General features: G+C 38.8%; 2 protein-coding genes, 1 long non-coding RNA gene and 1 pseudogene across 21 annotated transcripts in view; 2 read left to right on the top strand and 2 right to left on the bottom strand.

The window, feature by feature from the left end:
* The window catches only part of RBM47 (RNA binding motif protein 47), a 143340-nt gene extending 136539 nt beyond the window's left edge, over positions 1-6801 (top strand). For all 19 annotated transcript variants that reach the window (XM_039845037.1, XM_039845035.1, XM_039845036.1 and 16 more), the window contains one exon: positions 4135-6801. In XM_039845037.1, coding sequence (XP_039700971.1) covers positions 4135-4374 — 240 coding nt within the window. In that variant the 3' untranslated portion in view covers positions 4375-6801. The remainder of the gene's footprint in view (positions 1-4134) is intronic.
* Positions 6802-33692: 26891 nt separating this feature from the next.
* LOC120587996 (bromodomain testis-specific protein-like) lies at positions 33693-36482 on the bottom strand (annotated as a pseudogene).
* A 5720-nt stretch (positions 36483-42202) lies between these two features.
* Positions 42203-64359, top strand: LOC120587995 (uncharacterized). Its single transcript, XR_005649114.1, has 4 exons — positions 42203-42650; positions 45491-45626; positions 56593-56717; positions 62630-64359. It is a non-coding gene; the product is annotated as an uncharacterized LOC120587995 (long non-coding RNA).
* Positions 53922-64214, bottom strand: CHRNA9 (cholinergic receptor nicotinic alpha 9 subunit). The gene is made up of 5 exons (XM_039845016.1): positions 64136-64214; positions 63697-63842; positions 62619-62773; positions 58102-58634; positions 53922-55052 (listed from the first exon to the last, which is right to left on the bottom strand). Exons 1-5 carry the CDS (start codon positions 64197-64199, stop codon positions 54511-54513), a joined length of 1440 nt encoding a protein of 479 aa, XP_039700950.1. The 5' UTR covers positions 64200-64214; the 3' UTR covers positions 53922-54510.
* Positions 64360-72089: the final 7730 nt, after the last annotated feature.

The following is a 72089-nucleotide window of genomic DNA, read 5'->3' as shown; positions in this document are numbered from 1 at the left end:
CAAATTGCGGTTCAGTAAAGTTTTTTTTTTTAAGTTCTCCCTCTCCCTCTCCTTCCTTTCCTCCTTTTGCATGTGTATGTGTGTGTGAACATATACATATGCGTATATTGTATACATACATAAGTATGTTTGTACATGGAGAGAGAAATATTTGAAGAGATGTAGATGTATGAGACTTTATAAAAATCTATACTTAATGCCCTTCTTCAGTCATATCCATCATTCCTAAATCTCCTCCCAGGCCAGTCTCACCATTCCAGCCTCCTTCCCTACCTTTGCTCATCGCGTTCTTTTATCTGTGGTTTTTTCAGTCTCATCTCTTCTGTTGATTCTTTCCCATCCACTTAGCCATGGAAGTCATCTCCCTTGCACTTCTCATTACCTACAGTATTACTTGGCACATGACTGCCAATATGTTTTATCACCTTAATTAAAATGAAGCTCTTCTAGACCAAGAGCTATGTCTTATATTTCTTTGTATCTTCAGTGCATAGCACATATGGAATACCTATGAGTGACAAGTCATTCATCCAAACAGAAGAAAAATCTTGTTAAAGCTATTCTTTGTGAGGTAGTGAATCTCAAATACCTTATTATTCAACAAGCACAAATACTCAGGCTCAGGGTCTCTTATCTAATTGAATAAGAATTACTCAGGGAACCTGTTTAAAAAACAGATTCTTAGACTGAAACCCCAGAAGATTTCAATTCACAGAACTGATCTGGGATTCTAGAATCCATATTTTGCACACACTCCTTTATAATGCTGAAACAGAGCCAGGCACGGTAGGGTGCTATTTACTTTCTTTTGCCCACTTGAGTACCAGTCTTGACTGCATTATTCTGAAAGGTTAAAGTTTATTCACCTATCAATAGGTCATCAAATATTCTTTAACTTGGGACTTCCTAAAGCCAAGGAAAAAAAAAGGAATAGGTTGTAAATAACTCATACTATAGAGTAACAGCTAAGTCCAAAGTATTACTTTGGACCGTAAATATCTACAGTTACCTACAAGCAATACTCGGTAGAATTCTGGTAATAATTTCTAATTCCTCTTTACTGAGAAACTTGTGAACTTTTGTCTTTGGCATGTAGCTTCAGTTCTGGTCAGGCCCAAATTCCAGGCCTCATAATCATGTTCTGAATAGGAAACTATTTCTACCTTGCATCAGTCTGTACTGGATGTCACCGTAAGGGTCTTTATTCAAAGGCTTTGCTTATGAATTTTTCAATATTCAGTCATTATCAGTTGATTTCTTTGGAGATTTTTCCTTTAATATATTTTGCAGATTGCCTGGCCCTGCTTACTTTTTAACCTGGGAATGGCTTCTTTGAGTGTGTCTGGCCTCGGTGCTCTCCCTCAAATCTAAGTACTCTGTGTCCTGCCTCTGAATTCTTTGACCTGGGTTCTCTGCCATGTTCAGTTCTCTGCCCCCTCTATATTCTCTGCCGAATTGGAGCCACAATAGGAGCATTTTAAGCACTGCTAGTTGGTGAATGGAACATACTGGTTGGTGAATGGAACACCTTTCCGAGTGGAGCCACAGAAGGGAAATCAGTTTCCAGCACAGCTTTCAGAACCTTCCTGTGGAACACCTATCATCCTGTCCTGCAGGTGCTCAGGGATGTTCCTGCTTAGCCATTTTATATCCAAAAATGTCAGATAGCCTTTATAAGTAATACAGAAAATATTTATTGGTATAGAATGTCATTTTTTTTTTTTTTGAAATTGATTTCTCAAAGTTTCTCTCAATCTTCACAACAAAATGGTATGAGCAAAGCAAGAATAACCATTCCTCTTTGAGGGGAGGGAACACAGGTCTTTTTCTCTCCCTCACCCCCAAATCCCCACACTCAACTTCACTCCATCACACCCACCTGAGCCCAGTGTTGGGCTGGACTGTAACATACGGAAAAGTTTCTCTCAGATGTCCTCCCTGCAGTTTCCTCCCTTTCGCATTCATTGTCATAAATATATGCCCACTCATTGGGAAATGATTGCGCCTTGCTATGAGCCACAGTCTTCCCAGTTCTGAAGTTTTTCTCCCTGGCTGTAAAGTGTTGCCAATGAGATATTCATTGTTCTAGGTTGTAGGAGGCAAGATAATGTAGGCTAAAAGTGCAGGTTCCAGAGTCTCACTGTTTAAAAGCTGTATCACCTTGAGCAAGTCATTTAACACATCCAAACCTCTCCATATAATAAATGTGTTACTGTTTGGGATTGATTTGAACTTCAGTGTCACCCCAGCAGCATGGGGGGAAACAACGCAGAAGTATAATTAGCATTTTTCCTTTGTTCTTCCCCACTGACGCAGTGACGAATCACAGGTCAGTGAGATTTAGAGAAGATTTATTAAAAGTATATTTTAGAAAGACAGAGCATGCTCCAAGGGAGGAGCAGAGTTTCAGTGAAGAGAGCTGTAACAATACAGTTAGTAGGAGGGTCTGAATTATATTTGGGCAGTGGTAAATGTTTACAAAGGTGTTCCTAGTGATTGGTACGTGAGGTCATTTTGATTGACACTTGGCTGCTATGTAACTCTTTGCCTAGTGTGCTTGTGCTTACCCAGAATTCAGTCTGTTACCAGATTCATTAACTTCCGGGTATAAACGTGGTATTATGATGCTATAATGAGGCTTAGGTTGTGGGAAGGTTAGGATAATACCTTCTGCACCGGTGTCTGTGTCTGGATTAAACCAGCTATAGGTTATGGCCCTCCTGTCCTTTGTCCCTGGGGTTGCAGGAGGGATTCTTTAACTACCAATAGGGTGTTCTTTGGGCGGTGTCTGGGCTGGACCTCTATTCCTTTGTTCCCTCTCTCTCATGTCTGACTAGCTACCTAATAAAAGTGTCAGCTTCATTGGTGATTGTGATGATTCAATAATCTCATAAAAATAAAGCACTTAGAATAGTGCCTGGAAGACCATAATATCTATTGTTATTAGTAGCATAATTATTATTTTGGTTACAATTGAAAAAATGACTCAGATTATGAAGTTCCTTTGAACATGATTTTATGACTCTAATCTGCAAATTTTGTAAAGGAATGATAACTTACTCCTTTATAAAACTCCAGGAGGAAATATTTTTTAAAATCTAATTGTCCATTTTATATATCCTGAATTTCTTATTCGAAGACGCATTAAGACATAGAGACCATAGCGGCATTTGCTAAAGGTCATTCTGTGGAAGATAAAGTGCACCAGATATTTTGTTAAGTGCATGTTTTATTTTACCAAAAATCTCCTTTTCCATAGCAAACACTCTGGGAAATACTGAACCACAGTCTTCCCTTTTTATGCCTATTTGCTCTAAAAAACAGTATGTTACACTTTGAAGTAGAAAGAAGGAAGGAGCAGGGACTTTTACAGTCAGTGGTGGCATCTGCAGTGAGGCAGCCATAGTTAGCTTGCCTTCTTCCTCATGTGAAAACTTATCTTTCAAAACCTAGCTCAAATGTCTCTGCTTCTGAGATGCTTTCTCTGATAACCCCAAATTAGTTAGTTCCTTCCCTAAACTTCTACAACAATTTGTAGATATAGTAGTGCTATATCTTAGGTGAGAGATGGTTGAAACCATCACATTTGTTGGAAATTGTGTGTGGCCACAATTTTTTAAAGACTAGGACTGCCCCCTGCCCCTTTGAAGACCTATACACTTTGTTCCATAAAGTTGTCAGTCTGTTCTCTTCATTTTTGAAACATCATGTTCCTTCAGTTACATATGATTTGAGATAGCTGGCATGTATTTTAGGAAAAATACTTATTTTTAATTACAATGAAATCAACTGTGTCAAAAGTAAATTCTTAACTCCCTTCTCTAGCTCCTTGGGTAGAAATTCTAGAGTACTTAAATTTTCCCTTAGGATTCCGGTTCTCTTACACTAGTTGAATTTGAATTTGAATGAACCTTGAGGATGCAGCCCCATCTTGGCTTATGGCTCCTTTCACAGGCCCCTGCAATAATTGTTATTTGTTTACCCTTCTACCCCTGCTCCCTTTCCCACCCCAGTGGAAACCTTTGTTTTTACTTCTGGGAGTTGAATGAATGCAGTTGTTAAATGAATGGATGACTAAATGGGATAGATACCTATAAGTGATCAATAAAGAATCTTTTTTTCTCTCCTCCTCAGGGCCGCCCAATAACCCCAGTATACACAATGGCTCCAAATGTTCAGAGAATTCCCGCTGCTGGGATCTACGGGGCCAGTTATGTCCCATTTGCTGCTCCAGCCACAGCCACGATCACCACACTACAAAAGAATGCGGCAGCTGCTGCCGCTGTTTATGGAGGATATGCAGGCTATATACCTCAGGCCTTCCCTGCTGCTGCTATTCAGGTTCCCATTCATGACGTCTACCAGACATACTGATTCTGATAATGAGAGCGGAGGCAGACCGTAAAACTACCACTGAAGGAACACTTTACTATTTATGAAGAAAGAACATGGTGGATTAGCACACACATGAAACCTGAAAGTGAAGAATGTAATCAAATATCATACTGAAATATTTTATATACATGAAGTTTTCACTAGTTTTTTAAGACTATTTTCAATTTAGGAGGCCTGTGTTCATACATTTCTAAGAGACTTGCAATGGTTCTTGCCTTAATACCATCTCTTAAAAATTTGTATGCTATAGTACATTTGTATAGAGTTTTGTTTTTATATTTTTAAGGATATATTTTCAGTATGAAGGTTATTTTCTTAACTTCTGCACTCCAGAGATTTCTATTTTGTAGTACCTTCAATAATATTTCAACTATATATTAAAAGCACGTTTGAGCAGCTAGGGAACTATTTTGAAAAATATATTCAATATTTAAAGATACTAGTGCTTTAAAAATACTACATAAAGCGTTATTTTAAAAGTTATACTGGAAAGTGCAATTTTAAATTTTCTGCTGGCATTAAGGGTTGACAGTGTTACCATGTGTTATCCATGATGGTTCTATTTTTAAAGAAATTAAACACTTGATCTCTCCTTAAGCCAGCATTGGAAAGACTTGTCACACTTCTAAGTCTAAACACTGGAAAGCCTTCACCTGCCACCATTACCTGGGACCCCTGGTCATTTTCTATGTGTCTTTGCTCTTAAACATGTTCTCTCTTCACTCTCCTACTCATCCTCTCCTCCTATCCCCAATCCCACCTCCCTTTATGGCAAGTCTAGGGCAAAGAATTACTCTAATAGAGAAAACATTGATGGCTTTTATACTACTTCTTGGGTTTTTGTTGTTTTTTGTTGTTGTTGTTGTTGTTGTTTTGGTTGGGTAGGTATTTTCAATAGCAGTATGTATAAGTGCAAGATTTTAACAGTTTGCATAAGACATCTTTGCATAGTTATTTAATTGTCCAATATAAAACTTCAATTCTTTTTCTAATGCTTATATTTCATTCATTTTTGAAGTGAGTTTATATAGACAGTGAATGTTACTGTAGACAAGGCCCACAAAGACTCTTGTTGCAGAAAGTTATGCTTCTAGGTACCTTATCATGTTTCTTGCAAAATATCTGGTTGTCAAGGGTGTTGGAAATATAATGTTTATTGATCAGGGCTTTCCTCCTTTGCAGCAGGAGGAGAGACCTGCAGGAGTTAAAAGATAGTTTGTAAATATCTCCTAATGTTCCTTTTTAGTTGTTTTATGTTGCAGAAGTACATGGTATATAGTTTAATGCAAAATGAAACCATTTTATTTCAATGTTATTAAAAAGTTTTGTTTTATTAGGAAGTAAATATATCGTTGCAGTGTTTTGTGCCTTTTTAAAAGCTTTTGTTTAGCAGAGTGAATGTAAAATACAGTAAAATGTTAAGATTGTCATCTACTTTATGAAATACATCATTGTGGAATTTTTTAAAGGCTCTATCAAGGAAGTGAAGTGTGCAATATGTAGCAAGTAACAGTTGTGTTTTTATGTCATATTTGAAATCCATAAAATCTTTCCAACTCACTGAATTTTTGCTGATAGCGGAATTCTTATTTGTGGGTAAATAATAGGATCGTGCCATTAACAAATATTTTATATTGTTTTAAATTTTAAATTAAGAGACTCCCAAATGCCTTTTTCACCCCCTCATCTTAGGGTGGGATAAATTTTTTATATATAAGCAATATTTATTTATTTTGTAAAATTACTGAGTGCCTGCAAAGGCCTTTAAACATTCCTAACATTCCTTTCCATCGTTCTTAAGTGACATAAAGTAATTGTGCAATGTTCTTGATGATGTACCCAGCAAGCTTCATCCAAACTCGAATCTGTTGGAATGAGTAATCCAACAAAATGCAATTTGGATCAGATCTTCATCCCTTGACTGTGCGAAAGAGGTACTTTCCTTCCAATGTAGGACTGTCACACTGGTTCACTGGATAAGACTCTGACCCAGTGGTCTTACTGTATTTTACATGTGCCTGTAAATTATTAGGGGGAAAAAAGTAATAAAGACAAAAAAATGATATCTTAACATGGCAAATACCAAACTACCTTAAAGACAAATGTTGGTGACATAGCCAGTTAAGTATCAGTGAGCCTCTTAGCTGTTTCTATTTCAAAACCATTTCACATACACTACTGAGGTAAGTTTATAACTTGGAAATGTGAACTTTTTTTTAGGGTTAAGAACAAACAATATAAATGTTAAAAAAAAAAAAAAAGCTTTAGAGTTCTCTGTTTTCAAATATGCTAGCAGTTTAGTTATCTTTAGTTACTTTGTATTTGAAAGCTTTTGAATTTAGATCTTGCTCCATTTACAGTACATTCTTAGGATGTATGTAGCAAATAAAGCTTTCTTTAAAGCAATTTCAAGACCATATTTTACATTGTGTTTTTTTATACCGACTTTTTTTTCCCCTAACAAAATTAGAAAAACCTTTAAAGAGTAGAAGGAATGGACTAATTCAATATTTTCAGCTGGAAAAACCAGCTTTACACTCAGAACTCTAAATGGAGGCAGTTGATGTGACATTGAATTGTTTGGTGGTTTCATGAAAGTGCTGGGGTGACCTGAATATTGGTCACTTCATCGGAAACCAAAGCCTTCTTTTTCTCCTTTTCACAGTATATAGCAGGGTTAGCAGAACACTTCCTTCCCTTTTCTCTAAAAATCATCACTAACTTTCAAGAGTATCTATCAACAAAGCCAATCAAATGATTTAAGGGAAAGTGATGGGTTGTCAATGGAATTACTTCTAAAAATTGCCCCACGTGGTTTTGCCATTGATTAACAGTTTTACCTTGTTAGTCTTGCTGCCTCCCGATCCACATTTCATGGAATACTAACTTCTGCTTTCTCTTAAAAAGATAAAAGTCTTTTAGAGGCAGAAGAGGCTGGGAAACTTTCCAAGATGACAAATCATTAGGCAATATTTTCAAGGGCAACAAGTTTTGCTGATTTCTTCTTGTTCTAGGAGGAAAGTACAGATGCCCTTCAATTTGCTGAATCACACACACAGTTTAATTGATCTCTTTAGCAAAAGAATTAACAATCATACGAAATGTACATTGCACTCTACGAGATGCCAGGCTTTGCCATGGGTGCTACAGTGGCTACAGCATGAACAAAACCAACAAAATCTTGCATGTGTATAGCTTACATTCCAGTGAGAGAACACAGACAAAGGATACAGGTAAACAGCATGTCAGATGGGGATAAATGCAGTGATTATGTGATTTGTTCAGCTCTTTGGCTCCCATAATCTCAGGTAAACCTCACAGCAACTCAGTGTAGTAGGCAGGGCAGATGATAGGACTGGTCAAGGTCACACAGCTAGTAAGAACCTGGACTGAAATCTCGCTCAGTCTCCCAAGTCCCAGATTCTTTCTCACAGCACACTCACCCTGGAAATGGATAAAACCAGTCATGCCAACAACCTACTTCAGGGCCCAGAAAAAGAATAACAAAAAACAAAAACCTTTCCTACAAGTGTAGTTACTTTCCTGTTCGCTAAAAAGTGTGTTTTCATATGCAACTTCTTTCCTTGGAATGGGAACTACTCTCAACATGGAAGACGGCAACTGTAAGTGAGGCTAAAAATGTATACACTGATAGATTTAGGGAGTTCTATCTACATGGCTAATCCAGAGATGATGGAGGAGGCTAAAGAACTATCAAAGAAAGTCAGCTATACTCTCTTCTGATTCTTCGCTAATGCCTATATTTTTATTCCAAAAACCTGTCATGACAATATACTTAAGCACTTAGTCAAAAGTTAGAACAATTAGAAAAGTTCTGATTTTTCTTTTCTAGTGAAAGATAATCCTATGGACAGTCCAACATCCATTGGGTGCTGTTACATGGCATGCATTGTGTAGGGTGTATTTTGTTAGCTATAATTTACTGGCTTACCAGACTCTGTTTTAAGGGCATTAGGGTACTTGACTATTTAAAAGAAATGTATGGTATATTACCTCAAGTATTATGAGATGTTGTCTTTATTATAGTCTCCTGGGCACTCGGCCTTTATATCAGAATTTTTTTAAAAAACATGAAATGTGCATGGCTGTTTTCATGAAATGACATTTTGACACCATGACCCTGAAAAAAAAAAATCAGTTTTAAAAAAAATTACTGGGTAGGATGATAGAGGTACACCCACTTTATCCTTGTCATACCACTTCCTTGATAAGTTTTCCATCTCTGACCATCCAAGATCAAGGGCAGGATTAAGTTTAAATACAGAATGATACTCAGGAGACATCTACAAAGTGTTTTTACTAATTCCAATTTCTAAGCTATTAGACTGAGGATAGCCTTTCTCTCCTCTTCTCTCATTAGTTTAACCTTTCTAGGTACTGAGCATTCTTCTGTTTCCTAACTCACCACCTCTGGAAAAAATGTGATTGCCCAAATACCACAGTGAGCAAGCACTGTGACCTAGTGGAACAAAGTTGGGTTTGCAGTCAGAAAGCCTGGGAAGTGAAACCCCAACTTTGTTTCTTACCAGCTGTGCGATGTTGGAAAAGATGCCTCACTTCTCTGAGTACAACTTTCTTAACGGTAAAATAGAGATAATCCTGACTGCATAAGGTTATTGTAAAAATCAGATGAGTTAATCTTTAAAAAGCTTGATATGTTGTAGGCACTCAAACATTTTCTTTCTCTTCCCCTTTATAAACTATAGTGTGACTTCATTCTGCTATATTAACTTCATTAAGTCTTTCCATTTTATGTTTTATTTTGTTTCCATTCATTCAATTTGTTGAATGCCAACTATGTGTCAGGACAGCATGAGGTACTGGAGAGACAACAATCAACAAAATCCATCTCTGCCCTCCAGAAACTCCCAGAAATAAGACAATGTTGCAAGTGCTGTGAAATGCAAGGGGACACCCACGCAGGCTCAGCAGGAGGTTAAGAAGGATTTGGGGAAGAAGTGGCATCTGAGCAAAGATCTACAGGAGGAGCAAGAGTTAGTGCAGATGAACAGGGAGAAGAGGAAACAGGAAGTGCCAGGTTCAGAAGAAAATACATGGTATATTCAAATATTTGAAAGAAGTGTGGCTTCTCCAAAGGAGAAAGAGAAAAGGTGTGGAGTGAAGAAGCTCAAACTTTGTTCCGTTCAACATTAAACATTGTCCATGGGCCTGTGTTAACTGCAAAAGAAAATTAGTCCCCGTAACAGGGACCTAGGAAGAACCCTAAATCATTCCTCCTTAGAACTAAGCATTTCTTTCAGAAAATGGTGAAGGCCAGCATTTACCTCAACTGCTGAATCTGAGGGATTGTCTGACAATCAACAGCGTGGCACATCTGAGTGCTCCCCCTAGTGGACAACTCCCTGCCTTTGGCTTTGCTGGCCCCAGGTGACGCCCACCAACCCTGATCTTCCGAGAGAGTTTGCAGGTGGGAGGATTTCCCACCCCTTCCCTCCTCAAGACCTAGGTTGCATTCTCTGGTACCGTCCACCCTTTCCTCTGTCGGGTCATACTGCAGCTCCTTGTGTTGGTCAGTGTGTCCTCACTCTCCCTCTGGTAGCCCTACAGGAATGCAGGCTTCTCAGCAAAGCTGATGGAAGCCTATAGTGCTACGAGAGCGGAAGAGGGTCCCAGGTAAAATCTTAAGAGGTGCACAGACCCTCAGTGAGATTATATTTCCTTGCAACTTCATTCCACGCAATTATACCCACAATCAAAAGCAACACCAAATCCTGCGTTTGCAAGAAATATGACCTTTCCTGAACTAATTTTTAGCCACCCTTCTTCTTGGCTTGCTCTACTTTGTTTGTCAAAAATCTTCATTAATGATTAACCAGCCACGAGATTTAAATAGGCCTTAGTCATTCTGAGGCAGGTAAGACAAGTCGCTGAAGCTCAGTTGTTTCTGAGATGACCTTGCTAGGGGTGCTTGCCAATTCGGTTTTGCTGGGATTTTTCCTCTCCTTTTCCAGGCCCTTTTATTCCAAACAGTGGTGGCACCGGGGAATGGGATTTCTATCAGCTTTAGTGGCCTCACCCCCACCCCAATTCAAATATGGTCATTTGATACTTTCTCAATCTTATGCAAAGTGTTATGCAAATTCAGCTTCCTGACAAGCCTCTAAGCTCCCCTTTCTAAATAAGATGCTACCCTAAGAAGAGAAATTCTGGAAATACAACTGATTCTAAATGTGCTCTAGTGTTTATAGAAGGAAGCATTCTGAGCATTGGGGACAATAACAAAAATAACCCATTCAGCATAATTTTCCAACCCTTAAGTACAAATATCCAAACCATGGAGTGCCCAAGTCAAGCCTGCTTTCAGTGAGTATTTCTTTTTCTTGTTCCTAATTTTCCTTATGTCTGGGGATAATGTTAAAGTCATTAACATTAGAGGGTGATCACTCAGCAGGAGATAAAAACAATGTCCAATAGTAACTTACTATGTGCCGATTGAATACTTACTGTATATAGTTTGCATAGACTTCTAAAGGCTTTTTATTAACAAATAATACAGACAGAATTATACACATATCACATTTAACTTGATGAATTTTCACAAAGTAACACATCCTTGTAACGAGCATCCATATGAAAAACATGACCAGCATTCCAGAAGCTTCCCTATGGCCCTTTTCAATCATTCGCTTCTCACCAAGGGTAACCACCACTGACTTCTGGGAGCATAGGTTTGTTTTTCATAGGTCATTTTCTTCATATTTGAGAGAGCTACTACTATTACCCCCATTTTACAGATAAAAAGCAAGGAGGCAGAGGGAGGTTTTATAACTTCTTCAAGGTCATATATCTGGTAAGTGAAAGAGCCTAGATTTGAACCTGGATTATCTAACTCCAGAGCTGGACATGACTATGTGGAGTAATTATAATCTACCCATTTTGTAAGGGTTTAAAGTCATTTGTTTATCCTAGAAGTTACACTGATCTCCTAAGGGAGTCAGTCACATTACCATAAAAGTCATTGGAAAGGAAAGAAAATCTGCATGCATGGCAGAACATGGGGTGCAAAACCTGGAGTCTCCAGGCCCTACAGGATTACTTTCCCATATTCTTTTTTTCTGGTGGCTTCTAAATCTCTTACGCTCTAATGTCCCCTTTATCAAACTTTGCTCTCAGGAAGAGAAGGAATAAACTAACTCACACGGAGACAAGTAATGCATTTTTTCACTAAGGGCAAATCCCTTGTTCAATAAATTGAGGAATAAAGCCCTAATTTTGGAATTTAAGGCCATAGCAAGTCAAATAAAGGGAACCACTTCAGAGTTCAGGAGGTCCTCCACTTGCCCATAACATTGTACCACAAGGGCAGCCCAGTCTGGGGAGCTCAGCTTAGGTATTCCAAGTTAGCAGGGAGCAAATAATTAGACCCTCTGTAGAGAAATGAACAATGTTAATAACCAGTGTCCCAACCGTGAGACACTGAATAAAATCCTGGAAGGACACTTTAATCAAGGAACTTCTTTTATTCTAAAACACTGATCATATTATTAGCTTACCTTTGAGTAGCCTTTCACTGTCCACAGAAGGTTTTCTTCAGCTCTGTCTCACTTGAGCCTCATGACAATCCTTAAGATTATTATAGAAGACATTCTTCTCCTCCTCATTCATTCATTCATTTGTTTATTTAACAAATGTTTTTCTGAGCATCTACTGTGTACCAAGCTTTGTGGTGGGGCCTAAAGTAACAATGATGAGCCTTATCCCCATTTTATCAAGGAAGAATTTGAGACCCAAAAGGATAAATGACTTGCCCAAGAATACATTGATACTCTAAATAAAATGATATTGTATACCTGTTTTCCCTGCGTAGTATCTCATTAAATCCTCACAATTCTATGAGACGGTTACTATTATTTTAACTCCCATTTTACAAATGAAGAAACTTAAGTTCAGAGAAAGGTTATACGACTGCCCCTTCTGTGTAGATGGAGGAGCCAGCATTCAGACCCTTATTGGTTTGACTCCAGAAATTAGAGCTTAAGCATTACCTTATTGATTCAACAACCAAGGATGTCACTGGCCCATCTACAACGTAAATGGAACTCTGATTCTGTGGGAGTCTGTAAAATGACTAGATTGGCTTGGCATAAGCCTTACTTGTTGGATTAAATAAACTTTTCAGTGCATCTCTTACAAAACAGCTTTTTCACTCAAATGTTAAAGATGTCTATTCAAACAGAACTGGAAATAAAGCCCTTGAAATTTGAAGTTTTAAATAAACGCCACAATAGATTGATGTCTTAATTTCAACACTTTTCTCTGAATAGAGCTGGGATACCCCAGAGATGGAAGGGAGATTGGCCATTGAAGGCTTCACTCCCACTTTTTGGTATGTCCCCCCTGGTAACCTGAGTGTTTCTGTACCTCCCTTTCCCCCAAAGTTAGTCCCACCATGGGGCAATTACACAAGGAGTGTCTGGCTCCTTTTGTTTTGGGGATCCAGAGAGATCCCCAGCACCTCTACTTTCTCTGTGGTGTGCCAGCAGCATGTAGTACCATGTTGCAACATGTCACCCTCTTCATGGGTCTCCCTGCCTCCATTCTTGCTCCTCTTCCATTTACCCTCCACACTATAGCTCTAATAATATTTAGCTAATAATTATTTAGCTCTAATTTCTGGAGTCAAACCAATGAGGGTCTGAAGGCTGAGAAAGGGCAGAAAGAATCTTGATAAAGGAAGCGATGGATCTGTAAATAGCACTAAGGAAGTAAAGCCTAACATGGGAGGTGGGGCTGGGGCTAGTGATATGAGATTGAGGAGAGAGGTGTGCGTGCGTGCATGTGTGTGTGCTGCCTGCACATGTGCGCGTGTGTGTTTTGGGTAGGAGGTTCATGCAGTGCAGAGTTCGTCACTCAGGTGTGAGATTCCATCCTGACCACAATAAGGAGTCAATAATTGATTTTCATCCAGTAAGTGACTTGATCAGAATTGCATTTTAGAGAGAATGTTCTGGCCAGAGCATGGAGAGAGGAATGGGAGAATAAAAGGGAGACCAGTTTGAAGGCTGTTGCAGGAAACAGGTGAGAGATGATAGTGGGCTAGACTAAGGCACTAGCAAAAGGTTAGTGATAGAATGGACTCAAGAGGTGTTAAGTTAAAGTCAGTAAATGCTGGTGACTAGTTAGTGATGGGTCAAGGGAAATAATAACTCCTAAGTATCTGGCCCGGATAATTGGGTGAATAGTGGTGCAGTTTTATATAGCTAACATCATATGTCACTGTTCTAGCCATTTTATATTAATGGACCCATTTAACCCTCTTAACGACTCCATGAGATAGTATTATTCTTGTCCTATTTTATAGACAAAGAACCTGAGGAACAGAGATTGTAAGTTGCCCAAGGTCACACAGCTAGTAAATGACATGATCAGGATTTAGACTAAGGCAGTCTGAGCACAGAATCCACATGCTTAACTAGTACCACTAGATTGAAATTTATTAAAATGTAGAGTACAGAGGGAGTTGCAGATTTGGTTGAGCATAGGACAAGCTCAGTTGGGGACATGTTGAGCTTGAGATGCCTTTAGAGGATCCAGGCAAGATCCAGAAGGTAGTTGGATATATGGAGGTGTGGTAAAACTATGGATTTTAAAAGCATGACCCTTTATAACAAAATATTACTTTTGGAAAATGTCAATGGATGCATTTTTCATTAGCCTTAAATCATGGTGTTCTGGGACTTCCCATATATGGGGTCAATGGTATTCAATACTTCAGGGAAGAGTGGGTTGTCAGCCAGGTGTCCAAGTCATCCCTCAACTTTGACTATCAGTTTCTTTTCAGTCCATAGAAAAACAAAGTTTTCAAAGTCACATCTTATCAAAAGACAGTGGAATTTCTGAATTGTGGCAGCTCCCTTTTCAAGGGCCAGTTTTGTCAAGTCAGACTATTGAGGATTGTCATGATTATTTAGCAAAGAGCACAAGGCAATAGTCACTCTAATTGATCAGCATCCAGGATTCCGTGTCGTGCCCAATAAGAATGGAGAAGGAGGTGGCAAGATGTAAGAGAAAGGACAGGAAGTCAGTGGCAGAGGTCCAGGGCAATAGTCAAAAAAATTTGGCAAGTGGGTGAGCATGATTGTTAAAATATTTTGGTGCAGAGGAGCAGGATGAGATAAATGTTCAAAGAGAGTCAAAAGACATTGTAACCAGTGCTCTTCTTTCCTGTGACATCCAACATGCACAGAGAGGCAGTGTGTGTTAAAGGCAGATGACTGGGTAGATATGCCTGAGATAGTGCTGCTGGTTCTGGGTTCTCCACAATCATGATGTGTTCCCACATGCTCCAGCACCACCCTGCCATGCCCTACCTGCCCAGTGGGGAAGGAAACATAATCAGGAGACCCACAGCAAAGGTTGCTATGGACACCCAAGTCGGGGGGGGGGGGGGGGGGGGGCGGGGGGGAGGCGGGAAAGCTAGCAGAGGTTGTGACTGACACTCTAAGGGTCTGCAGCTCCAGCATCATCGAATGCTCTGGTGAACTAGACATAGCTCAGTTTTCTGTTCATGGCCAAGAAAATCAAGCACAGCTTCAGTGGCCACAGACTTAATTGATCAGCACCAGGACCAAACACTCAGGGAGGGATCAGATTAAATGAGCTCACTGCATCAGAAACCAGCAGTCATTGACCAGCAAGAAGATCTCAACTCCTGCCATGATGTTATATGAGCTCCCTGCAATTTTGAAGGAAGAGGAGTGAGACCAGAGAAAGCTCTGGCAGGAAGGTGAACTTTAAATTGATTGAACATTTACTTAAAAGAGAATTTTTAGTATAAAAGAGATTAATGTAAACCAAAAAAGCCTGAGGTACTTTGAATTGCATGACCAAGTGTTGCTGTCATTCTGGCTAGCCAGGAAAACAAAGGTGCAAACTATTATATAAAACAAAGAAAACTCTGTTTTTACATCTGAATGGATGTTATTAGTGAGAAAAATACCCCTTCTCCTGATGTTTCTTTTTACGTGTAGTGAATTCAGTGGACATGACACCTGGCCTCTCTCTGCCCTGTTTTCTTTTCACTCCTGGAGCAATAGTTTCTGTAATCGATAAATACAGAAATAACTGGACTTTGTGGCTAAGTAATTTTTCTTCCTCTTGGGAGGGAGCCTAACAGTACATGAGTTTCCCTCTATTCTTCCCTTTCCTGAATCTTCCCAGAAGGGAGGCCCATTTGCCTTCATGCCATGCTAAGTCCTCCAACATCCTCCAATGTCCTGCATCAGTAATAAACATGATATTTTCACATCCATTTTAAAAATTGAGGATAAAATTAACATAATATAAAATTCAACACTTTATTTTAAAGGACACAGTCAATGGCTTTTACATTCACAATATTGTGTAACCGTCACCGCTATATAATTCCAGAACTTTTTTATCCCCGCCCTACCCCTCCACCTCCCCCACAAAAAAACCCATGCCCTTTAAGAAGTCACTCTCTATACCCTCTACCTTCAATTCTGGGCAACAGCTGTTCTGCTTTCTGTCTCTATGGACTTGCCTATTCTGTGCATTTACTATAAATGGAATCATATAACATGTTTTCACTTAGCATGTTTTCAAGGTTTAGTACTTTATTTCTTTTTATACCTGAATCATACTCCATTGTATGAACATACCACATTTTATTTGTCCATTCAACAGCTGATGGACATTTGTATTGTTTCTACTTTTTGGCTATTATGAATAATGCTATGAATATTGGGTATGTACTACTTAGGAGTGCAATTGCTGGGTCATATAGTAATTCTATGTTTAATTTTTGAGGAACCACCAAACTGTTTTGCACCACAGCAGCACCACTTTATGTCTCACTAACAATGTACGAGGGTACTAATTTCTCCATATCCTTGCCGACATTTGTTTTCTTTTCTTTTTTTATTATAGCCATTTTAGTGGGTATGAAGTGATATGTCATTGTGGTTTTGATTTGCATTTCCCTAATGACTAATGATGTTGAGAATATTTTTATGTGCTTATTGACCATTTTTATATCTTCTTTGGAGAAATATCTGATCAAGTCCTTTGCTCATTTTTAATTAGATTGTCTTTTTCTTGTTGAATTGTAAAAGTTTTTTTATATATTCTTGATATTAAACCCATTTCAGACACATGGTTTGCAAATATTTTCTCGCATTATATGGGTTATCTTTTCACTTTCTTGATAGTAAGTATCCTTTGATAATAAAAGTTTTAAATTTTGATGAAGTCTAATTTACTTATTTTTTCTTTTGTTGCTTGTGCTTTTGGTGTCATATCTAAGAATACATTACTAAATCTAGGGTCATGAGATTTTTCCTGATATTTTTTCTTAAGAGTTTTTTAGTTTAGCTCTTACATTTAGGTCCTTGATCCATTTTTAGTTAATTTTTGCATATGTTCTGAGGGAGGGGTTTAACTTCATTCTTTTGGATATTTTATTTTCCCAGCATAATTTATTGCAAAGACTTTTCCTTCCCTATTGAATAGTCTTGGTACCCTTGTCAAAATCAATTGGCCATATATGTATGGGTTTGTTTCTAAATTCTCAGTTTCATTCCATTGATATATATGTCTATCCTAATGTCAGTACCACACCATCTTGCTTACTATAGTTTTGTACTAAGTTTAAAATTGGAAAGAGTGAGTCTTTAAATTTTGTTCTGCTTTTTCAAGATTATTTTGACAGTTGGGTTCCCTTGCAATTCTGTATTAATTTTAAGATCAACTTTTTCTATTTCTACCAAAAAAAAAAAAAAAAAAAAAGCTATTGTGATTTTGGTAAGTATTGCATTAGATCAGTAGATCACTTTGTAGAGTATTGTCATATTAACAAAATTAAGTCTTCTAATTCATGAACACAGGATATTTTTTCATTTATTTAAGCAGTGTTTTATTGTTTTCAGTGTACAAGTATTAGTTAAATTTATTCCTTAGTAGGTTATACTTTTTAATGCTATCATAAATGGAATTGTTTGTTTAATTTTTGGATTGTTCATTGCATGAAAATATATCTGGTTTTAGTATGTTTTTAGCATCTGTTTTATCACTTTGTTTCATTTCTCAGTTTATGCAGAACATGGAAGGAAAAAGAGTTGCTGTTTATTGGGACTCTTTCAGAAACTAACACTTGATATACATATATTTGGTAGCTGAGGACATGAAATGAAAATCAGACAGGAAGATACACACAATGAAAAAGAAGGGGTTAGGAATGGCTTTGGCGAACACCAGTGATTAGGGCAGTTATATATATATGAGAAGTGTCACCATGCAGGGGTCAGCAGCCACAGTCAGAGAAGTAGGAGGGAAACTGTTTCCTTACTTGTTGCTATGTCAAAGACTACCACAAAGCTTAAAGGCTTAAGACAACAACTAGGACATCTCTGCTTTTCTTTGTTTCATGTACTAGACATCTGCCTGGTGTTTGACATGTACTAGACATCTGCCTGGTGTATGACAAAATAGTTTTGCTCAATATAAAATAAACCTAAATTAAATTGATGTGTTCTTTTAATCCAAAGATTTAAAGGTTTGGTGTCTGTGATGAGGAGGTAATAGGCTAGGGCAGCGGTTTGCTCGTAAATGTTTAACAACTGGCTCTCCAGCAAAAAAACAAACAACAACAAAAAACACCCGAATTTGTAACCTTTGCCAATTTCTGTGGTATAAATAGTCCCACCATCGGCTGATTTCAAGGTACCAAGAAGCTAACACCAAAGGCAGAGTTGGGAAGTGTGCAACAGTCCAGCTTTATTTAGTATTTCCACCATTCAGATAAAATAAGTGTAAATAACCTTAACAGCATAAATAATAGTTGCAGGTTTTGAGTATTTTTACTTTTGTTTTTAATATAATTTATTTCATTATAACTTTATATAATTTGACTTTTAACAATGTCTATGCTTAATAATTGGTTCACAAAACTGAAAATTAAACAGTCGGCTCTCAAGAGTTAACACAAGTCAGCTACATCCTGGGCTAGAGGCACACTTTGAACTAAGGGACACACATCCTTGCACAAACAGAAGAGCATGGGCAGTGAAGTCAGACAGATCTTTCTCAAACTGACTTCTTATGAGAATTTGGGCAAATCACTGAATCTCAGAGTTTCTTCATCAAATAAGTGGGATGATAATAGTTATTTCCCAAGGTTGTTATAAAAATTAAAGATAAATATATAGTCAAATGCTAGTTTATTATTATTTTTCCATAGCTTTAAGCATAAGCTTCAATTTTTCTTTGTACACATAAAGACACTTGAGAGTCACCCAGGGTACAATTGGGAGTTACCAATCCGACATTAGGTATATCACTTGTATGAAGACACATATTCAAGTAAGTTTTATGAATTATACACTTCGCATAGGCAGAGCCTTGGAAATCTTGCCCTGGAGGCGGAGAAGCACGGCAAGGCAACCCTAGAAAGTGGGGAATCAGACTGCGATTACGTGAAAACCCCTAAGAGCCCTTCCTGATTCCCCAAATATATTCCTGACAGACTGCTCAGAATCTTGACAGTTCTACCTTTTATATTTCAAATGTGTTACCTAAGGGGAGCGAGGGTTTGCCATGAGCACATCATAAGGGTCAGTTTATCAGGGCAGAGAGCGGGGCCCCAGAGAAACGTCACATAGGGCAGGTATGTCATTATGGAAGGGAGGACGGAGGCAAAGGTTCTGGCTTGGAGTAAGGCTTTGCTAGAGGCTGTTGGGACATGGAGGAAGGAAAAGATACCAAGCGGCGCTGAGTGGAAAAGGTCAAGAAGAGGCACAAAACCGGTTCTGCCCCACCTCGCAGAGCTGCTGGGGCCTCTGATTTCACACCACCCCCATGAGAAAGCTAACATCCTCTTCACTTTTCTGTGTCCTCAACTGCAAGTGCCAGCCATACAGTTAATCAGGAAGTAAATGCAAGTGGCTGGCACCTGACCTACCTTCAACTCGTTTGTCAACATTTCAAAGCCTCTTTGGAGAGGCCTGTGAAAAGATGAACTGAGAGGTATAATCCTTTCACCCTGGGGAGGCCAGGTGCTTGCTGGTCACTTATGAAAGAGCAGTTGCAACCTGTCAATCATGTTTTAGGTATGGAACATCCAGCATTCCAACAACTCCCCAAAACAGGGTCTTACTTTGGAGAGTGGTGACCAAGAGTATGTTGGGAAACCTGACTTTGTGCTCAGCTGGGGGTCCCTGGGCAAGTCACCTGACTTCTCTAGGCTTTCATACCCTTTCTGTAAATCAGAGATAATAGTACCTACCTTGAAAGATTGTTGTGGGGAGACATGATGCAAGTTAAATGCTTTGCCCAGTGGTAGATAATGTAGTAGGTGCTCAATAAATTGTAGCAACAGGTGTATTACTACTGCCCGTGTGAACTTAGACAAGTTATCTTTCTGGATCTTATTTTCCTCATTTGTATATTGTGGGCCAGAAGAACTTGGAGGTGTCTCTGGCTCTAGCATTCTATTATTTCATGACAAACAAGATTCTTGCCTCAGCTCTGGCCCTGCCTATCTCCAGCAAGAGATTAGGCCATTTGCTTTTGCTGTTGCAATGCTCAGATACCAAACACCTTTGACAGCTGAGAAAACTTGTTCCCTCCTCCTCTTGAACAGAGCTCTAAGGTTCTGGGACAAAGAGCAAACTAGGGCGTTTCTCTAAACACAGGATTAGAAGAGGGGACATGGTGCTAGGCAGCAGGACCTAGGTATAATGAAAACAACGCCCTCAAAATACTGCCTAGAGGAGGAAATAGATTTGTACTCTGGCCGAGTTCATGACAGGTATGTCAATATTTGCTTAGGGATCTAGCGCCATCTTCTGGGACTCTACTCCTAAAGTAAGTGATAGTGGAGGGTAGATGAGACCTCTTCACTTTCAGAAAAAGTTTTCCTCTGGACTCTGGTTGAATGAGGAAAAAGCTCCCCCTCCCCTCCACTCCACCCCTGAGTGAAACCCTGTGAATGATTATAATAAAGTGAGAAAGAGAGATGGGTGAATGAAGTCAAAGCTTACATCTCTGGGTTGGAGGAAACAGAGGAATAGGTTGAAGGCAGGTAGAACCCTATAGAAGCTACTATCCCTGCCTAATATTTCAAACTGTCTTAATGTCCTTAACCCAGGCGTACAGTGGGAGGAGGATTGAGTACTTGGACACAGAAGTTTTTCCCTACATGTCTTATACTGTGATAAACTTTCAAGATCACGTTTCAGTTTTTTATGCTGTATCTATCTCATTTTGTACCACTAATTCCATGCCTTCCTGTCAGTACGAAAGAAATATCTGTCACAAAAAAATGGCTTGAGTTTTTAAGGACCATCCCCCACCCAGCCACAATGCTGCTGCCATCTTTGTGCGCCTTTGTCACTCTGTCTCTACCTGGACTCAGAGCTGCAGTGGACCTTAGAGAGCATGTGTTCTCATTTAATACCAGCCTGTCCACTGATGCAACATGCCACAGTCACACTTTTATGCTGAATAATGTCAATAAATGCAGCATACCCTCACACAGCACAATCGGCTTTGTAGAACGCCCTTACACTTAAAAAAGTGTGCCATACCTGAAAATTGTGTAATATTAACCAATGTTACTCCAATAAATTTAATTTTTAAAAAAATGTACCCACAGTGAGCTCCAGGATGAGTGGTACTCCCTTTAACCATGGGACCCTCACTTGCACAATTCTGTTATCTGGGCAAAAACAAAGAAAGGCGAGTGTATTGGTTTACTAAGGGTGTCATAGACTGAGTGGCTTAAACAACAGAATTTATTTCTCATAGTTCTCGAGGCTAGAAGTTCACGATCAAGGTGTTAGCTGGTCAAGGTGTGGGCTCTCTCCTTATAGAAGGCCATCTTCTTGTTGTGTCCTCACATGGCCTTTCTGCTGTACTCGTGCATCCCTAGTGTTTCCTGGTGTGTCCAAATTTTGTATTCTTCTAAGGATACCAGTCAAATTGTATTTAGGCCCATCTTAATGTCTCACTTTAACTTAATCGCCTCTTTAAAGGCCCTACCTCCAAATACAATCACATTCTGAGGTGCTGAGAGCTACAGCTTCACCATATGAATTTTAAGGGGACACATTTCAGCCCATAAAGTGAGTTTTCCTGCCTTCTTTTTGTTATTGCTGAAGGGAGGAGAAAGAGGAGAACATACTCAAAATTTCAGAGGAATACAAACATTCAGAAACTATCCAGAGATTAGCAGCTAGAACCCAGAATGTAAAATAAGAAGAAAAGTTAAAAGAACTCATATCACTGGGCCCGAAATAGAAAAGGCTGATTTTCTTTTATTGAAACATAGGATGGTAGGCTTAAATATGCTCACCATACACCTTGGATGTGCAGGGAAAATATTGTCTTGGTGTTTTCATCTTATTTGTTGTTATTTGCTAGATAAAGAGGAGAAATATAACTGAATGCACAATTCGGCTTCGACCTTAGTCCAAATCAATCATTTAATTTGCTCCTTTTGGGTCCTGCTCAGGGCCTTCTATTTCTGCTGGCTGCTCCCTGATTCTTCCTGAGAGAGTGTCTGAGCTTTTGGCCTATGGCGTCATTAGAGAAAACAACATACCTCAGCTTTATGCAGGGCCTTATGTGGATCCTTGTCTCTAGGGGTCCAGTTGGCCCCCACTTCTGTCTGCAACTGGCATAGCTCCTGGTCTGAGCTTCCTATCACTTATTCTTTGGCTCCTCACCTCACCTCAGCTCCTTCTGAAGCTGTGGACCATTCAGAGTTCTGCTCCAGGCTCCCTCTGCCATCCAGGTACAGTGGTTATCAAGGCTGGCTCACTGGTTCTCCAATGGGAATGGAAGAAGGTTTGGGACTGTAGAGTAGAACACCACTCTCTGCCTGATATGCAGCCTACCTTTTGTGCCAAGTGAGACTGACCCCTGTCCCAGAGCAGAGGCTGCTACCAGAGTTCTCCTCAGAGTCTTAAACAAGGAGTAGGGAAGAGGCCTATCTTCTATATACTTCTCAGCTTGTTGAACATGCCTTTTAAAGGGAAATCAGAGCATATATCTCACCACTTCCCCTCCTAAAGAGCCTCTATTCATGGCTTCTTCTTCCCACAATACCCTTGAACAAGAAGAAACAGTAAATTCATTTATTTCCTCTGCTTTATAGCTTCCTGGCTCTAACCTAAATATAATCTACAGATTCCTGGCTAAACTTAAATTGTAAACAAAGTTATCATCTCAGTCCTATGGGAGAAATTCTATGATCTAGACCAACTGAGAGCTAAGATTATTTAGAAAAACCTCTTTTCTCACCCTAAGCTTAGCATTCGAGTTATCATCTTGCTATGAAACCCTATTTTGAACATCAGAAACTGAATACTAACATTCTTTCTCTTTGAATTCTTTCAGGAATCATTCTATTCATTTCTCCAGGTAAAAAGATTCATGCAGCCAGTAGGGGAAAAGTAAAAAAGAAAAGCACATAATTCCCTCTTCCCATTACAACAGTGTGTACTTCTTAAAGGCAAAGGCAATTCCCCCAAGCACTTGCTTAATGTTTTTTTTTAGGGAAGGGGAAGGGAAAGAGGTACAAGAATTAATATTTTGAAGGCTATTACTAATTGTCCCCTGATTTGAAACAACAAGGAAAATTTGGGTTGAATCAAAATAGAAACTATTTTGAGCAGTTTGAGAGAGGCTGAGTGTGTAACCATACTTGGGAATTGGAGTAAGGAAGAGTAATTACACCAGCATAGTGGCCTCTGTGAAGGTGGGAACGTTGTAAGTCCAGAGACTCAGAAACTTCTGAGAAGAAGAAAATCAGAAAAGCTGCAGAGATTTGTTTTACCTATGGAGATTGGGAAGCTGGGGAATTTGGAGGAGAGTGAACCAATTTCACCAGAGGGCCTGTTTGGTGACTCTATAGGGTCTGCTAGACAGGGCTCCAGAGAAAAAGATCACTTGGCTTCTCCAAGCCTCGGTTTCCTCATCTGTGGAAAGAGGTTATTGGTGTCTATCTCCTATATTTATTGAGTGGGTTACATGAGATAACATAGATCCAGCAACCAGCACAAGGCCTGCCACATAGCAAGATGTCAGTAAACGATAGCAGTTTTTATAACTGCCGTTATTTTTAGTGAAACCACAAAAGAAACAAGACAGGGAAGGCAGAGTAGAAAAACCTGCGAGAAGATCCTCCGGCATATAAAATAAACAAAAGATTTCTTTGTATGGTTTTTTCCTCTCCATCTGAGTAAAATCAAGTAGCAAAGATATGATTCTAAAGTTGTCATCCATGTTGTCAAAGAGGAGCATAATGCAACCAGAATTGTCTGGGTTTCTACTGAGAAGATGACAAGGATATTTGACCCCACTCTGTAGGGTCAAATGCTGAGAGCTCAGCCCCTCTACTTTTCTCTTGTGACCACGGAAAAGTCAGAATCCTCAGGCTGAGTGATTTGGGGCAATAGATGCATGATACTAAGTGGGAGGACTGTGGGTTGAACGAAGGATAGAAAATTCCCATTTTTACTGTGGCTCCATAACCAGTGTGTTTAAAATTAATGAAAGGGATAGAAATAATGCAGACTAGAATTAGGGATGGGAGATCCAGGAAAGTAAGGGACCTGGGAAGTATAATTGAGAAAAAGACACTGGAGCTGGAACCATAATCACTGTGATTCAGCAGCTCAAGAAATCTTTGCAGCAACTCCCCCCACCCCACCTCCACCGATTTTTCAGATAAGGAAACTGAGACTCATAAAGTCAAATTACTTGCCCAAATCCACAGTTAACAAATCTGTCTCCCGGCTTCCATTTAGCCCTCTTTCCATATCCATGGATTAGAGGGAAGAGCCAAGAAAAAACAAACAAACAACAAAAGGTCATTTCTATCCAAGTCCCAAGATCTGTAATTGGTTAGCTGGCAACTTGCAGCTTCATGCAAAGAAACTTAACTCCAGGAACTGTGGCCAGAACTCCAGGCACCGGAACGAAACAAATGCACCTGCTCAGGTATTGAAGCATGACAGGACTTGGGCAGGCCCTGCCCCAACAGGAGAGAAGCTGCGGGAGGACAGAGCAAAGGGCTTGGTTAAAAAAACTCACTTTACAACACTATCCAAGAGTCTGGCACATCAATGGATACTCTTTTTTTCTTTTCCCTTGCTTCCCAACATCTAAATCCCCCTCCCTAATGATGAAAAATCCCCATTGTGAGTCAGAGCATTCTTCTGGCACCAGCATCTAAAGAGTTAACCAGAGGATATGAATCCAGGGTAACTATGCTGTATCTTCTGACTGTTAGCCAATGCCTGCATAGCACAGAAGCGAAAAGGCAGAAATCCTTGCCCTTCTTGTCCTCAACTGCCAGAGACCACACAGGTTCTGAGTCACTACCACCGAGGATTCTGAACTATGAAAAGTCATAGAAACGGTGACATTGGATCCATGGTGGCAGCTGAGGTAGTCTATTATTAAAATCAATGTCCAAGGATAGTAACCATGGTTGGAAATAATGGTGGCTTCCTGGTTGCATTTCATTAATTTATTTTCTGCCATTCTTGACCAGCATCCAACTATAGATACCTGGCTAACACAGGCACCATTCCTCACCTGCAACAGGAGAAGTTTTAGAAGGCTATGGCTCAGCTCAGTTATGAAATCTTACAGAGGCAGAAAATGTAAAAGCATGACGGAAGACAAAAAGCTTCACAGTGGAATCACACACTGAGGAAACAAACTGGTGAAACCAGCTGCTATACTTGCTAAAACTACTTATATGATGCTGGGGGAGAGACTGGGCCAGACATTCTTGCCAGTGCTGCCCTCCATTAGGGACAGACCCACATTCAAGTTGGAGGTTTAGAAACTTGCCCAGGGTCACACAGGTGGTCAAGTGGCAGAATGCTTAGAAGCTGCTGGATTCAACTGAGCTTTGAAATGTCAGAAAGAAAAGAGGCTTTGGTTCCTTTTATAAAGAAGCATTAGGTGTTAAAGGTCTGGTCTAGATTATACAACCTGTGCCACGGACTTCCTCAGCTCTATAAACAATGAGGCATTGATTGAAGAAGAGAGAGAGTTGAGAGCTGTTTCCTGATTGGAACAAAGAAGACAACCCTAGGATTTTTAAGTTGCGCTGAGAAAGTAACATAGTTGTACTGTCTCCCTGCTTTTCTAAGCTGATCATAAAAGAGAAAGAAAGAAGAAGAAATCCATGGTAGATATGGGAAATACCCTCTGATCTTCTGTTAGGCTCCTATCTTCTAAGTCCAGGTCCTAGGCTCCTTCTTTGCAACAAGCCCCAGAAACTCGCCCTGTATTAAAAACAAACAAACAAAAAAACACTGCAGGCTCAGAATGACATTAGTCATGAATGACTAAAATCCCATGATACTAAACCTAGATTTAATAGCGGATTTAATTGCAGTTTCAACCTCTCCCAGAAATACAGTCTTAATCAACCAGTCTGGAATTTTCTGGGCAAGCACCAGTAAGGCAATCTCTCATGTAGGCTTTCTCTATCCTCCACAAGAAAAGGAAATCTGTATGATAAAACCCTTGAATTCCCTTCTCCTCTGCAATAAACAAACAAACAAACAAACAAACGAATGAATGAAAGATGCCCCAGTGTAACTAATCACTCCCCTTCCACATACTTCTTTTTATAAAAACTTTCCATTTTGTACAACCCCTGGAGCACCCTTCTAGTTACTAGATGGGATGCTACTGATTCATGAATTGCTTAATAAAACCAATTAGATAGTCAACTTTATTTGGTTAAATTTTTTTTTTAATGCCTGTTTTCTATTTCCTCTCTAAAGCTGCTCCTACCCACTCCCAGAGTTTTTATCACTCTTCCATCCCACTCTAAAATGGCTACAGAGTAAGAACATCTCATTCAGCTGTCCCCCGAGACAAATATACATTTATATTTTCTTAAGAATTTTCTTCCTAAACATTTATGACAAACAAGGGGTCACAAAAATACCAAGGGATATTTATACAAAGCTTAAGAATCTTACAAGGTTCCCATAGTCCTGGTTCTTGCACATTGAACCAAGACAATACTAACCATAGCTAACATTCCCCAGGCATTGGGCTAAGTGATTCAGCAGGTGTTAGCTCACTTGGTATTCCCAAGAATCCTATGCATTATATTAATGGGACTGAAGCTGAGAAAGATTAAGTAACTTTTCCAAGGTCAATTGGTAATTAGCTGCAGAACTGGAATTTGAACCAAAGTCTGTCTGGTTCTATATCGGGTGCTCTTCTTTTAAATTTTATTTTATTTTTATAATCTTCACTTCTATCCTTGTCCCTTCTTCCCATCTCCTATCTCCCTTATAAATAATTTCTATTAATTTCTGATTTGTTTTTCTAGTATTTCTTTTTGAGAATACACACATATAAACACATGCATACACACACACACAGATTAAAGCTGGTGATCTTTTTATCATGCCTGGTTGAATGCCTACTCTTCCTTTTTTAAAAAAGAAAAAATCAATTTAGTCAGAAAAAAGTTTTCCAGAGTCAAATAAGAAGAAATTTGTAGGAAGTGAATGCTTCTTTAGATGGTTGAAAACAGATAATAAAGATTTTCCAACATTGTCTAAAGCCCCCCACATAGCTTTTTAAAGTGTCTACAGTAATAATATTGGTGTTTGCTTATGAGAAACAAAAGTGAACAAATTAAAAGTTTCCCTAACATAAAATTGAAATCGAATAACACTAGTAAAAGCCAGGTATCCGTGTGGCCAAATCTCTGCATAGAGTTGTAATAGAGCAAAATGCTTGGCCTCTCTGACTCCATCTTGCTCAAACCTGCTTTGTGTTCATGGCCTTCAGGTTAATAGCTTCTGCTCAGTCTTGCATATGGACATGTCAATCATTAGAGGAATTCTGCTTGTGGCTTGAGTTTTACCAAAAAAAAAAGCCTCTTACCAGAAAGTGCCTCTCCCAAGTAGATAAGGGAAGTATGTACAAAAATAATGATTATTCATCAAAGATTTGCAGGAACCTCAGGACCAGACTCGCATCAACTAGAGTCAACAGACTAAGAACAAAGAAGTTTCACAACCTTCCTTGGACCCCTGCTGGCTCCCAGACTTCTGCAGTTGTCAATCACCTCTTGCCCCTCTCATTTCCCTCTTCCCTTGATCTGAAAGAAGCCTGAATGTACTTTCTCAGGATGGTTCCTTAGGATACTAGTCTGTCATCTCAGCTGGCTGTCTTTCCAAATAAAGTCACTTTCCTTGCCCCAACACCTTGTCACTTGACTTATTTGCTGTCATGTGATAAGCGGTACAAGCTTGGGCTCAGTTACAGGGTCACTTCCTTTATGGGGCCACTGCTTGGCTTTAACCACTGCCCACCAAAGACTCTTCTTGTCCACAGTGGGAGCTAAATGCCCTAGTTTTTGGTTTGCAAAGTCACCTCACCCAGACAGAAACTCTCAAATAGTCCTCATAAACTCTCAGTATTTACAGTCTAAATGTCTTATTACCATAGTTGCTTCTCCACATGTTCTTATCAATAAGCCCCCAGCTGCTAGGCTGCTGAGGTGTTTATCGATGACAACAGATGAGGAATAATGACATCCAGATGTAACTTACTTCATACTTATATCAAAGCAACTTTTTTCTTTTTTCTGTTTTTGTCATAAACAAATGGATTGAAATAACTCCACTTAAGTCATAAATAAGTAGATTTGAAGTCATGTGAAACAATATTACTATACCACAGACCCTCTCATAACTCCCCAGCCTTATCTCCAGCCACACGGGCTTCCTCACTAGTCCTCAAACACATCAAATGAGCTCTTCCTTGGTGTTTTTACACTTGCTGTTCCCTCTGCCTAGAGAGTCTCTTTAAGATAACCACGTTCCTCACTCTCGCACTTCCTTCAGGTCTCTGTTCAAATATCTCTTTATTAAGAGGCTTTTTTCAAGTACTCTTTCTAAGGCAACACATGCACACATTTCACTCCATTATTCTCTATCTCCATTACTCTGTCTGCTTAATTTTTCTTCATTGCACTATTGACTCGCCCCCAGTAGAATGAAAGCTCCATTTAGGCAGTGATTTTTCCTGGTTTGTTTACAGCTATCTTCCCAGCATTTAGAACAGTGCTGGACACACAGGGGGAACTTAATAAATAAATGTGAATGGATGAATGAATGAATTTCTCCTTTGCAAAACGTCAGTTCAAGCACACTATTTTTGTGTGTGCGTGTGCATGTAAGAAACGAAACAGGTTATCATCAACCAATATATATCCAACTGATGACATCAGGTATGACTTTTAACTTGCTGAAGAGAAATATTAATGGATAGAAAAAAACACCCTCTTTCTTCCCTTTTCTTCCCACTTTCCTAGCCCTACTCCAGTATCTCTGAAACAAGATGTGCTGAATTAAGCCTGAGTGTCTTCCCAGGCAAGGTGTCCTGCCCAGTTTGGCTTCAGTGAGAAGCAATGCGTGAGGATGTTCATGGACCAATGTCGTGGAGAACAAACCCTGTAGAGATCCATTCACATTGGAGGGAGCCATACAATCCCAGTCCAAAGCACAATAAAATCAACAAAAGAAGAAAGGAGAATCAAGGACAGAATCCACAGTGGGCCATCCTGTGCCTGTCATTACCAAAATAACTAGATCTTGGTTTGCAAAGGGAGGGAGGCAAAGGAGAAATGGAAAAGAGGAAATGAACTTTTGTTTAATGCATTTATTTCTAAATATATTTTTCTTATAAGTAACATGTTGGAGAAATTTAGGAAAATCTAAAAATAAAATAAAGCAAATAACAATTTTTTATAATCCCACTACCCAAATTTGCTCAAATTTGCTCAAATTTGCTCAAATTTGCTCAAATTTGCTCAAATTTTTAGTTGTTTTTTGTTTTTTTTTTTACAGTTGTCTTCCTTTGTGTTTTTTGTTACTCATGTAAACAACATGATAGCCTCCCTTTTGTTGGCCAACTTTCTAATCATTTCCATAGGATACTTTTCCAAAGTTTGCACCAAATGGATGAAAATTTTTAAGGCATTTTGAGATGCATTGCACAGTTGCTTTCCACAGAGATTGTACTAATTTACATTCCCTCCAGCAGGGCATGAGAATATATACCTCACCTGTATTCACCTGGCCTTACTTCACCTTAACTCACCAGTGCTAACCAGAATCACCTTGGAAACATTTGAATCAAGACATGGTCTAAAAAGATGAAATCAACTGACATTATCCTCTGGCCACATAAAACTTCCCAGAGATGCAATGAAAGGCAAAAGATAAAATTTGATAGATTGAGATCTCTCTTACTCTAAAAAAAAGTGCTGTTCATTACCTGTCTTGGTCTTTTATAACTGCTGTTAATCACCTCTCCATTTCTCACCAATCAAACCCCTGCCCCCAGGGCTTCTCTTCTTCCTTATCTCTCTTTTTATCATTTTACTGCTTTAACTCCTTAGGAATCTCCTGAGCTCAAAGCCCAGTGTCCTTCCCTCCTTGCTTTCTTAAGGACTCTCACATTTGGCCTCTCCCATTCCTGAAGCATTGCCTTCTCTTTCTCTGTCATTTGGAGAATAGGAGAAAATATGTGAGCATCTCTACCATGGATTTATCTTTGTGATAGTAGTGTGTGTGTGGTATTGTTGTGTGTGTTTGTGTGTGTGTGTGAACTCAAAATATTTCAGAGATCATGATGATGATGCAGGTGATGACACCATTGTTCTCTGCAACAATGCCTGGCATTGACTGAACATTCTATTCATTGTGCTCAGCAACTGGATACATGTGTCTGTTAACCCTCATTTAACCCTCTACCTATCAGATGGGCACTATTATTACACTCATTTGATAGATTAAGGAGATTTAGGAAAGGAGGTTTGATATAGGTCACTTAACCTGTAAATGGCAGACCCATGCCTAAAGCAATGTCTGACTCCAAACACCAGTGTTCCTAAACCTTCCTCCTGAGTTTTCAAGCTTTCCCCAAATTTTCACTCATTCATTCCTTTATTAACAATTATAACAAGAATAACAAGAATGATATCTTAAAATCATCCTATATGTTTGCAGGAAATCTATTTCCCTTCCAAATACCTCTAAAGATCTCAGAGAATGGAGATTGCTGTCACCTTCATTATAGACAGCTGCTCTGGGCTGTTTCATGGATTGCTCTTGCCTTCTCATAATTTTTCTGTAGGCAGTGGTTTGCCCCAAACACTCCAAACACTATCTCTTTCCTAATATACACACGACTTCACTCTGCTCTCTCTCTTTATGACTCCACTACATCCAAAGTTGAATATAGATAATTTTGATGAAAGTTTGGGGAAACAGGAGTTGATTATGGAACAGAACAAGAAGGCTTGAAATTGGCCATCAGACTTTATTGCTGTGAAGTCTGGTTATGAGACAGTAAAGTGGGGCATATTCAAGAGTACAGACTCTGGAGCTCAAGTCCTGACTGTACCACAAAAAGGTGTGTTCTTTGTGGTAGGGCCATTGGGGTTGTTTACAGTAGCCTCTGTTCTGATTTGTTAGAATTCATGCTGGTGTTTGTTCTGATCAGTAGGTTCTGAGTGTTTGCCATCAACACCATGCCAATCATTAAACATTTTGAACATCTTACTCAGTGCGTAAATTTTAGCCCTTTACTTAAGCATTTGTGTGCCTTAGTTTCTTCATCTTTTTGCCAGAGGCTACAAATCCCTTTGCTTGGAAGAGGAAAGGCGACTGGACTTATTGCAGTAATCGGCATCTGAAGATGGATAAGGAGAATCTTAGAAAATGAGATAGCTCTATATATTGGTGCTGAAATAGATTATCAGACATATAACCCAAAGCCTATCTAGTGCAAATGGACCCTAGATGGCACCATAAAAAAAGTCTACATTCACATGACTGTTTGCTCACCATGACAATTTCATGAGGGCAAAATCCATCTGTGGTTATTGCTATAAAAACTCCTTGCAGGAAAACAATTTTCTGTCACCTGCCCAGATGGATGAGTTTCAGATGAATGAGCATCAGAGGGGTCACTAGAAATAAGATAAGGGAAGACTTCCTGGGAAATGGACAGAATTATTAAAAGCTGCTGCTTTAAGACGAAGTTTGCATCAGAGGAAGAACTCACAATAGACTTACCTATATAAAAAATATAAATTATTTTGTTTAAAAAAATCATTAAAAGGCTAACCACAAACTAAAAATATATGTTCGGCAAAGGGTTTACACACCAGTTAGTAATGTTTGGAGAAGAGACAATAGCAATATGGAGAAAACATTGTCTTCTGGACTCTAATTTTTTTAAATGGCCAAATAACATGAATAGAGGAGTAAATACAAATGACAAAAAGCCTTTTAGAACAAATATTTTACATCGTCAATAACAACAAATTTTAATGTTAAAAAAAGATTCTTTACATCAAATCATTTATTCATATTTATTGTATATTTGAAAGTTGCAACGATAATAGATTGTAAATGTTTTCATTACAAGAAAAAAATTGTAAATGTGAGGTAATAGATGCTAACTAGACTTATTGTGGTGATTATTTCACTATATATAAATATTGAATCACTATGTTATATACCTGAAACCAATATAATGTTATTTGTCAGTTATATCTCAATAAGAATTATTTATTCATTCATTTATTCAACAAATAAATATTGAGCACATACTATGTGCAAGACACTTCAGACCCTGTAACTTCAGCAGTGAACAAAGCAGACACAAATCCTACCCTCCTGGAGATTCATGTTAGTGTGGGAGGCAGACAATTAAAAATGTGTGTGTATTATTGACAATGTATTGTGGCAATGTGTGTGTGTGTGTGTATTATTGTATGTGTAAAAGATATAATATGTTAGATAGTGATAAGAGCTAGAAAGAAAAATATAGCCAGAGAAGGAAGGACCTTAAGGATGGGGAGGCCAGGGATGAGTAAGTAGCCAAAAGAGAGGAGGGAGGAGCCACCCAGGTATCTGGGGAAAGGGCTTCTCAGTAGAGATGCCAGAAATGTGCAAAGGTCCTGAGGCAAAAATGTGCCTTCTGTGTGTAAGGAACAGCAAAGAGGCTGAGTGGATAGATCAGAATGAGCAAGTGGACAACCAAGTGAGTAAAGTTAGAGAAAGGAGGTAAAGGCCAGATTATACAGGGCACTGTAAGAACTTTCATCTTTAACTTGTAATAAAACTGGAATCTATAGTAGAGGATGGCATAATCTATATTAGTTTGTTAGGACTGCTATAACAAAATACCACAGACTGAGTATCTTACACAACAGAAATTTTTTTTCTCACAGTTCTGGAGGCTTGAAGTCCAAGATCAAGGTGTCAGCAGGCTTTGTTTCTTCTGAGGCCTCTCTACTTGGTTTGCTAATGCCTGCCTCTTCACTATGTCCTCACATGATCTTTCCTCTGTGTGCATGAGTCCCTTCTGTCTCTTCTAGTGGCTCATTTTAACTTAATTAGCTCTTTAAAGATTCTATCTCCAAATATAGTCACAATCTAGGGTACTGAGGTTTAGGACTTCATCAAATGAATTTGGCAGGGGACAGGGAGACACACATTTCAGCCCATAACAACTAATTAAATTTTAGCAGCATCATTTTCATGCTAGGTTAAGAATAGATTCTAGGTTTCCAAGGGCAGAAGTCAGGAGACCAGTTAGAAGGTTGTCACAATGACCCAGACAAAAGTTGACAGTGATTAAGTATTTATCATTCCCACACTTTGTCCCATCTTTTTATTGTGAAATACAACACAAAGACATAAAATTACGTAAATGTACAGCTTGATGGAATATTACAAAATCAATACCTATATAACTGGGTGAAAGAATAGAATATTCCCTGCACCTCAGAATCATGAGATTCTTTTAAAAACCTTTTTTTTGTACATTATCCACAAAATCCATGTATCACTATTTCTATCAATTTTTTTCCACTTTTTATTGTAGTAAAACGCACAGAACATAAAATTCACCATTTTAATTATTTTAAGTGCACAGCTCAGTAGAATTAAGTACATTCACATTATTGTACAACCATCACTATCATCCATATCCAGAACTTTTTTCATCTTCTCAAATTAAAACTCTTAAACCATTAAACACTAACTTTTCCTTCTCCCTTCCCTCCAGCCACTGGCAATCACCATTCTACTTTCTTTCTCTAAGAATTTGTACCTCAGGTATCTCATATAAGTGGGATTGTAATGTATTTGTCCTTTTTATGAATTACTTTTTTTTGAAATGTAAGTAAAAATTGCTTACTCGTTTTACAACAGTCAAAACATAGCGTAAGAGTGGTGTCTTGGTGTCTGAAAGCAATCACTTTGCCATATTCATTTTACTCTTTTATATCATTTATTTAAAAACTGAATTTTAATCAAAGTTGTTCTCAAACTTTGTCATTATTGTCATAAAGTCACTTTGAAGAGTCATATCAATGGTACCAGCCATTGCTTCTTTCCTCCTCCACTCTTGTCCTTTTTCCCTTGCCAAATTCAGTCTTTGAGAAGCCAGAGGTAACACTTATCTCGAGCTACCAATGACCATTGATGTTCTTTCTGCTCCTCTCCAAGGCACTTGTTTTGCATCTTATTTGAAAAGATTCTAGAGTGAAGCCAAAGTCTCCGATTTTCTTGAAATACTTTTGGTTCCTTTGTATTCTGTTCTAGATGTTTCTATATTAATTCCTGTGTTCGAGTTTTTGCTTCCTTTTCTATTACTGCTTTTCTAAATTGGTTGAAGAGCTCGTCTGTGGATTTCAGTACACTTGAAGTTTTGACTGGTTTGCCTAAACTTTTCCAAGAGTCTGCATTCTTGATCTTTATGTCCTCCTGCCCAGGAGCTTGACATTCAGATTCTAACACGACTGTATCATCACCAGATCGATACATTACAGTTAGGCCATTTTGCTCAGAATCACCTGAGGGAGGCAGGATTTGTAAAGGTGAAATGTTTTTCACACTCTATAAATGATCTAATTCTTGATTAAATGCTAACTGGTAGCGATTCGGTGGTGTACCACTTGAATGTGTAGTACGATGAACAAGGGTAGTAAAACAAGAGATTGTATCTTGCATAAAAGATTGTATCTTTATTTTCTCTTTAGAAGGAGAATCATTCTGTTCTACTTCAATAAATTTACTTTTCTGATTCGGAATCACTGCTGTCTGAAGAAGCTGAATCACTGCCACTACTTTCAAATTCTGATGAGCTGCTGCTGCCACTGCCACTTTCACTCAATAGGAAACTGCTTCCAATAGCCTTGGATGATTGCGTTTTCTCAGATTTTGTTTGATGTTTTCTGGAATTTAACTGATTATTGACATCTAGTAACCACTTCTCCAACTCCTGTTATTTCTGTGAATGAAGTTCTTCTTTGGACTTTTTATTTTCTTACCATAAGGTTTTAGTGACCTTTTTCTTAGACATGCAGCAACATATTTTTCTAGTTCTCTTAGTGTTTCTTTCACTGTTTCAGAATTTATCTCTGTCTCATCAAGGTTAAAATTTCTCAGTGAAGGCTCTCTTGATTGTGTTATACGAACAACTCCCAGAAGGTTATGTCCAGGGAGTCTGTTTATATCCAAACCTAACTGCCTTTTCTCATCACAGGTATAACATTATCTTCGTTTTCAGATTTCAGAGCAAAGAACTGTTGTTTCCTCTTCTTTGGCTTTTTGCTCTTAGATTTTAATTTCATTTGCTTAAACTTTTTTCTTGGATTTTCATCTCTGTTATTAAATTTTTCTTTTTTCTTTTCCTTTTTAGACTTCTCATTCTTTTTCTTTAGCTATGGAAAAGTACTTGGGACAGAGTCTGTGATTGCTGATGAGCAGCTTTAAGCTGCCTCTGAGCTATGCAAACGTTGAACTCGTTTATCTCCAGAGGAAGCCTCACAACTGCTTTCTCTACCAAGAGTTGTTGTGGTGTCTGTTTTGATGTTGCATACAGGCATACTCTCAACGGGTTCATCTGGGATCTTTGCAAAATACATTTCAAAAACATATTTGAGTATTCTTGCCACTGCCACTACTTCATGATCTGGAGGACTGTATTTGTAGCAATTCATAAACATTAATCTAACATCTGTAGTAAATTCATATGTACTCTTCTATTCTTGGTTGTCCATTTTTCTCTTGATAGTTCCAAGATCCACTGAACTTTTCACAATCATAGTAGTTATGGAGTCCCTACGCATTAACATCAAAAGGATGACAAAAAGGCCATGCATATGAAAAATGTTTCTTTGCATGCATTTCTTTAAGAATCTCACTACAGTGCTTTAACTGTTCAGTTTAACACTCTTTACAACTTTATATTGTTGAAAATCTGGCAAAACATTCTTCGGCATAGTTTCTTTTATAGGTAGCATTTTCTCTGATTTTTTTTTCTGAAAGTGCTGGGGATATTCACCACTTGCTTTACTGAAGTTGTAGGTGTATCTGCTTTCCTCTTCATACCTCTGGTAACTTGGGCAACTATTTGTGAGGTACAGTTGGGTGGAGCACCTTGCGCCATATTTAAAGGAGAAATAGATGTTTAAGGAAATACAGAATGAATTACTTGCTGCTGAAATATTTTTTCTGATGCTTTAGGAGATTGTTTTTCTTTAACAGAAGAAACTGCTACATTCCATTGAATGTAATTTATTCTTTCCTTACCACTTACAGCTTGCTTTTCTTGTGGCATCTGAGATAATTTCTGCCTAAACAACTTCTTTAGAGCTTGTACCATAAGAACAATGTCATCGCCAGGTTTGTACAAGTAACAATTTGAGAGCATCGTATTGAAGTCTTTACAGTCTGAATGAAGCCGGCATATAATATTTCTGTTCTAAGCACTTAATTATACAATTCTCCATTGGGTTTCTTATAATGGCATAATAATCAGGCAACTTGAATTTCATTGCATCCACAGGCTGTTAAAAAGGCCAGGAAAAATTATGCTTCCATAATGCCTTCAGGACAACTTTTTGTTAATACTGTAGTCGATTTGTCAATTCCCCATTTTTCTTAGCATTTTATACTCTGTCGGTGAAGGGTTAACCATAGCTGTTTGTCTATTTGGCAGAGACAGTCTTAATTGCTTCAAATCCTGATATTCTAATATCTTCTACAAGTACATGTCCTTTTTCTATAGAAATAATAAAAGTTGTTTCATTATGTATGCCTTAGTTTTGAATGACAAGTTATTTCACTCATTCACATATCTCTTTCTGTCTTTCTAAAACACAGATTCTATTCTTAGTAGAAAGTCTGTAAGTTCCTCTTGCAAAAAGGATCTTGTCTGATCGTTCCCTTCAGCTCGTGCAAGATGAAGTGGCGCAGGACAGCGATTCTCCCTCGTCCGTCGCCGCCAGCTCTCTCCCTAACGGCGGCAGCAGGTCGGCTGCGAAAGACGCTTTTGTAGGAGACGCGCCGCAGGCCGCCAGCCGGCGGGCCTGAGAGCGTCACGTAGCCGCCCTGGAGCCAGGCAGCCGGGAAGGTGCTTGAGGCCTGAGCTCAGCGGAAGGAGCGTGAGCGTGGGCTGGAGGCCCCTCACTCTCTGCGCTCACGGTGGTTGGGCACGCAAGGAACGCCAGGCATGGTGCAGAGAGCTAGGGGATTAGTAGGAGCACCGCCCGAAGGCATTTACCGTTAAAACAAACCTTTCACTTAACCTGTTAGCCCTATGTTGTTATTTTGGAGGCTGGTGCGTTTGGGCTTGCGGTGTTTTCATCATTTCATGCTTTCCTCCAGCCCTTTCCAAAGCTTCCGTCTTTTGCACGTAGTGAGGGCTTTATATTAGGTAGCAGCTGAGGTTGGAGCTGACATGAACTCTTTGGGTTTAAAATGGCCCTAAGAGCTGTTTCACGACAGCTGCCTGAGAAAGAGTGGCTTAAGGTTTTAAGAGTCCTGGTGACTACCTCCTCATAATTTGTGGACATGTGTTAGCAGGACGTATTTAGCGCAGTAGTTGCCTTTTGGATCCAATTGCAGTGTTTCTAAATTCTTAATATAGTCATTCCTAGAGGGATGAATGGCTGGAAGGATGAATGCGGGAAGGGAGGACAACAACAGCTGAGGAGACGCCAGATAAACTTGTCAAAACCAATCAGTCTCCCATTTCCGGAAGCATAAATCTGGGGTCACTACAGCTTGGCAAGTCTTAATTCAGTCGCTTTTATGTAAGAGTAAAAGTCCTCAGGACCAAATGTTCTCAAGAAAGCAACACACTACTGGCCGTCATGTAAATAACGAGATGTGGGCATTTTTTTATATTAGAAAGAACTTTCTTACACAAAACACTGAAAATGGCTTACTGTACTCAAAGAAAAGATTAGAAGGGCTTATTTTCCAAGTAACCCAATGAGCGAGCGATATCAACTCTAAACAAAGTAGAAGCCATGGAAGAGTCAATACTATAGTGTCTACTTTGTTTAAATTTAATATTTGTTGTTTCTGTTGTTTAAAACTTTATTATGCAGGGAAAAAGACAGGACCTAGGGTGTGACCTAGGTACAATCCTAGGTGTGTCCTTAACACCATGAAAGGTCTAAGGGAGGTCAAAGAAAATAAACGCCAGTAATGACTCAGGGCAAATTTTGTTCAACTGTCAACTTTTTGCCTCTCCTCCTGAGAACCAGTGGGAGAAGTGAATGCTTCACAGAGAAGCCTAAGTGATATTTTAAAAAGCCAAATCTTATCATGTTAACAACTATAAAACTGTTGAATTACTTTTTATTACTTTTGAGATAAAGATCAAAACCCGTAAGATGAGCTACAAGGCCTAATTTGATTTAACTACTCTCAGCTCTCACCACCCTCCAGCCCCCACCTCCAGCCACACTGGCCTTTCAGCTCTTCCCAATGCCCTGTGTTCTGAATTACTCCTTAAATTGAAAAAGACTATTAGTATTTACAAAATAAAATTGAACTCATAAGAACAGGTTCATCTTGGTTGAAATCGCATGATTCACAGCAATAATCAATTCAAACATGATTTAATCAGCTCACCGAATGTCTCAACATGACAATATTTAGCAATTCCTCAGCAAAGACATATTTTTTGGTAAATTCCTACCATTCTCCACTTTGGGTAGGAGTGGAGCAGAAACTACAGAACAGGGGGAAGGTTTAGGGATGCTAAATTGTCATTACAGTGTGCCTGGCACCTCACTCCAAATGAATCTTTACCTGGAAATGCTCATAGCAGAACAAGAACTACAATAAGACTATTAATAATTAATTATACCAGCTGCATTATATTAAACATTTACTGTGGGCTAGGTCTTATTTTAAACGTTTTATGTATATTGTGCCAGCTGGAAAATTACTGTTTGGCTATCACCCATGGGAACATAATGCTCTAACAATATGTTTTCTGCTTCTGTACCCTGCACTTGCACAACCGACCTGTGAGTTGACAATAAAAAAGTAGAAAAATAGACTTGTGTGTTCAAACAGGATGAAGAATGGGGTTTAGGGCTTAAAAACCCTGTACCTCTACATTTCGGAGCTGCTTTATTTGGGGTCTGCATACCCCTGGCAGACCCAGCTGGCTGAGTAAAGAGTGTGTTTCCTATAACTCTCTGGTTTCTGGTGGTCCGTGTGTCTATCGGGGGCTGGCGGCTACACCAGTATTAACTCATTCAATCCTCATGGCAGCTCTATGAGACAGATATAACCATTATCTTCCTTTACAAATGAGGAAATTGAGGCACACGGAAGGTAGGTAACATAGATAGTAGGAAGTTAAGCTGGCTTCAAACTTAGGCAGTACAGCTCATTGCCCTTGCTCTTCACCAGTGGTTCTCAAATGTGAGTGTACACCACCTCAGAGATTCTGATTCAGTAGTTCTTAGGTGGAACCCCAGAACAAGCATTTCTAACACATTCTTACGAATGTTATACTGCTGGTCTGGGGCCCACACATTGAAACACACTGTTCCTAACAAGGAGTTAAAGGTAACTACTATCTCATGAACATCTACTATGAATTGGACACTTTACAAGAACACTATGAGAGGTTATTCTCAGTTTACAACTGAGTATTTGAGAATTAACAAGATTAAGGACCTATTAAAGTTACCAGAAGTGGAAGTGCTGCAGATTGTGTTCAAAACCAGCTTTCTGAATGCCAAAGCCCTTGTCTTTTACATCCCACTGCCTCACTGGCAGAGCTGGACTGGGTGCTGTACGAAGGATAATAGTTGGCACCTCTTCAAAGTAATGTTCAGTAAATATTTGTCTGTTGTTTATTTTAGTGGAGGCAGGAGAAATGGATTTTCTGTTACTAGAACTATATACATCACACACACATATACTTTTATGTTCAACAATGGAATTAATCCCCGTCGCTTAACATAACCTAACATTTTGATCTCTGTGGCAGTATCTTTCATTTTATACTTTCATTTTATACATAACTGGGTAGTATTTGGTCATTCACAGTTATCGAGGATGACTTATTGCTAGTTTCAAGTCTTGTTCAATATTTATTAAGTTTGCTTATTTTTTCTTTTTTGATTTTCATGTCAGCATATTTCTTTTATTTCTAAAGTTCTTTTTCTCCCTTTGTGTTCTTATACAGTTTATCAAACCAGACAAATTCTGAGAAAAACTAGTAAAGGGTTTAATTTCTGACTTTCAGTTGGGTTTAGGAACCAATTTTAATTATTGCTGGCTGATTAGTCTCATAGTGAATGAGTCTGCAATTGGATTACTCGTAACATATGTGGACCCAGAGAAGAGTTTTTGCTCCTCATTCAGAGTTTCTGTCTACTATGTAGATAACTGGATTAATTGATGCTCCAGTTTCTATTTTTTTCCAGTGTTGTTGTGGTCCACACCGTTGGCTATCCAACCAAAATCTTCCTTGCCAACAGAGCCCTACTGTTGTTCAGGTATTGAGAATGCAGCAGAGCGTTGAGGGAAAGTGGACCCCTTGCCCATCCCCAGGGATTAAATCTGATTGTTGTAAAACCAGTCATGTAACAGTATGGACTAACCTCTGTCAGTAATTGGTCTAAGAATGTACGTGTGACCAAGTTCTGGCCAATGCGATAAAGAAGGAACACCGCTGGGACTTCTGGAAATATTTTGCTTCCTGATAAAAGTAGGGAAAGCTATTCTACTAATTCTTTCTTATTGCAAATCCTTTTTATAGCACTCGTTCTATTTGTAGAACATTCTTTAGCATAGTATAAGTTACTGCTTAATTCTCTTAGTAAGAGTTGAACCAAATGTTAGAACTGGTCCCCATGAAAGGATAGATGCCTGTAATTCTGTAGCTTTGACCCTACAGTAGTTGCCCAAGACTGAGCAAGAATTGGAATGCTCAGAGTCCACTCTTAGGGACAAAGATCACTTGGATGTGTGCTATTTCTTTGCCTAGTAGCTGATCTCTGGACCTTGGCCCAGTTATTCAATGTGAAAATCTCAATTGCTATATATTATACAGCTAAATTACATATGAAGTCTCAGAGAGTCTTACAGCTGAAATAAATTTCCACAAACCCAGCCATTAAGAATTCAATGTACTTGGTGCAGAACAAGACAGATTTCCATCTATAAGTTGGTTTTCTGGATTACAGGATCACCTGTAGGCTACATGGAACTGTTTGATTGCTACTACAGTCATGAGCCACTTATTAATTGAATTAATTAAGAAAACAGGAATTTAACATCAACTTTGGCCTGGAATCCATTTCATCCTAGCCCAAGACTCTCAGGGAGGTGTGTGGAGACCCTGCCTCAAATCTCCAAGATCTTGAAACAAGGAAATTCTCGTGTTTTGGGTTTATATATCAACCTTCCAAACTTCAGACCTGTAAGTAGAGTTGTTGATCTGCAAATGACAGGAGTCAGCCGGCTCCAACCACAGTCTTTAGGCCAGAGACAGGACAAAGAAAAGCTTTTGTAGACTTGTAGCCAGAAAGGAGACCCTACAGACAAGGTTTGTGAAAATGCTATCCCCTTCAAACTTAAATAACCAGACTTTCATTGGATCAATGAAAACTCTGAATTGTTTTATAGTTTATGATTCTGAATTATGTTTCTTATCTATTCTTCTCACTTAGTGTTTCTCAACTTTTTTTTCAATCAGGCCCTCTTCAAAGCTTTCTCACATTGAAATTTTTATATACCTACCAAGCCAAGATTTAGTCAGGTTTGCTTCCTGTAGTTGAATTAATGAAAACCGTAGCTATATGGAATAATCTTTTTTGAACCAGAGACGCTTCTCCATTGCTGTGTTTCCTGGAGGTAGGGCCCTTCCCCATATGAGAATGTGTGCTCTAGTCTTGAATAATCCTAATCTTTGCACTTGCAACCTGTGGTGGATCATTTATTTCTAAGTGTGATTAAGGTACATACTGCGTAGAGTAGAAATTTTATTATATTTGGGTTTCTCTGACGAGGATAAGGAAACATGTACAAAAGAAAGAGATCTTTTATTACATCTCTCAATCCCCATCCCCATCCTACTTCTTTCATATTTACTTATTTTATTATTATTACTTTATTCCCCTCAATTGACATGAATTATTGGCAACAAATCAGTATATATTTTGCTTTTACTATACTTTCTTTTAAATCATTAAAACTTTATTGCTTGTTTTATGAATTTTTCTTTAAATATGAAGATTCTAAGTACAGCAAAGGGAATATAGTCAATAATATTGTAATAACTATACATAGTGCCAGGTGAGTACTAGACTAATCGGGGGGAATCACTTAGTAAATTATATCAATGTCTAATCATTATGCTGTACACCTGAAACTAATATAAAATAATATTGAATGTCAACTCTAATTGAAAAATAAAAATTTCAAAAAAGTGATATGAAGATTCTATGATTTCATTTAAATTTAAATTTAAAAATTATTTTATCAAGTATCTACTACTTGCCTGTCATCAGTTAAATTATGTTCCCTTAAAAGATATGTCGAAGTCTTAACCCCCATACCTGTGAGTGTGACCTTATTTGTATAAGGTCTCTGAAGATGCAGTCGAATTAAGATGAGATCATACTGAATTAGGGTGGGCCCTAAACCCAATGACTGGTATCCTTATAGGAAGAGAGAAGTTTGAATACAGAGACAGAGACATGCAGAGAGAACACCATCTGAAGACAGAGGCAGAGATTGGAGTATTGTAGCTGCAAGGCAAGGAATGCCAGGGATTGTGGCCAACCACCAGAAACTGGAGAAGGAAAGGAAGAATTCTCCCCTAGAAACTTCAGAGAGAGCATGGCCCTGCAAGTACGTTATTTTTTTTACTTCTAGACTCTAGAACTGTGGGACAATAAATTTCAGTTGTTTTAAGCCACACACTTTGCTATAGCAGCCCTTGATGATGAGATAGAAAAGATAAGTAAGATGCAATTCTTGTCACCAAGGTTCTCACAGTCTAAGAGAGAACACAGCTGTGGACATTTTTATTTATTTATTTATCTATCTATCTATCTATCTATTTATTTATTTATTTAAATTTATTTATTTGGCAAGGCAATCCTTGGTTGACCTCACAGATTGCAAGAACCTTGTCAGTTTACAATCCCTTATTTTTTATGTCTACAGCATCTGGTCTTTCTTGGTAGTCTCTCATCCCAGTACTAACCAGGCCCGACCCTGCTTAGCTTCCAAGATCAGACAAGATCAGGCTTGTTCAGGGTGGCATGGCCGTAGCTATGGACATTTTTAAATGACAAATTCTCAGTGTATCATAAGTGTAAATATAGAAATTTGTACATGCTCATAGAGACAACATCAAAGAGTAAATAACAAATTGAGAGAAGCTTTGCAAAAAAATGTGAATTTTTAAAAATCTTTAAAATTTTTTCTTTGTATACAGAAGAACTGGACTTTTTTAATGAATCTTTTCTTCCTTTTTTGTTTGACTCTCTTTTTTCTCTCCATCCTTTTCAACCCGTATCAATCAGCACTCCTCTACTCTAGTTAATCTTGTTAATATTCTGGTATTTATTTTTCCATATTTTTCTCCAAGCTTAAGTAATCAATCATATTCATATACATATAAATGTTGTCATTGTTCATTTTACAAAAATGTGATCATATTGTAGATATTTTATGTATCTTTCTTTTCTCAACAAAACCTTGTAGAAAACCTTCCGCTGTAGTCAATATAGCTCTAAATCATTCTTTTTATAGAATGCATAACATTCCATCTTATAAGCATACCATATTTTATCCAATCATTTCCCCGTTGATGAGCATTATAAGCATTGTTGCAAGACATCTTTTGGCATATATTTTTGCTTGCTGCTGCTTCTATTTCTGTGGACTAGTTCACAGGAGTGAGATTTTGTGGCAAAGGGTGTATTTTAAAATGTTGCCAGGACATTTTCCAAAAATATTATAACACTTCACATTTCTACTTGTGATGTATGAGAGTAGCCTCCCCTCCCCTACACAGTCTCACCAGCCATAGATGTCAAGATCCTTTTTAATATTCGTCAGCCAGCTGGATAGAAAATGACATAGCATTCCTTTAATTTGCATTTCCTGGACTATTCTTGTATTTTATCAAGTTTTTACATCTTTTTTAGCCATATCAATTTGTTTATTTGTTAATTGTTTTTTCATATTGTTTGTTCATGTTTTGATTGGATTGTTACATTTTGATCAGTTTATAAGAGTGTTTTTCAAATATTGGCAGTATTAATGGTATATCCAGGTCTTACTTATTATTTGATTTTTTCATTTACTATATTTCTTATACCTTTGTCATACAAAATTTTTAGTTTTTATGTAATTAAATATGTCTATCTTTTCTTTTATAGCTTCTGATTTCTAGGTTATGTTAAGAAGATCTCAATAAATAAGTTATGGTGACTACAGTTAATGATACCATATTGCATATTTGAAAGTTGCTAAGAGAGTAGATCTTAGATGTTCTCATCACAAGAAAAAACAGTTTGTAACTATGGTGACAGATGTTAACTAGATTTATTGTGGTGATCATTTTGTAATATATAGAAATATAGAATCACTATGTTGTATACCGGAAACTAATATGTTATATGTCAATTATACTTCAATTAAAATAATCCCCTCTGCCACTTACAATAGCCACCTAAATTTTCTTTTTTTCTCCCTAATTTTATTCATTGTATGATTAACAAGTAAAAATTATATATATTTAGGTAATATAACATGATTTTTAAGGTGTGCCAAGTGATGATTTAATATATGTACACCTTGTGAAATGATTATCACAATCAAGTTAACTAACTCATCCATCCCTGCACATAGTTACAAGTGTGTGTGTGTTGGGGGTGGGGGGATGAGAACACTTTACATGAAGGTTTTAATTCTTTATCCCGTTAATGCGATATATTACGTTTATTAATTTGCATCCCAGGGATAAACTCCACTTGATCATGATATATGATCCTTACGATGTACTTCTGAATTCAGTTTGCCAGTTATTTTGTTGAAGATTTTTTTGTATCTATGTTCATCAGGGATATTGGCCTGTAATTTTCTTTTCTTGCAGTGTCTTTATCTGGCGCTGGTATGAAGGTAATGCTGACCTCGTAAAATAAGTTTGAAAGTACTCTCTTCATTTTTTGAGAAGGGTCTGAAAAGAATTGATATTAATTCTTCTTTAAACGTTTGGTGGAATTTACCAGTGAAGCCATCTGTTCCTGGGCTTTCTTTGTTGGGAAGTTTTTAATTAGTGATTCAATCGTCTTACCTGTTATTAGTCATTTCAAATTATCTATTTCTTCAGTCTTAGTGGATTGTATGTTTCTAGGAATTTATCTGTTTCTTATAGGTTGTCCAATTTGTTGGTGTACAATTGTTCGTATTAGTCTCTTATGAGCCTTTTTATTTCTGTAGTATCGGTTGTAAGGTATCCTCCTTCATTTATAATTTTATTTATTTAAGTCCTCTCTCTTTTTTTTCCTTGGATAGTCTAAAAGTCTGTCAATTTTGTTTCTTTTCAAAATACCAATTCTTAGTTTTGTTGACTTTTCTATTGTCTTTCTAGTCTCTATTTCATTTATTTTTGCTTTAATCTTTGTTATTTCCTTTCTTCTGCTAACTATGCTCTTAACTTGTTCTTCTTTTTCTAGTTTCTGAGGTGCAAAGTCGTTGGGCAGACAGGAGTGGCCCCAGACCATGGCTGAGAGAAGCTGGAATCAAGTCATAGGGCTGCTTTAGAATCTTCATTTGGACCAAGGCTGGCAGGCCTGCCTTTAGGGACACCAGGTAGGAGACAACCTAGTTTCTGGGCAGGAAGGACTGCTCCTGGACTGCAGTTGAAAGGGGCAAGATCGAGTCATAGGCTTGCTTCAGGACTGTGGTCAGACTGAGGAAAGAGGGCCTACTTCAAGGGGCATAGATGGATAGGAGTGTCTCCTGGTGGGTCCCTAGGCAGACAGGAGTATTTCTGAGAGGAGCTGGAGCCAAAGACAGGGCCATTTCAGAATTTACAATCAGACTGAGAATGACAGGCCTACCTTGGGGGACATGGATGTGAGTGTCTCCTGCTGGGTCCCTTGGTAGATGGTGCTGATGGCAGGGCCACTGCCAAATAGGGGCTGCAGACAAGTCCACAGAAGCTGTTTCCAGGTCTGTAGCCAGGACCACAGTTGGTGAATTTGTCACCTGGACATGTGCTTACCTTCTCAGAATGGCTGTGCTTGGCCTTGGGCTCCACCAGGGTTTTATAATCTTCTATCTGGATCCCACAATGTTCCTATAAAGGCACTTTTGTCTGTGAATGGCTGCGAAATTATTATTGCTTAGGGGGGATCTAAGTAGGAGACCTTCTATTCTACCATCTTGCTGATGTCCTCCTACTTTTTTTTAACGGGACTTATATAGTTTGATTTTGTTTTTACATTTAAGTCTTTAATCCATTTTGAATTAATATTTGTATCTTATTTAACAGAGAGGTCTAATTTATATATTTTTTAATAGATAGCCTTTCCCCACTGATTTGAACTACTTTCACTGTCATGTATTGAATTCTCATTTACACTGAGCTCCATTTCTGAATTCTCAATTCATTTTTACTGATTTTGTTGTTTGTTTGCTTTTATCTATTCTTAGCCTTATCCTAATTTTATTTGTTTATCATGGCCTGCAATATCTTCTCAGACAAGTTTCCCTCACAGTCTCTTTCTGTATATTTTTCTTGGCTGCTGGTTTTTAGTATTCATTCTTTCACATAAACTTTAAGATTCAAGGTCTCAGATGAGGATACATGTCTAGTTCAGCCTTAGTCACATGCCCAGAGTGGAAATGTAGCTTTGCTCCTTCTTTTTTAATCGTCAAACACTAACAGTCTTATTTCTATACCTCTTCTCATGATGAAGACTCCAATTTCTCCCAGAGGTTTCAGACACAACAGAATATGTCTGATTACTTCTCTTATAAGAGATAATAGACTGGTTACTTTCTATGCCAAAAAAATAATTTACACTCTCAGAGTGAATGAAGAAATATCTTTTACTAGAGCATCAGAAAAAAAATACACGTATATACATTTTTAATCTCCGCTGTATCATATTAAGTTGGGCTTTATCCAAATTGTAGGTATTTAGTTAGCCATTTAAAAGTGACAAGATCAGTTTGGCAGCGATGAAAAAGATGGAATAGAAAGGGAAGTAACTGGAGACAGGAGGCCCAGTTAAGGTGCTACTGCAAAGTCCAGGCAAAATTGACAAAGACCTGAAATAAGGCAATTGTCAGGGTTATAGAGAGAAGAGAACAGATTTGAAAACCACTTAGCAGGTAGAATTGATAGGATCAGTGATTAGTTTGATGTTGGCCCAGATAATAATCCAGAATGACTGCCTGATTTCTAGCCTGGGTGGTAGAGTTGATGGTGGTACAGCTAAATGACACAGAAACACAGGGGGAGGAGTAGACTTGAATGGTAAGTCTATTTAGCTCCTTATGTACATAGATAATGAGCTTAGTTTAGAACATGATGAATTTGAAGGTCTGTGACACATTCAAGTGGCGATACTCAGTTGACATGAAGATTATATTGAGTTTGGAGCTAAGGGGAGTGCAAGACTGGACAAATATTTTTGAGAACCATCAGGGTATTAAAAACCATGAAGGAAGATTGCTGAGAATGGAACACTGAGGGACATCAACCTTTATCAGAAAAGGAGGAATTGGAGCCAGCCAAGGGTTCTGAGAACGAGCCATTTAAGAAGCAGACAGTGATAACACAGAAGAGAAAGGAGAAATGGTTCAAGAATAAGGAAATGGTCAGTTCTGTTAAAAGCAGCAGAGGGGCTTCGGAAGTAATCAGTAGATTTGGCAATTACCAAATGATGAAGTTGGTTAGTGCAGTTTCAGTTGAGTGGGATGAAAAGAAGTCAGGTTTTAAATGTAGAGTGAAGTCAAAGAGTGAGGCAATGTGCCAGGTGTCTTCCCTTTGTCCCTCCAGAACCATACTCTACCCTTCACCATTCTGCTCTCTGTCCCAGGTATTAGGCAACATCAACAGATTCCCATGACTCCATTGAGTATGGTCAACAGTGAGCCCTGGGAGGAGATTGGAGGGAAGGAGAATGAGGTGAGGATACATAGTCCCCCAATTCCCTCCTTACAGAGTCTGCTGCACTTGCTCAACCAAAGGTCATGATTCTCTTCAGCAGGGCTTGGATAACCACTCCCTCCTGCCTCTTCTCAGGCCTCAGAGTGGTAATAGCTCTGCTTTACTAGTCCTGAGGTTGTTTACCACTCCTGTGTTTCTCTACATCCTTCCAACACCTTTATAAAGAGTTCTTTATTAACTTTTCCTTGAATCATCCTAATTTGAGCACACCATTCTTGTCCTGTTGGAATCTTGAATGATGCAGGAAAAACCTTTGCTGGGAAGAGTAGAGAGATAGAAATACACAAAGAGAGGGGAGATTTTGTCACAGAGTTTATTTTTTAAGTGTTAGAGAGGCTTGGATATGTTGACAAGTTCATGAAGTTTTAACAGCCAGTGCCTATTTGAAAGGCATGATCTGGGAAGAAGGAAGAAATAGGAAGAAAGCTCTTTGCTGGCCTCTGGAGTTGATGACATTACTAGTAGCCTCACCACTGTTGCTCAACATACTCTAGAACCTGTTTTTCCAGTTTGACCAAGACAGTCCATTTGCCAGGTTTGCCCATGGCTGAGTTGCCAAGTGTTGGTTGAGCAATGAGCTGATGGAAAAGTAGACACAGAGTCTGAAGAAGAGAAAGAATAAAGGTCAGGACCTCAGCAAACCCAGGCACACCTCAATCCACCAAGGCAGACAATAAACAAAGTCATTGGTGTTTTATTAAACTTTGCAAGGTTCTGCCTGACCTGACCTCACCCACCTTGCCGATCTGCTCTCTCGTGTCTCTTTGGGTCACTGATTCCACTGCACTTCTCTGTTTCTAGGGCCCCCTTTCCCTTTCTCATATAATAATAAGCCCAGCTCCGTTCTTAAGTTTGAATTCTGTCCTTTCCATTGCCTGCAACCTGACACTTTCTTAACTCTTATTCTGGCAACTCCTTCTACCCTTCAGATCTTATCTTAAATACCACTTCTTCAGCAGGTCAACCACCCTTTCTAAAACAATCTCCCTTTGTTACTCTCCTTCAGAGAGCCCTGGACCCCTCTTTCATAGCAGTCACATTTTAAAATTTACTAAGGTAGAAAATTTTATTTAAAAAGTCTCCTAGATTTTCTTATAGGACTTTTGTTTGTTTTTACATCTAAGTCTTCAATCCATCTGGTATTTATTTTTGTATGTTGTATAGGATGAGCACCCTTTCACAGTCTATACTTCTACAACATTTTACTGGATCCTCCTACAGCTCTTCTTTTCACTTACTCATCCATTCAATAATTGTTTAATGACTAATGACCTTGTACTAGGCCTTTTATTACACACAAAGGATAAAAAGAGAATATCCTTATCATAAAGAATAAGAAGAGAATAATGACAGAGCTTCTGGGCCCTAGGTCTGGAGAGGAACTAAATATATTTAGAGAAGCAGACATGTGAATGGAGAAATGACAGCTTAACAAAGCTAAGTTTTAATGATGCATGATAGTGATAAGCTTCTGGAATTCTGGCAAAGAATATGTTTTCATTCATTTGAATCTCTCAAAGTTTGTAGCACTGTGTCCTACCCACTGAAATCACTTAATAAATACTTAAACAATTAATTTGAGGGTAAATTTTTTTTAGAGATGCTAATTATAACATCGGGAAAATAAAGTAAAAAGTGTGACAAATCAAAATTCAGGTTTTTTTTTTTTATTCATCAGTAGTTCTTTCTTATATTTTAAAAATTTTAATTAGTTTCAAGTATACAGTACATTGGTTAGACATCTATATAGTTAGTAAAATGATCCCCCCAATTGCTCCCTCCCTTCCCTGTCCCTCCACCTAGCCAATGTATTAATGCTAACTGCATTCCTTATGCCATGCTTCCTATCCCCATGACCATCCACCGGCGACTAATTTGTACTTCTTTAACCCTTCACCCCATTTTCCCAGCCCCACAAACCCCCCTTCTCTCTGTCTGTCACCAAATTGTCCACTATATTTGTGAGTCTGTTTTTGATTAATTTGTTCATTTTATTCCTCAAATTCCACATATAAGTGAAATCATATAGTGTTTATCATTCTCTGTCTGACTTAAATACCTTCTCGGTTCATCACAGCAATATCTTTTTCCATTTCCTTCTTTTTCATATGTAGGGGTCTTGTTTTCTTATCCTTTCAGCCACTCCATCCCTCGGTTGGAACACTTAATTCTTTTCCATTTAAGGTACTTATTGATAGGAATGTACTTGTTACCATTCTTTATTCCCGTTTTCGATACATGTTTTTTCTTCTTAAAGAGGTCCCTCCAACATTTCTTGTAATTCTGGCTTGGTAGTGATAAATTCCTTTAGTTTATTTTTGTTGGGAAGCTCTTTATCTGTCCTTCAACTCTAAATGATAACTTTGCTGGATAAATTATTCTTGGTTGTAGATCTTGGGTCTTCATCCTGTCGAGTATTTTTTGCCAAGCCCTTCTGTCCTGCATAGTCTCTCTTGAGAAATCAGCTACCAGTCGTATGGGTGTTCTCTTATATGTAATTATTTGTTTTTCTCTTGCAGCTTTTATGATTCTTTCTTTGTATTTAAACTTTGGCATTTTAATTATGATGTGTCTTGGTGTGGGCCTCTTTGGATCCCTGATTTTTGGAATCCGCTGAGCTTCCTGGGGTTTTATGTCCATTTCCTTCACCAGGTTAGGGAGGTTTTCCATCATTATTTCTTCAAACAGCTGTTCAACATCTTGATTTTCTTCACTTACACTGATGAGATGAATATTTGGAGCCTTAATAGTATCTCATATTCTCCTTAAATCATCTTTATAGTCTTGGGCTCTTTTTTCTTGCCATTCTGTGAGTGTCCTGATTGGCTTTCTTGTCTTCTAGATAGGGCACATGATCCTCTTCTTTATTCACTTTGTTTATTCCTTTGTTTATTCCATTTAATATACTTCTCATCTCAGATAATGTGTTCTCCATTTCAGACTGGTTCTCTCTTATAATCTCCATCTCCATTTTTATCTTTTTGTTGGAGTTCTCTACATTTCCCAAAAGTTTATCGAGCACCTTTATAACCAGTGTTTTGAACTCTGCATCTGTTAGATTACTTGACTCCATTATATCTGGATCTCAGTTCTCCTCTTTCATATGGTTTCTGCTTCTTTGTCTTCCCATTTTGGCTGCCTTTCCATGTCTGTTTCTATGTTCTAAGCAAGCTCCTAAGTCTCCTGGTCTTATTAGTGTGCATTTGTGAAGTAGGTGTAAAGTTGCACAATCCTGAGAGGGGTTCAGCTGCAGGCCAAATTTAGCCCAAGCTTCTACCTCTCTGGAGCCACCTGTCAAGATTCAGCAAGCAATCCACAGATGCTGTGCTTATAGTTGCCTCAAAAGGCCACACCAAAAAATGAGGCCATCTGCCTCCAGTGTGAGTCTAGGCACTGCTCAGCAAAACGCATCTGACTCACTGAGGATACACCTGGATGTGGCTTGGGTGGGGCCCGAGTTGAGGTAGGCGGGGTTTCAGGGAATCCTCTGGGCAGAGTGACCTCTGTTATCCAGTTTAATGATGTTACAGCTATGCTGGCGCTGTGTCTGAGCACTGGGAGAGGGGAGGGCTCAACAGGGAACAATGGATACCACCAGCAGTTCTGTACCAAGCAAGTCTCACTTGACCCTCACTCCAACAATATCTCCCTGTAAGTCTCTCGTGCCCCCTACACACAGCTGAAGGAACACTAATATTCAGAGTGAACAGGTCCGTCACCGCAAAAATCTGCTCGTGGCCCCTTTAAGAGGTGTCTGCCGCTGCCACTGCCACAACCTTCATCTCACTCAGCGGCTCTGGACCCGGTTGCCCTGCATCCTCACCCTGTCCTACTTTCTGCTGTTGCAGGGAGATTTCTTGGATTTCTCCCCAGTTGTATGGTTTGTTCATCTAGATCTCAGGTGATTTTTCTTTGCTGCTGCTCCTTGTTTCTGTCACAACTTTGATTTGGTTGCCAGAGGAATGAACAGAGCCTCTGTTATCTACAATATTTTTTTTCTTCTCCGTAAAATATATTTTTTAAGCCTACACTTTTCTCCAAAGTTCCAAACACATGTTCGACTACTTACTAGGTATTTCTACTGAGATATTCTATAAGCATTTCCAACTCAAGATGTTCTAAACAGAATTCTTCCCTCCAAAACCTACTCCTCCTTTATTCTTCACCTCAGTTGTCTGAGATAGAAGCTCAGAAATATTCTCCTTCTCTCAAACCCCACATTCAGTCACCAAGTTTTGTCTATTCTAGATCATCGTTTGTGACTCATTTTCTTACTCTCACTGTCTTGAGTTGAACCTTCATTATCTATTTTCTGAATTGGTAACAAAAAGAAAAAAGGAAAAAAAAAACATTTCAACAGAGCTTTTTGCCTCTTTCTTTTCTCTACAATTTTGTAGTTGCCACCACAGTCTTATTTCTGAAACATAAATCTAACACTATCACTCCCTTGCTTAAAATTTTTTCGTGGCTCCACAACGTTTTTAGGATAAAGATCAAATTATTTTAGCATGGCTCAATAGAATTATCTCAATCTGGCAATAGACAAATCTATCCCCCCAAATAATCTAAAATACGGAAAAAGTTATAGACACAGAGTTGCTAATTAGGTACTCTATTAGTTTCCTATTGGTGTTGTTACAAAATACCACAAATTTAAAGCCTTAAAATAACACAGAGGGAAGATAAAAAGATCCCTGAACTTTGCAACCTTGGATTTATTTCTGTGTAGATGAATAACTTCTATCTGCTTAAGTCACGGTTCAATGGGCTTTCTGTTATTTGCCTCCAAATGCAACTGTAACTGAAAAAAGTACTTCTATAATTAAAATAAAGAAGAAAAATTGTCTTATTCCAAGTTTGTTTCCCGATTCCTTGTTATCAATTCCATGAATACACCAAGGCCTCTGTTCTTCTCGGCTCTTCTCACGCTCTTTCCCCTAATGCCTCTTAATGTCTCTCCACCTTTTTCTTTGTCTAACAAACCCCTAGCCGAGTTCAAATGTTATGCCCCACAAAGTCTTTCCGAGGCTTTTCTTCAAACAGATTTATCATCATTGTTCCCATGGCATTTTGTCTATTTTTCTATGATAGCACTTTTTACACTGTATTGTTTTCTTGATTGTCTCCTCTACTGAATTGCAACTAACATGTGAGAAACTGGAGAGTCAAAACCATATTTTGTATTTCTTCCCTCAAAAGCTGACATAACACTCAGTACATAGTAGGTGCATAATAAATATTTTTCAAATAAGTAAACACAAGAATAAAGAACAATGTCTATATGTTTAAATCAAATACCATCCTCCCTTTCCTCGATTAATCCCTGTCTTCACTCTGTTCTTTTGGTTTTAGTTGATAAAAGAATAGTTGAGGAGTTGGAAGTTAGGGTATGGGTATCAGTACTTGGACCATTTTAATGTGGAGAGACCATTTTAATTAAGGTGGGAGTGGAGAGACTTTGAAAACACAATTAATTAAAAGTAGGAAAAAATTGAGAAGGATAGTAAGTAATGTAGGGCAGAAATTGAGAATTAAGAATGAGAATCCCTCAATTTCTCATATCTTGAATCATGATCTGTCATGGCCAAAAGCAATATGGCTTTAGCAGATCTGGCCCAAACTAAAAGTCACAGTGTTGAGGGTTTGAATTCCAGCTCCACTTAACACCTAGTTGGATGATGAGGAGGTAGGTCACTTATGTCCATCTTCCTTTGACACGATTTCTTTCTCCAAGAAAGAGGACTAGAAAGACTTGCCTGCCCAGCTCACAGAATGTGCAGATCAAAAGGGATCAGTCTTATGGATAAGATTTGCTATGACACCCAAGGCAAATGTGAATCATGTAGCTTTATTACATGTAGGAAAAACTCAATAAATATTTGGTGAATAATTGAATGAATGAATGAATGAATGAGCCCAGTTTGCTGATTATCTGATTTAAGTCAAAGACTAAAATATAGGAACGACTTCATGTTTAGAGTTTACATGGGACATCACCAACATATATAACATCATCATTACAAAGAAAGCTCTTTTCCCTCTTAAGTTGCTAATCCTTAGACTTTCTTTATATGGGACAAAACTTTTTATTCTATCATTTGTGATATAGCTTGAAATGCACTATGCATCAAGATTTAAATCACATTAAGGAATATATGACTATTTTCCTTTTTTAAAAGCATGCTTTAATATGAACTAAAGGGAAATTTGTTTGTTTTGTTTTAAACTTTAAATAGTAATATTTGCTGCACTGCTAGAAGGGAGAATAATGTGTGGTCTAGAAGCCAGCTACTTACCGCTCTGGTAGGCTATAAAAGAATCCTTCTCTATTTCCTCCATCTTTCTATTCAAGAAATTTTGGACCTCCTGCTTAAATTTAACCTGACAGTTAGCTATAATATTGATTTGAAGTTAAAAATTAACAATAAAGGCTACATAACATCTATATATCTGACTTGGAAGACTATTAAAGTAGATCACAGGAAATTATATTAATCCCATACCAAATACCCACTAATCTGCTCTTGCTATGATCAAAATGGTCATCACAAACACCATAATGAAAAATATCCACATGAAGAATCGGTCTATGACTTTTGCAACTTTCTTCCATTCACCCCCCTTGGAATTGGTGGCTTTGTGGTCTTTGAGGCATTTGGCAATGTATTCAATATTCCTTGTCAATACTTTGTACCGTGCACAGTAACTACCACCATCCTGCTGGTTCTCACCCTCGTACTCCAAGTCATTCTTTAAGAGTTTGTTCATTTCCTTCTTCCTGGGAGGGTGTTTGTACCTGGCTGTTTTTAGATTAGGCTCTGGAAGTTTGCCATAAACCTTCATGATGCAGTCCTGCTCCTTGTTATGGTGGGGACTAAGGCAGCTCTCACCTACGTCATAGACAAACAAGATCCTGGACATGTATTTCAGGATGACCACCCTGGCCCAGTGTGGCACTGGCCGGGCCTCGGACCCACAGAAGTGGATATTCATCACCATAATGGTCAAGGCAGTGGAGGCTGTGATCAAGGCCATTGTGGCTATGTAGTATTTGCCTGGAAAATAAGAGCAACCAAGTTAGCTTAAAATTGTCCTCAAGTTTGGCTCAAAAAACAACCACCTATTATAAAGAAGCTGTGTACACTAATGGTTACTAGTATAGACTGCTGAATCAAACTTCTTGGGGTCAGTTCTCAACTCTGTCACTCAGTAGACTTGTGGTCTGAAACAAGTTATATAATTCTGCTAAGCTCAGCTTTTTTTCTTTGTAAAATGGGTATAATAGTATCCAATTTATAGGAATATGGTGAGGCTTGATTGAGATGATACATGTAAAGTCCTCAGCACTGTCCCTTGCATTGAGTTAATAGGTTTATAAATGTTTTATGAGATCAGGATATGAAAATTTCCACTTTCAACAAACAAACAAACAAACAAACAATTAAAGATCTTGGCCAGTTCTCAGAATTATCTTCAGATCTCAGTATCATGAAAGCTCATTCCTATTGAGTAAGAAAGGAGATACTGTGTCCCTATTAGTCATTAACAAGTGATCACCTAAAGCAAATATCCATGAAAAGAAAAATTAAAGAAGGAAACAATAAAGGTAAGGGTATAAATTTATGATATATAGAACAAAAAACCGAGAAGATGAAGAAAACCATAAGCAAGGTATTTGAAAAGAGTAATAAAATTGATAAACTTTCAATAAGGCCACTCATGAAATGGAGGTAGGGTGGTGGGGGGAAGAGAAAGAGAGAGAGAAGATGAAAAGAGGAAATAACAGAATAGAAGTTTAGAAAACAATAAAACAATATAAATAGCTGATAATAATACATGTGAAAAACCTAGATAGAAATGGGAATTAATAAAATACTTGTATTGCTCATTCCCAACAAATGCTCTAGGGCCAAAAGTTTTCATAGATGAGTTTTACCAAACCTTTTTTTTTTTTTTTAATACCTACAGCACATGGTCTTCCTAGGTGGTCTGGTCTCCCATCCAAGTACTAATGAGGCCTGACCCTGCTTAGCTTCTAAGATCAGACATTGGGCTTGTTCAGGGTGGCCATAGACCATGGACTGTGGCTCCATTGGGGTGTGAACCCAGGACATTCTGCATGTAAAGCAGACGTGCTAACCACTACACTATGGAACCACGTCCTTACCAAACTTTTAAGTAACAGATAAGTCATATCTTATGCAAGCTGTTCCATATTAATGGGGTAAAAAACAAAACCTACATGATTATTTTATCAGATGAAGACAATACAGTTGATAATGTTTATCATCTGTTTATTACTTGTTAAAAGCTCTGACTAAACTAAAAGTAAATGGGACCTTTCTTAATATGGTAAAGGCTATGGGCCAGAAGCCTAGATCAAATACTACATTTATGAAGAAAACTTAAACACATTTCTATAAGATTGGAAGTACATTTCATAGGTGCTACAAATAACAAATTATGATTGTTAATAAACATTCTCAAGGTCTGTGTACACCCTTCCTAAAAAAGATACATTTCATACTACCACAGAAACAGAACAGGTAATGCTTTCAAAATTTCTAAGAAATGTCCTAAAACATCTCTCTTCAGAAACTGAGCCAGCTCGTTATTGAATGTCAGTGTTAAAGAAGAGAGAAGAATCTGCCAACTGGTCCTGCCTCAAATAGGGTTGTGATTGGATGCCATCACTGTCAATCATTTCTGCCTCAAGAGAGGTAATAAAAATGTCAATACCTCTCTTCTTCTTTATTAGTAGTGGAGTAGGGGGAGGGGAGAAAACCCTCTGTGTCTATTTCTTTAAAAGGAGTATGTGCTTGTGTGTCTGTATGTGTGTGTTTGTCTGTGTGTGTGTCTTTGTTTTGCTTGGAAAGACATAACGAGAAAGAAATCTCCCAAGAACCAATGTAGTAACATCTGAATATTGGGTAATACTGGATTCAGTAGAGGGTAAAAGGGTGGAACAATACCTCTTTGATATTAATCTCTAAGTCTCTTAGTGTTGTGAAATCTCTCTTCATTGCTTACTTTAAGGAACTAAAAATTAGGTCTAGCTTCTGATTCAGGTAAGCATCTATTACAACAGCATGTCACTAAGAGGTGTTGGAGCTGAATGGTATCCTTGTGACAGAGAGTAGGTGTTGAAGATGTTAGGAGGGATCTCAGAATAAGGGATGTAAATGGGAGACAGAGATGGTAGTCTAAGTTTACAGTCCCGCCCTCAGAGAGACATTTCTTTATTACAGATTTTTAAAAATGTGCTCTAGTTTAGAATCATCTCAGATTCCCAAATGTTGCTTAAGATTGTAAATCAAACTCTCTCAGTATAGGAAACTTCATTTTAACAAGACTTCCCACACCTATTATACCAAATAAAAGTTGAAAATTATTATATTAAGAGTAGATGGTAGGCTTAAAAATCCAGTTCATCATTTCTACCATGTTTGCCACTCTTCCCAAAAAGAGACACCTTGTGATGTGAAAAGATGAAATTAGCCACTGTTTACTTGGTACCTACCATGTACCAGGTTCTGTGCTAAGCAACGATACATTAGGTAGTAGTTATTCAAATTTATAGCAGAGACTCAAAGATTAGGTAACTAGTCTAAGATTGATCAAGAAGTGAATGGTGAAGTCAGAGTTTAAATGCAGATTTCTTTGACTTCAAAATCAAGATAAGGCCTTTCATTTATAGCCAGTGTTTTTTTAGATTTGAACAAAAAGTGCATCAAAATCACCCAGAAGTTTTGTTAAAACATTGTAGCCCTTGCCCCCAGAGTTTCTAATTCAGGAGGTCTAGGGTGGGCCCTGAGCATTTGCATTTCTAAAACAATGTTGTGGGTCTGAGACCACACTTTGAGAACTACTGCTCTAAACTATATTGCCTCTCAGTCTTCTTTTGTGTCAACCTGGAGACCACAAGACCAGTTTCGTTTGCAACAGCCACATATGTATTCAAAGATTCTAACTGAAGACACTAAATAAAGCAAGTGACAGCCTGTGCTGAGTATGAAGCTAACCTAACTGTTATGAGTTTAAAGGCACAAACATAACCCCGATCACTACAAAGTTAGGCTCAAAGTGTAAGACACTTGAACTCACCTATCAGAGGGACATTTTCTGAGGCCGGCATGATCTCTGCCACCATGAGCTGAAATACAGTCATGGCCAAAAGGATGGTCACTCCCAGGGAGACCTTTTCCCCAGAGGCTGCTGGGAGATAAAAACTCAAGGGAGCCAGAAAAGATATGAGGATGCATGGGATGAGGAGGTTGACAATATAGAATGAGGACCTCCTCTTCAGAAGGAGAGTAAATGTCACATCCGGGTAAGGCTCAGAGCAGCAGCCATAGGAGATCACATTCTTCACAGCAGGCATGCCATGAACCTCCCACTCTACATCTTCAATGAAGTCAGAGAGGTCTCCACTATCCAGGGAGTTGAATATGTCCACCTGATTGCCATTGTAAGTCCAGGAACCAAAGGTCAGGTTACACTGCTGGTTATCAAAGGGGAAGTAGGTGATATCTACCACACAAGAGCTTTTGGTGATGACTGGTGCATCCCAGGTGATCAGCCCATCGTACCGCAGGACCACATTGGTGTTCACAGGCTCAGAAGATTCATCATCTGCCCTGGAGGTTATGGAAGGAAAATGAAAGCAACTTACCAGAAGAACTCACCAACCTATTACTCCAGACAGCTTACCAACCTGTGCCCATCACTTTAGTGTCTTTGGCAATGAATCATCATTCTCCTTATCAGCTTGGTTTGAAAATCTGTAATCAACTCTTAATTTTCCCTTTCTCCATCTCCTGTCACTAGTCAGGGCTGAGTTCTCTTGGATCTTCCTTTAAGCATCTCTGCTCTATGTCCTTTCCTCTTCATTCCCAGTGCTATGATCTTGGTAAATGTATAATGATTTATACATCCAGGCAAAAAGTAAACCTGTCAAAGCTAAAATCTGCTTACCTGATTTTGTTAACTTTGGACACAAGAACATTAAAACAACTTTTTGTCGCTGTTGGAAAAATTGTACATATTTACTGAAGAACATTTGGAAAATAGAAAAAAATTCTTTCACCCATAATCTAAGAGATAATAATTTATTCTGGATAAATTTTCTTTTTGTTTTATTGACATTTATGCCTGGCATTTTTGGGTACAGAATTTCTGTTTTCATTTGGAAAATACCATGATAGAAGTTAGGATTTTCTGCCAAGGGACACAGCCAGCCAAAGATAAGTCTATAGGAAGGGAGAAAGAGAATGCATACTCCAACCTCACTTTCTTTTCTTCCTCCATTTGCCCACTGGCCTTCCCCATTGGCCAAACCTAACCAGAAACCCACTGTCTGTAAACATCACCCCAGCTACTCAAGAGGCGTTTAAAGACATTACTATTTATTCACTTCATGACTCAAACTGTTTTATATCTCTGGTTTCTCTGATCATATTATTTTATGGCTCAAAACTTGCAAGAGTTTTCCATTGTCCACCAAATACTTCCAGAGTTTCTTTGTTTAGTATTCCAGATGTTCCACGATCTACTCCAATTTCACTTTGCAGCCTGATGACTCCCACTGGTTTCCTTCACTCACACTCCACCAGCCAAGGCTGAAACCCTAACAGATCTTGTGAGTTTCTCTCTTTTACTCAAACTCTTTTCTCTGTCTATAATATTCTGTATGTATAAACCTAATACATCCTTCAAAACCCATCTTCTCTGAGAATCTTTTCCTGCCTCTCCAGTTAGATGAAATTTCTATCTTTAAATGAACATGACACTTTATTTTTATGTAATAAGGGATTTACATTTTTACCCTGTATTATAGTTTTTACATACATTTCTTATTAGACTGTTCCTTCAGGCCAGAAACTGAGTTTTAAGATCCTAATTTATCCCTCAAGACACTACAGAATGCCTTGCACAGGAGAAAGATTTAACAAAGAAGGGTAGGTAGTTAGGTAAGTGGATTGGTTGAATAAATAAGGTTCATTCTCATTTAGAAAGTGGAATAAATTTATAGAAATATCACAGAGATTTTGGTTCAAAATCTGGTTGGGTTTTGTAACTTCAAGCAAATCTGCCTCTTGGGAAAATTTATTGTTTAAGTTATTAGTTATTATTTTTTAAAATTACTTATCTTTTCTTGAACTTCTACTCATTGTCTTGGATTCAGGCACCAGTGGTGAATCTGGATATTAAGCATCATCCTGCCCAACTATCTTTATCATCCCTGACTGGATCACCTCTTTCCTCTCCCCACCACCATTCAAGAAGCCCATTTTGTGGTCTACAAGGTTCTATACCAGCTTCTGAGAAATAGTGACATTATATCTGGGCTCAGAAGATTCTGCGGGTCTAGGGATTCAGCTAGAAAGACCAGGGTCAAGGAAATGGCCATGGCTCGGGTAGCTCCTTTGCCTAATCCTATAATTCTCTTCAATTCTCATTTTAGTTGGCTGAAAAAAGTGCAAATGACATCCATCCACAGCTACATTTAGAGTTTCGTCTAAATAGTAAAACTCTGACATTACTGAGAAGAACATAAAGAAGAAGAGAGGATCTGTAATATAACTGTCGGTGACAGAAGATCAGGGAAAACTATAGAGTTAACCCAGAGGAACAGAAAAGTATTGATTAATCAATGTGGTGAAAGGTTCTGTGTGTGAAAGGGTGGGGAACAGAACTCACATCTCAAGCGGAGGAAGGAAGAGAGGATGAGGATAGAATTTAATAAAGCCATGGAAAGTTTGTGTGAGCTCATAAGCATGTAACTGGCTTCTCTGACAAGAGAAGACTGGGGTAGGCTTAACTTACATTACCATGCAAACTTGCAAAACAGCATTTCAGTAGGAGCTGGTCACTACTTCAGCCAATCAAAGTGAGAAGGAGAAAAGAACCAGCATTCTGTTTGTTTTCCAGGAAAAATTGTTTTATAGAATGCTGTAGATGATCTATGTAAACTGTATTCTCTGATTATTCCCCTGCACCCTGTGGGTGAGAGGAGGTAATGGACAACAGGTTTCATTCTCACCTTGTGTGTGTAGGAGAGAGAAGGAGAAGGAGGGAGGGGAGGGAGAGGAGAGAGAGAGAGAGAGAGAGAGAGAGAGAGAGAGAGAGAGAGAGAGAGAGAGAGAGAGAGAGAGAGAAAGGCAAATGAGTTAGAGTAATAAATCACTACCACTTGGATGTTATCTTGCTTGAGAAGAGGTATGGGAGATATTCCTCTGGCACTCAGAGTGGGGAATGGTCAGCAGGATCACGGCTATGATTCGAGAGGTCATAACCCTTGGAGGAGCTCTCTGAATAAGGAGTGAAACTAAAGTCAGGTTTCAGCCCACTAGCATTGCTTCCTGAAGGGAAAACTCATGCCCACTAGAAGGCTGAGCTTTCAGGAGAGCCCCCTTGAGCTGCCCCTCATTCATCTTGTTCTGAGTCAAAGAGAAATTTTTCCCAACCCAATGAAACTTGAGTTCCAGAAAGAATAGAGAAGCCCCTTTGAAAGCAGGTGAATCAACTGAACCTGAACTGTGGCAGAACAATCTAGTTCCTTCTCAAATTGTGGTCCATGGGCCAGCAGCATTAACAACTGGAGCTTATAGAAATGCAGAACATCAAACTCCACCCCAGACCTACTGAATCAGAATCCGTATTTCAACAACTTCTTTAGGTGATTTGTGTGTACTTTATAATTTGAGAAGCATAAACATTCCCTACACATTTATTCAAGGCCCTTTGCTCTGGGACCAGGAAAAGGCCAACTGGTGATCTTATAATCTAGTTCATTCTCCACTCCATACAAAGTCCAAAATCCATAGGCCAGCTTCTAGCTGGCCCATTCTGATTTGATATTAGTAGTATCATAGTTATTGATACCTGATCTTAGACAAGGGAGCATTACTATTAAGGGTTGAATTATGTCTCCCCACAAACTCACATATTGAAATCTTAGCCCCAAGCACCTTAGAATGTGACCTTATTCAGAATAGAGTCATTAGAGATGTAATTAGTTAAGATGAGGTCACACTGGTGTAGGGTGGACACCTAATTTAATACCACTAGTGTTCTCATACAAGGGAAAATATGGACATAGACAACACACAGAGAGAATGCCATGTGCAAATGAAGGCAGGTATTGGGTGATGTTTCTACAAGTCAACGAACAGCAAAGATTGCCAGCAACTACCAGAAGCTAAGGAAGAGGCCTGAAACAGATTCTTCCTCATGGTCCTTAGAAAGAACTAACCTTGCCAATATCTTTATTTTGCATTCTAGTCTCCAAATGTGAGACTAGACAACATATTTCTGTTGTTTAAGCCCCCTGGTTTATGGTACTCTGTTAAAGCAGCCCTAGAAAATTAAAACAGCCTCTAACTAATACAAATACCTGAAAGAAGAATGTAGCTCTAAGTTTCTTACCTGAAAGAAGAATGTAGCTCTACGTTTTTATGGGTTATTATTTTATCATCTAAGATTTTATGACCATAATTTCAGGGCTTAGGAACATGACTTGGTACTTAACTCATGTGTGTTTTAAATGTTCCTTTTTCATTATGTTTAAATTCTGTTAAATCAACAAGTTCATTCCTGAGAAATTACTGATTTGCACTTACTTGTTATACAGGACAATATCCGGCCTCCACACCAGGTCACTGGGGATCCTGATGGAGTCCAGTCCATCATACTGGTCTCGATCCCATGTGAGGTACGCGTCATGCCAGATTTGGCGGATCCACAAATAGGCAGTCAGAATTTGATTTCTTTCATCCTGCACAATTAACCCAGATATAACTATGTCTAGTAGACACCTCAACTGAATGCCCTCCATCTCTGGAATACTTATTCGCAACAGAAATTCCAAGAGCACATTTATTTTCAATAAATAAGTGAGAGCTTTTTCAGTCTATCACCTTGATTGACTTCCAAAGACGTGTTTTTTTCTGCTTCATTTAGTATTTGGAATGTAAAATGGACAAATATTTAGGTTGTTGGATCTTTGCATAGATCAACTGCTCAAATTGTTCTGAAAATTGATCAACTGGCGAATCAGTTGAATGAGAAAGTCAGGAAATACAATGGACAGAAGAAAAGTCTTTCAAGTTTCATTTATGTAATTAAACACATATAAGCACTAAATAATGTATGTTATCTGAAAATGCCACCTTTCTTCTTTTTAAAATTGAGATAAAATTCCCATAACACAAAACTTACCATTTGAACCATTGTAAAGTGTCAGTGACTTTCAGTATATTTGCAATGTTGTGCAATCATCACCACTATCTAATTCCAAAAAATTTTCGTCACCCCCAAAAAGGAATCCTATGACCATTAAGCAGTTACTCACTATTCTTCCTGTCCTTCCCATAACCACTGGCAACCACTACTCTGCTTTCTGTCTCTATGGTTTTTATTTTAGACATTTCATAGAAATGGAATCATATAATATGGAACCCCATCTTTCTTTAGATGATCTAAGACTGTTACTGTTAATGCCCAGGATTAGGTAACATTTAGTAAAATTAATTTTGTAGAAAGTTTCCTTCCCTTGATGTCCCCTTCTCCCACCAGCTTGCACACAGAGCTGTCTGTTCTCAGTCTCTCTCAAATTCTCAGTTAAAACATCCCTTTGGAAAGCACTATTAGTTTCCTTCTAAGCAACATGCCAAAGAGTCACCATTTTATGATACTCACCATATCCTTAATCTGAGAAAGTGTAATCTGTAGTGTGACATTTAGGACTTTATCTGTATCTTCTACTGGACGAAGAGCATTGGAATAATCTTCAAAAAGGTCTCTAAACAACTTCTGAGCATATTTTCCATCTGCTGTTTCTACAGCTACTCAAAAAGAAGGACCTGGATCAATATTCAGTGTAAAGTGTATTTCAAGGCAAAGAACAACAGACTGAGGACTAGAATTGGGAATAACACAGCATCAGCTAAGGATCAGCTTTGGGTCAATGAGAGTTATTTTTCTGGCATGCCCTACTGCGATCAGCACCAGTCAGTAAGAAGCACAGAACACTTTCTTGCAGTTAGATCATTAGTTTTGTTTCCTGGTGCACTCTGTCTCCCACCAAAAAAGTAGCCCCAGATGAGTGGAAATGGTTACCCATCCTCTAGCCTCTTACCCCTCAGTCTGGAGGTAGCAAAGTAAATCCAGCAAAAGAAGATGTAGGAATGGGGCCAGTTCATCTTCTTTCTGAGCCACTAGAAATTCCCAGCCAGCCAGTACAGTCTTCCACTTTTCTCCATGAGTAAGAAGGGTCCACTAACAAAAATCCCACTCTGCTGCAGACCCCGGCAACCGACTCTGGCAGCCAATAGAGAACTCGGGCTTGCACTGCACAGAGGGCCCCAGGGCCTGAGATCTAGACCCGCCCTCCCTCCCCTCTGGTAATCTGAGACTAGCAGCTCCAGCAGCTGAGATGCCCGGAGCCCCAGGTAGGTTAGGTCATGCAGTATTGCTCTCGGGGGACCATCCCAGTTGAGGGTCTCTAGCTACCCTTAGCAAGAACATCCAGACCAAACTTTTAGGGGAAGAGAGTTAGGTGCTCAGTAACCCCCAAGGTTCGAACCTTAGCAGAATGGGTGCTTCCAATACCTGCAGCAAGCAGATTCAGCCTGAGCTGGGGCCTAAGGGAAGCTAAGCAGACCTAGCCATGGCGCTGTAGTCTGGAAAGGCCTCTTGTGCTTTAAGTGGCATTTGAAGAGGGAAAGAGAAGCATTTCCATGATCTCCAGAACAGATTGGCATTTAGGTTTCTTCTCTGCCTTCCGTTTCTCATCACTGCTTCAATTATCCCACTGGGCATAGATCCTGTGTAGTGTGTGTGTATCTATGTGTGTGGGGGGTGTTGGATGGGAGAAGTGCATTTGTACCCTTCAGAAGTAGCAGCACTGTGGTTTTGATCCAGTTGAACTGCCAGCCCAAATCCTTCCTAGGTCTGTGATACTGAGCCTTCCTGAACTAGAAACTGGGAAAATAATACACCCTCTCTCCCAGAGCTACTGGGATACTGTATGTGAAAGTACTTGGAAAACTATAAAGCACTACGTAAATGTTAGTGATTTTCACCTCTGATCAGCTTTGCAGATCCAAAATTTCTGTATTTAGCTACTAACCAAATCAGCATGAGAATGATTCATGCGTAATGATATTACCAAGGATGATATCCCTTTGCATTGAATGCTATTTCATATAATTTCACAGTCATTTCTCATATGTAATCTAATTTTGCTTGCACAAAAGAATGTCAATTTCCAATTGTCACAGCCTGTCCTCTTGCCTGAGGAAACTGCTTTGGAAAACCAAATTAAGATCTTTTGGTCGCCTGGAATCAGAGCAAGGAAATTGGATAACTCTAGTTCATCAGGTTACAGTAGCTGATGAGTCACTCTACCTTTCCTCAGGAATATATCCTCCGAATGGAACAGACACTCAAGCCATAAGCTAAATGTGTTTCTTAATTGCCTATGACCTTATGTTGATTGTAAAGACATCATTTTCTTGACTCCCTAGTCTGACTCACCCATCAAACAGCACAATTCCTAGTGTACACACTCAGGTCTCCTTCAACAAATCATCCACTCTGGAATCTCAGAGGTCGAAGATACTTCTTTAAAAAATTAATTTATTTAAATTAGTTTCAAGTATACTGAAGGTACTTCTGAAGTTGAATTGAACGTCTCCTTTTCACATGAGGACACTGAGGCTCAAAGATGCCCAGTCACTAGTTCTTCCTTAGCTCCAAACCATGAAAAAGAGAGAGAGAGAAAAAAGAAGAAGAAAAAGAAGAAGAAGGAAGAAGAGGAGGAGGAGGAGAGAGACTAATATAGTGGTCACATAGCTTGCAGGACACTAATGGAAGAAGAAACCTATTAAATTCACTATTCAGAGTTCAATAAGGCTGAAAACCAGAGAAACATGCTTTAAACATATTTTCTAAAATATTTTCTCCATTTCATTAAACCCAGAATCAGAACATTTTTAACCCATGAAGAGCTCTTAGAGACCATCTAGCTGAGGTCCCTCATTTTACAGATGGAAAACTGAGGCCCAGAGAGGGAGTAAACTGGAAAGGAGAGCCAACCCAAATGCCTTCAGCCCCTGAGCTCCCGACAGAGGAGAGCTGTCCTGGGCACTTGGAGCTGTCACAGTTGATAATCACTGCTCCCTAACTCAGTGAGATCTCAGGACATGCCCAGTGGACCTCCCTGCCTAAGAACCTATTTAACTGCTACTTTCTAAATTTTGGGGTTCATCCTGGGCATATACCTGGAAATTCAAAATTCAAAGTTTCTTTGAAGAAGTAGTCTCCCATGTCTTTCACCATGCACCAGAGTTTGGGATGAGGACCTGTAGCTGGGATACCAAGTAATGCCCAAAGGGCCACCCACTAAGGCAGAGCTCTCTGAACCTTTTCAGGTTTCTTTCTTTTTCATAATTAAGAAGAGCAAGATAATGTCAAGTCTAGAAACATAAACTCTGGAGTCAAACTGCATGGATTCAAGCCCACTCACCACTTACTAGTTGTGTAACTTTGGGCAGATTACTTAACGTCTCTGTGCCTCAGTTTCTTCATTTGTACAATGAGAACAATTGTACTAGTGTATGGCACTTAAGGTTGTTTTGAGAACTAAATGAGTTAATATATGTGAAACCCTAAGAACGGAATTTGGCCATAAAAAGTGCTAAATAAGTGATAATTAAAGGAGAAAAATGCGCCCTAGCATTTTTTAAAAATTGAGCATATAACTGAACAAGCTACAATTTTATTTATCATCTCTCTCTCTCTCTCTCTCTCTCTCTCTCTCACCTGCCATAAGACACTCTCCTCCCTCTGTATCCAATATTCTCTCCCTCTCTCTCTCTCTCTCTCTCACCAACTTCTTGAAAGACTTGATTAGAGGATAATTATTTTATCTGACAAGCAGATTGTACTACAGGTGGAAGAATAGCAGTCCTGAGATTTTCTTGTCCTTTTTGTATCTAAATGTTAATATTATTGTCAATCCACAATGGACTTAATCATTTACTTACTTAGTTTTGTAGTAGTCTTTTTTTTTTTTTTATGGTGACATTGGTTAACGAAATCCAGTAAGTTTCAGGCATACAATTCAACAGTAAGGCATATATATACATTGCATTGTATGTTCACTACCCATAAGTACTTTTTTAATCCTCTTATCCACTTTGTAAGAGTTAGCCTATCTAAATCTATCATAGAAAGGTGGCAAGCTCTGTAAAGGGTCAGGTAGTAAATATTTTCAGCTTTGCAAGCCAGTCTCTGCAGCAACTCCTCTCTGCTGTTGTGCTGTGAAAGCAGCCATGAGCAATATGTAAATGAGTACATTTGTGTGTTCCAATAAAACTCTATCTACAAAAATAGGTGATGGACATAGTTTGCTGACCCTTGATATAGATCATCAAATCCTTAAATCCACTTCACCAGGCTCAAGAAAACTACAATAAGGGTCAGCATCCCAGATGAAGACAGAGCACAGCCTGAAGGAAAAAGAATTATGATCCCAAATTTGATGTGGGCAGACGCATGGTGAGGCCAAGACTGACACTGAGTGCAGCTTACCTAGTTACATTCACACTGTGTTCCAGCACAGGCTTCCAGGGGCCCCATGCCAGATTCCTAGAGAGAGGGAGCTCTCACGCATAAAAGGAGCCTTTCCAATGAAGAGCCAGAAACATATGGGAACTAGAAAGCATACAGTAGCCCTTTTTGATGTCTGGGGACTGGGCAGGCCTCTATACTTCCACACGATGTCAAGAGTCCCCACATATGGGTGACATACCCAGTGACGATAGCAGCTATGGCTACAGCCAGGCTAGGGGCTGGAGGAGTGATGTTTCAGAAGTGCATGTGAATCTTCCTCAGGTCCCCATGAATGAGACAGGGCTCTAAAATTTTACTGAGTCCCAGAGCACTGTTTTATTTCTAGGATGGTTACTCCCATCCCTCATTTGTACCCAATTAGCGTTGGGAAATGCAGGTGAAATCAGAACAAAAGAGATTCTAGAGGGAAGGAAGAAGGATCTCCTGGAAAACAGGAACCGAGGGCTGCACATCTCAGTGTGGCGCTGGCACCAAAGAGCATTCACGCTGGTCTGGAGCCGGCTCCTCCTGCTGTAACTGCATACATTTGTGTCACACTCTTTCCCCATTGCCTGGCCGTGTTAGAGGTGTGCAGTGCGCTAGAAAACTCTTCATAGCAAAACCCAGCAAGAAAACCTCTCTTGGTGCTTCTGAGCAGTGTGAAGAAAATGCGCAACTCCCTATTTATCTAACTACGATATAGAAGAGGCATCATCTGTGACTCTTCTCTCTTACATGCCCCACGTATTAGTTTTCTAGGGCTGCCATAACAAAATATCACAGACTGGGTATAAAATAAATAACAAATTTATTTTCTCATAGTTCTAGAGGCTAGAAATCCGAGATCAAAGTGTCGACAAGATTGGTTTCTTCTGAGGCCTCTCTCCTTGGCATGTAGATGGCCATTTTCTCTCTGTGTCTTCACATGGCCTTTGTTCTGTGCATATTTGTGTCCTGATTTCCTATGTTTATAAGGACACCAGTCATATTGGATTAGGATTCACCCCAATAACCTCACTTGACTTTAGTTATCTTTTTAAAGATCATATTTCCAAATACAATCACATTCTGAAGTACCAAGGATTAGGACTTCAACATATGATATTGGGGGACATGATTCAGCCCATAATACCTCACATTCAATCTGTCAATAAATCCTGGTTGCTCCACCTTCACAACATACCTGGAATCGAGCCACCTCTCACCCTCTTCATCACTGTCATCCTGGTTCAAGCCATCACCAACTCCCATGAGCACCACTGGGTTTACTTCATAACTGCAAATATTGCCTCACATTTCATTCTCCATATAGGGGACAGGTGGTCATTTTAAAGCACAAGTTTGACCATGTCACCACTCTATTCAGCCTTGTGAAGTGGATGCTCATCTTGCTTAGAGTAAAAACCCAAATCTTTACCCGTAACTACAAGGCCCCCTAACTTTCCATCTCTAACACTCTCTCCACTGCTTATGGCCTCTTTGCGATTCCACCAACACACTACGCCACTCCTGAACAGGGCCTTTGTTCTTTTGGTTCCCTCTGCTTGCGGTACTCTTGGCCATGTTCTGTTAGCTCTACCCCTCTCCCTCTTCCTTCTTGATTCAGCTCGAATGTCACCTTTTCAGAAGGCCCTTCCTTGACGACCCTACATAAAGTAACACTCCACCTGCACCCCCCACCCCTGTCCTGTCTATCTTCCCTTCTTTACTTTCTCATCTCACTCATGATCAACTGATGTATGTGCATGCGTGTGCACTTGTTTGCTTATTATCTAATCTCCCTACTAGAAATTAAATTCCACGAGACCGGGGACTTAGTTTTGTTCTGTGCCATACTTTCAGATACAGAGAAGACAATAATTGATCGAATAAATAAGTGATATCTAGAACGAGAAAAAGAAATCTAAGGAATTAAAAATTAGGGAAAAGTCCAGCTTTCAGACAAAGAAAGGTGGATATATTTTCTATGATGCAGAAGCTTACCAGAATCTTTTTAGTACTCATCTGTGGGTGTTATTTATGGCTTTACATTGCTAATCTACTGCTGTATTATATTTTAACCTACATCATAGTAAAATTCTTTGAGAACATGGATCATAATTTCTAAGTCTCTATATGTAACCTGTACCTTGTTCCTAGTCTTAGCTCAAGAGAACAAAACACCAAGATCAATTAGCAGCGTCTGCCGTGGATACGGGAGGAGGGCATGAAGGCATCTCCCCTATGTCTCTGCTAACCTAATGCAACAAAAAGAACACGAAGATACAGGAGGAGTCCAGGTTCGAGTCCTGGAATTAACGCTCCCTAGTTATGGGAGCTTGAGCAATCACATAATTTCTTCAAGTCTCAGTTTTCTCATTCGTTTGTAAAAAATGATAATTATAATATTTACTTAAAGGATATTGTGAGGATCAAAAAGAAAACAGATAAAGTGCCAAGCACACACTTGGCATATAGCAGTCTCTCAATAAATGTTAATATGATATCCTTGCTGAACCACATGGGCTTCAGTAGGCAGCAAAACCTTCATTGCTAAAAAGAGACCCATTAATTGCCAACAGATGAGCCAAGTTCGTGAAGAGACATGAGCAGGTGATAAGGGATATACTATTTTCTGGGTCAGGAGAACAGCTGATACATGATACAGGGTATCTGATGTGTGCAGGTGAATGATCCAGAAACTGTGGCAGGCTCTAATGTCTCTGCTTTGTCAGAGGGTGCATACTATTCTCCCTGAAATCCCCTAAGGGAATATATTTGAAATCTATACAATTTTACACAGTTATAGAGGGTGAGTACTTCCTGACTTCCTTATTTCTGGGTTCTTTCTTCATCGTGCACGGAGAAGTCCCCATCCATGAGACCCTTTTGGCCTTCTGGTTAGGACTCTTGCTTCTTACAGCTTTTCTGAAATTTTCTTTTGTTCTTGAGCTTCTGATCCTTTCTCACTCCAGCCTGTTCTCACCCCACTTTACTTCCTCTTTTGATAGCAGCTTGCGTGGTTAAAATTGCACAATATATTCCTGCTATTTGCAGTCACCATCTCTCTGATGACAATGCAAGAGTTAGGTGAAAGATAAGCCTTATAGATTTAGGGAAGAGGCAGGAGGGGGACCCTCTTTTGTTAACCATAACACACTACTTCCAGGTTGCTGATCTGCATGAAGAGGAATAGGGAGATGCAGAGACAGCACCACACAGACCAAACTCATACCCTTCATAGGCTCTTTTGGGATATACAAGCTACCAATATCCTCCACAGATGTGTCCTCCGAAGAAGTGGCATGTCCCTGTGGCCCCAGATTTTCACTTATCCCTCTCCCCACCCTGCCCTAGTCCTGGTAAGCAGGAAATAATGTGTTAAAAGGAAAGAAGTGAGAAGGGGCTTTCTCACAAGAGCAACGTCCTCCTCCACCTCCCATTCCCACCTTCCTTCAGTGTCTAAGTCTCACCAGCTCAGGCCCACTTAGCAAAGAGCAGCTCTGTGGGAACAAGAAGCAAGTTTGGGAGGAAGGTAAAGGAAGGAGGATCCTGAAGAGTAAAGCAGGAGAACCAGAAGATTTCATTCTCAATTTTTTTTTTTCCCTTCAAGGCCACTTTAAAATTTTCTCTATTTCTTCTCATCTATCCTTGCCATTGATCTAAGCTTATTAAACTTGACCTAAATGAGAGGAGATCAGGAGAGCCACAAGAAGGACAAGGGAAACCATGGGAGTGAGGGGTGGACATGTATCCACTAACCACAAGTGAGTTGGGCCAGGGGGAAGGCTATCAGAGGCTTTTCAGAGCCATATTGGAGTTCAAGATAAAAAAGAAAACCAGTAACACTAATCCTGTATTTATAATTTTGATATTTTTGTTTGTCATGATTTTTTTTGCATTAATTTTGACTTTTTAAAATATTGCATTAAAATGTTATCCATATTCACTGAGAATTTTGGAATGTCCTTAAATTTGCAATTGTCTCGCCCTAGTTCTAGCCCTGATTAAATTTAGTCCAGATGATGGTGCCAGTCACCTGGTTGATGGTTCTTTAGGAAAAAAAAGATGGAGACTATAAAAATAATATAAAAGACTCAAAGTCTATTTCATAAATACATAACTGAAGTCCTACGTAAAGAATTGGAGGAAAGAATAAAATTCTCAACCAGGAAAATAAACCAAATTTTAGATACAATTCAAATCCTTTACTTTCTAACAAAGCCAGGATACTTCACCTTATGAGCCACAAGGTGTCTCTGTAAACTCCCTGCAGGTCCCTGCACAAGATGCTGAGGATGACATCATAAGTGAAACCAGCCCTAAAGATATGCACAAAAAATCAGTTTGAAGTGTAATTGACTCAAATACCAAATCTACAGATTCATCAATTTATCCAGGGTTTCTGGCTACTAGCTAAATGTTTATAATAATAATTCTATTAACAGATTTAAGCTATGAAATAGATTATTAGAGTCAGTTTGTCCTAATCGATA

The sequence above is a fragment of the Pteropus medius genome, unplaced genomic scaffold, assembly GCF_902729225.1.
Source record: "Pteropus medius unplaced genomic scaffold, Ma_sr-lr_union100, whole genome shotgun sequence".
NCBI lineage: Eukaryota > Metazoa > Chordata > Mammalia > Chiroptera > Pteropodidae > Pteropus > Pteropus medius.
Note: the sequence above shows the minus strand (reverse complement) of the source record. Positions and strands in the feature narration are given on the sequence as shown.

Excerpts from the sequence above, each read along its gene's own strand:
- CHRNA9 (XM_039845016.1), bottom strand. The coding sequence starts at position 64,199 with ATGAACTGGCCCCATTCCTACATCTTCTTTTGCTGGATTTACTTTGCT. Across the intron at positions 62,774-63,696 it reads TTTCTCAGATTAAGGATATG|GATGAAAGAAATCAAATTCT; the intron begins GTGAGTATCATA and ends TTAATTGTGCAG. Across the intron at positions 58,635-62,618 it reads GATATTGTCCTGTATAACAA|GGCAGATGATGAATCTTCTG; the intron begins GTAAGTGCAAAT and ends CATAACCTCCAG.